Source organism: Chenopodium album, chromosome 16 (assembly GCF_948465745.1).
Source record: "Chenopodium album chromosome 16, dcCheAlbu1.1, whole genome shotgun sequence".
Taxonomy (NCBI): Eukaryota; Viridiplantae; Streptophyta; class Magnoliopsida; order Caryophyllales; family Amaranthaceae; genus Chenopodium; species Chenopodium album.
The window spans coordinates 37,730,770-37,802,858 of NC_137849.1; the positions used below are offsets into that span (position 1 = coordinate 37,730,770).

A 72,089-nucleotide genomic window follows, 5' to 3' on the forward strand; every position below is an offset into this window, starting at 1 on the left:
TCGATGTCGGATCAACTCCACTTCAAGTCCGGTTAAAGTGTATGTTTCAAATTCGGATAAATAATAGTCACGAAATATATTCATACCAGCTTAATCACTTTTATCAAGATCATGTTGATCATGTTTTAGCTGGTATGGATATATGATTATATGTTGATCAAGAAAGGATATATGTTTATCCTAGCTCATATTTGTCAAAGTCAATAATAACCTTTTAATTTGTAATTTTGGTCGATTTATCAAATATACACTCTTATAATTGCTTACTAGATAAGCCTCGTGCGATGCACGACATAAAAAAATTTCTTTGAATAAATTTACATATGTCCCTCATATGAGATAAATTATAAAAACCTAACCATTAATTGCAATGTTATTTAGATCTAACTAATTTTGAAGAAGAGTATAAATTTAAGTAAATTATGCAATACGAAGTGCTTTATAACCGGGAGTAATTATATTTTGAAGCCAAATAGTAACTCAAATTCATCATAATATAATATATAGAATATAATATAATATAATAGTTGTTTTAAAAAAAACGAAAAAAAAACTATTGTAATAATTTAAGGTAAAAAATAAAAATAAAAATATGATGTCAGCAATTAATTTAGGCGAGAAAAATTTCAAACACAACTTCACATGTGTACAATTTGAAAAGTGATGATGTCAGCGGTTGTTATTTTAATTTATTTACTAGATTAGCTCCCGTGCGATGCACGGATATAGTGAAAAAAGGAGCTATATAAAACAATACTCCATTAAAAAAAAAACATAAATTAATATTCCATTGGGTAAATGGTTGTCAAAAGGTTTATTAAAAAAAATGTGAAGAGTTATTTGTATAGTATTCTGTATTAAATTATTTTGTAATCAATATTTAGTTTTTTTCATAAAAAAAATGTGAAAGAGAAAAAAAAAAGTTTTGGTGGGAAAAAATTAAAGGAGAAGCTGACACGTGTACAATATGGATAAATGAATGATGTCGGCTGTTGCTACTTTAGTATTAGTTATAGATAAATAGATTTGCTACCAAGAACTAAAAATTACCTCACAATTGGCTGGCCAATCATCAACATCATGTTTCTAGATCATACTCGTTTATAATATTTTATAACACATACTCCGTAACAAACAAAATATAAAACATATTTAAAATCTACATAAACACAATCAGTATAGTTAACAACCGCATCATATTAAAACGAAATCGTAGCATACCTTACTATAACCGCTATCATAACGCTTCAAAACATACCATCGATGGATTGACCAATTGAACACATTAATGCAAACAAATGATCCAAACCAATCTCAATATCCCAATTTCACATGAAAATATCAACTCTGATACATGAACCATACTTACAACTAGATAGTGAAAAATCACTTCGTTAAGAAATAACCTCTTTAGTACCACACAACATAACCAAATGAACATCATACATCATGTTTCTATGACTGGCGTGCTTATAAGATTATACTCCCTCCATCCCCTTTTGTTTGTCACTTTTCACATTTAGCCATTTTGGGTGTCCCTAAATATTTTTCATATTTCATATTTTTGTAATTATTAAGATATATAAAAAGACTTTTATACCTTTATTTTTTTGTCTTTATTAAGTCCTCGTTCTATTATACCCTAATATCTGCTATAAAATTTGTGCCAACTTTTGACTAATTTAATGTTTTACACTCTTGATTCTCTCATATTCTCTTTCTCATGTACTTTAATTACTTTTTTAATATTTCTCTTTTCCATGCACTCTTATTACTTTATTATTAGTTGGGATTTTCACTTTCCATATGCTTTCATTACTTCAGACTATCTACCTTGATTCCCGTGATTTTCTTTCAAAAGTAACAAACAAAAAGGGACGAAGGGAGTAACATTTCCAACAAATAAAGCATAAGTCACACTTTACATTTACGTTACGACAACCAGTTCAGCTAATCATCATATCATATAAAGACAAAATCGTAGCATACCTTAGCTTACCATAACCATTATTGTAAAACATACAATCAACATATTGCCCAATCAAACCCATGAATGCAAACAAATCATCCAAATAAATCTCAATAGATACCCATTTTATAAGAAGAGATCACCTTTGATACATCATGAATTATACTTATAACTAGGTAGTAAAAAATTACTTTACTTATGTATTACCACAACATGCCCAAACATCAACACCATGTTTCTATAACCGACTATGATATTCTACAACAACAATAAAAAAAGGGAAATTCTCAGTGGTAACATCCAATTTCTTTTTTTTCTCTTTGGTAAAGGGCTTAAAAAGATTTTCTCATTGGTAATCAACAATTAATTAAACTAAGCTAATGGTGACTTAATTGATAATTTAATTCATTTAAAAGACTAACTGTGGTTAATCTTGGTTAAATGGTCATGTTTTACACTAATACCCTTACATAAGGGATTGACCTCTCAAATTCCTCCCTATTTTCCCTCCTTTCGATTTCCCCCTTTTTAAAACCCTAATTTCCAAAAGTTCATCTTCAACCTCTGAATTTCGCACTTCACTCTCTCTCTTTACATGGCTAAGTCTGGTTCTTCGTCTGTATCAATGTGGCCTATCACTATGGACGACAAGATTGCTTGGGTGAAGCACGTTTCCTGCAATTGTGTTCCTCCTAAAGTGGCTGCTGTCAAGATTTCTGAAACCACGAAAAATCCAAGAAGGTTGTTCTTTAAATGCAGGGCTTGCAATTATTTTGCTTGGCTTAGAGAAGAGGATATTATTAGGGTTGGCGAGGAATTGGAGGTTGAACAAGGTCCAAATGCTGATGTGAAGGATAAAGTAGAAGAATTAGCAAATTTTATCAAAGTTGTTGTCAAAATGGCACTCATTCTGTAGTTTATGTTGTTGTTTGTTGTTAGTAAGAATTAGTAAGTGATGTTGGTATTTGGCTTTATGCCTTGTAAATGTAAGCAATGATCTTCGAAGATGAATAAAATTACCTAAATTTTCTAAAATGCTTTCAATTGCTGCTGCAAAACATTACATTACTCAAACAAGTTCCCAACAAAAAACATCATGACTTATATAAATCAGGACTGAACAATTGTCTAAGAAATTTCACATCAAATTTCACAAAAGACTGTTGTTCAAATAACACTAAATAAGTTCCAAAAAAACTTGTCCTGCACAACTTCTATTGACATAAGCTAATTATAATGGCATTCTAAGTTGGTTGGGAGGCAGAAACACCCTTCTTGGCCCTCTTTGAAGTTCTTGTTGGCTGTGATGCAGATGCAACTGTAGTTGGGCCAGGTTGAGACAGAGAAACACCTTTCTTGGGCTTAGGAGGTTGCTTAGTCTTCTGTTGCTCTGCTGCCATGCTTGCTTTCTCTTTACCAGTTAATCCTCCTTGGCATGTCACCTTGTTATGACCAAAGTTGCCACACTTGCTGCATCTAATAGTCTTAGATCTCTTCCCTTTTGCCTGCTCACCTTCCTCCCTCCTCCTATTTCTTGCTGGCCTCCCAATTCCTCTTTGCATAGGTGGGGGGTTAATTTCTGGGTAGGTGTTACCTGGCCACTGTTCTACATCAGGGATGGCCTTAATATTGTTCCTGTAAGTTAGCTTGTATCTCCTAACTGAGTACCATTCACTCACATACTTGTGAGGATCATCATTAGAGTGATAAATGGCCCTCATTGCATGTTTACATGGCAAACCAGATATCTGCCATGCATTACAAGCACAGGTCTTCTCCCTTAATTTCACCGGAAGAACAGATTTCCCATCTAAGACCTCAAACTCACCATCTCCAGACACCAAGCATTTGCAAGATCTAGACTCTTTGCTATTAACTTGGAGTCTCTTGATGATATTTGGACAGAGATCATCCCTCCAGCTCTCACATTGTTCCTTTCTTGTTGCCATTCTTACCATTGTAAGTCTTCTAACACCTGCATCATAAAAGAACCCAACATGTTAAAAGTGTACTGATGTGTGTACATAATAATAAAGCATCTTAAGTTAAGGACAATACCTTCAAGCAAAGTAAGCACAGGTCTGCATCTATCAATGCCCAATGTGGCATTGAAACTTTCTACAAAATTAGACTTGTTCACATCAGACTTGATAGCAGGTTTGAATGCATGCTTGGACCAGACAGATTGTGGACCTAACTTTGATAGCCAGACCAATGCTTGAGGATTAGCTTTTTGCAGAGCTTCCATTGCCTTTCTGAATGTGAAAGGGTTATAAGCTCCAGCTGCCTTCCAGAACAGTTGGAACATAAGTAAGCCTGCGAACTGTGGTTTAAAGTTCTTCACAAGATGCTTGCAACAATATCTCCTTCCTACTTTGGGCCACAACTCAGTAATTGCCACATCAATACCCTTTACAAGCAATTAAGAACATATTAGTTTGTGATAGTGATCAAAATAATGATAAAATGAAAAAAAAAGCTGTTACAGGTTACCTTTTGTCTATCAGACATGATACACCACTCATCACCTCTGCCACTATCCTTCAATGCATTCTTCAAGTGCCATATGAAGAATTTCCAGGTCTCACTGTTCTCCCCTCTTACAATAGCCCAAGCCACTGGAAAAATTTCATTATTGGCATCCAATGCCATAGCTGACAGCAGGCAACCCCCATAATTCCCTTTTAGGTGGGCTCCATTTAGGCTTCTACAACCATGAATTAACCCATCCAGAGCAGCTTTGAAGCAAATAAAGATGCTACTAAATGCTAAAGGGCTCTCTGGGTGATTTGGAGGATTCCAAACAGTATGAGCTATTGAGTTAGAGTTCAAGCTTTTAAGTACATCACAATACCTAGGCAACAGGGTGTATGACTCATCATGACCCCCATTAATTTCAATCAAAGCCTTACTTCTAACCCTATACAAGGTAGACAGTGCCATTTCCACCCCATATCTTTGCCATAACAAATGATTCAATGACTTAGCAGGAATGTCATTGTTTGCCCTAATATCATCAAGCAACACCCTTTTTGCCCACTTCACATTCACCATGCTGTTCCTAGACCCTAATCCTTGACATGTGTGTTCAGAGTTCTGAATTAGCTTGATTGCCCAAGTAACACCATCAGGCAGAACTGAACCATGCAATCTCCATTCACAATGAGCATCTGAGCACCTCACAGAGTATCTAGTGTTGCTGGCATAATCTACAATTACTGCAAAACCACATTGAATGCAGTAGTCTCTAACAACATCTCTTAGATGTTGTTTGTCAGTGAAGAGTTGCCACTCTTTCAGAACAATTCTCCCAAAACCTTCATCTTTGAAGACTTCTCCATTGTTGTACAGCTTTGCTAAGTAGTTGACTTCATCTTTCTCACACTCAAACACCTGTTCCTCAAAAGGATCCCATGAATCTTCAATCTTTGGACCATATTCATCTTCAGACAATGGATCTTCTGTGTCCACACTCTCAACTGTATCCTCATCACTGTCATATGGCTCATAGGCCCCATCTTCTTGCTCACCACTTCCATCACCATCCTGCTCATTATGTACAGACAAGCTCTCACTCCCATTTAATCCCACTGACACACTTAAGGCCCTACTTCCTACCCCAGATTCATTATGTTGGTCACTTTCACTTGTACTCAAGCTTACTTCAATCCCTTTCCTTTTTGTTGTAGTCCTAGGCACTCTTCTCCTAAAGAAGACTAACCCCATGTTAGATTTTGAAGAATTTGAAGTCTGCCCAACTCCATGCACCCCAACATTTACCATAGGAGGTATAACAGACTGGGTTGATGGTTGAGGTTGAGTTTGTTGGTTGCTAATTTCAGTTGGCATTTGAGGTTGGTGGTTAGATTCAATGTCAGAGGTAGGCATTTGTACAAAAATAGGTTGTTCAGGCTGCCATGGGGTTGGGGAAATATTGAACCAGTTTTCTAAAGCATTCCTTCTCCCTCTACCTCTTCCAGTTCCCCTCCCTCTCCCAGTTCCCCTCCCTCTCCCTCTTGACCTCGCCCTTCCTCTCCCCCTTCCTCTCCCTCTCTCAGTCAACTCTTGCTCAGCAATAACATCTGACCATGTTGCCTCTATGTCTGTGTGTGGGGGTATAAAGAACTCAATTTCAGGGCCATTATTTGGGGCTTCATTCCTACTAATAGCCTGAACATGTCTCTCAAATTCTTCCTCACTTATAACCTCAGCTTCAACTAGTGGCTCTTTATTCTTCTTAGGTGTAAGTTTCTGTCTCCTACTACTCTCAGGGACATCACTCTCAGGGACAGTTACACCAGGTTGTTGTTTACTTAACATCAAGGACCTAGCAGCTGCCACCACCCCAATGTCCTTCAAACCCATCCCCAATCCATATATATATATCTCCTTCTTGTCAGGTAAATTAGCAAACATTTTCATTAAATCTGCATCACTCTTTAGTGCAACATGTTTCATCTTATAAACATAGCTAAAAGTGGGGTTTTGGGGTGTTTCTACATTCAATTCCTTTGCCTTTTCCCAATATTCAACAATTAGGTCAATCATATTAGCCTTATCAGTATCATCAACTATAATGGTAACATCTTTACCCCTATACTGTAATTGCAACACAATTTTATCATCCATTCTGAAACAATTACACAGACAAACCAACAATCACATAACAACCCAACAAACACAACCAATATGCAGATAAGAATATTACCCTAAAATACAAAAAAAAAAAAAAAAAACAGAGCATAAAACACTATAGTATGAAAAAGATCACATACCTTGCTCGATTCAAAGTAAATAACGTCCTATTCTCCAGAAATTGATGAAAGCCTTGATCTTTGATGCCCAATGTAACAATTTACGAGCAAAATCAACGAAATTCAGCAACAGTTCTTCATGCAAAAAACGCTCAAAAAAACCTCCAAGACTCAACAAATAATCCCTGTCAATTCCCTCAAATTGTAGACTAATTCACTCCAGTACTCACTCAAAATCAAAGTGTCAATTTTGTGTTCTTGATTTTCTTCGCAATTTTTGATCTCAGATGAAGAACTGAGTTCGTGAAAATGGTGATGGAAGTTTAAAAGCCCTTGATTCTTAAAGTCTGATTAGACACATTTGGTTAGGGAGGGAAATTAATAGGGTTATTTCTGTCATTTTCTTTTCAATTTTGATTAAAATAGCTAAACCATGGTTAATATATTAATAATGACTTAACTCATGTCACCATTAGCTTAGTTTAATTAATTGTTGATTACCAATGAGAAAATCTTTTTAAGCCCTTTACCAAAGAGGAAAAAAAAAAGAAATTGGATGTTACCACTGAGAATTTCCCCAAAAAAAAAAAAAAAACATAAATCACACTTTAAACCTCGCAACGACAACTAATTTACTTAATCAGCCACATCAGATAAAGAGAAAACCGTAACACACCTTATTATAACCGCTATCGTAACGCTTCAAAACATACCATCTGTATCAACCAATCGAACGAACACATGAATGCAAACAAATCATCCAAACCAATCTCAAAATCTACCAGTTGCGCAAGAAGAGATCTCCTATAGGACTATATGCTATACTCCCAGTCTCCCACATACAAGAAAACACTCAACATGATGAATGTGGACATCCATCCATCCATCATCATACATTTCATACACACATATACATGTTACATCCATAAAATGGTAAGACGGGGATTTGACTTGTAATTTAATTTTAATTAAATAAAATCCAAAAAATGGAATGAAAATTGAAAAATTCAATCCGATGGAATGCTAATTTGACGTCCGCAAGGAGACATCCTTTCTCTCTCCTCTTTTCTTTCTCTCTCTTCTTCTTCCTTCATCTTCTCTCTCTTGCTTAGATACAGCGAAGAACAGCAGACAACCAAGAGAAAAAAAAAAAAAAGAAAAAAAAATCCCAACAAAAAAGAAAAAATTAAAGAAAAAAAAAAGATACTGAGATAGACCCTCTTTCTTCTTTCTCTCTCTATCATATTCTCTTCTCTTATTACTTCAGATATTGATTTTTAGGAGAAAAAAACACTTTGCCCCTTCAAAATTAAAGGAAAATAGAAAAAAAAAATCGAACCCTAAAAAAAAAAGCAATTTTTATTGGTGGGTCTCGAAAAACAGAGAAAATTAGGAGCAACCCAGTTCTTAATTCAGTGTTAATTTCAGTTTTTACATCCCAATTTTGAGAAATTTTCTCTCTCTAGATTAATTAGTTTAGTTCTGGTGAGTTCTTTTTTCTAGTCAAATTCAGTCTCCTTAGCTCTAAATTTCATTTCTTTTTAGTCTTTTACACTTTTTTTTCATTGTTTTGTTAAATTATTTAGCTGATCGATTTATTGGGTTTTTCTATTTTTTTTTTCTATTTATGTAATCCTCTGCTTTCTAATTATAACTTTAATTTAATTTACTCTGTTTTATGTATTGTAAAATTGTTTGGATTTATGTTATTTGAAGTTGGGAACTTCTATTTTTGTACAAGAAGTTGGAAATTTGAGGGTTGAAGTTCATTTTTCTGGAAGATTTCTTACTAGGGTGTTTCTATCTTTTTTGGGATTTGGGCTTTTTAGGGTTCGATTTAAGTTATTTCAATTGGAATTAAAGGTACTAACTTAATTTTTATTGTAATTTGCGCTTTGTGCAGAATGAGTGAAGGTTTAAGTGGGATCCAAAGATTTGGAGTTAACTCAGGGAATACCGCGAAAGCTCGAGGATTTCTTGGAGGCGTCCGCATTGTAGAATGTTAAGTAGAAACGCGTTTCTCTCGGTTTGTTTGATATCTTTATTGGGTGTTTTAATTAGTGACTCGCAAGTTTTTATGGTTAAGCACAAAATTGTGTTAGATGCTTTAGTGTGTGGTTGCTACTTTGGAGTATTATGCCTTGAATTTAGTCCAAAATTGCTCGGTGGGTCGTCGTTTATTTCGGATTTTGAACTGTCTGTAGTGTAAAATTTAGCTGGTTTTATTAGGATTCATGTGGTTTTAGATAGTTAGGTTTTAATTGTTGAAGCAGTGATAGTTAATTAAGATCTTTTTGATTATACAATGGTGCCTTCTGGACCGTCCACCCCAATTGGTGGAACCCAATCTGTTAATCCTTCACTGTTAAGGTCGAATTCCGGGATGTTGGGAGGGCAAGGTGGTTCAATGCCTTCACAAGGGGGTTTTCCATCTTTAGTGTCACCCAGAAATCAGTATAATAATGTGAATTTGCTGGGAAACGTCGCCAATGTTTCATCGCTCCTTACCCAGTCTTATGGGAATGGTGGGGCGAATTCCGGGATTGGTGTCGGGAATGGCCCCAGAGGTGGCCTTGATGCAGGAGCCGAGTCTGATCCCCTTTCTGGTATTGGCAATGGAATGGGGTTCAACCCTGCATCCTCTTATGGTACTTCTAATATGGTGAATCCTAGCTCATCTGGTCAGAGTCAGGGTCAAGGTCAGGGCCAGCAGTTTCCGAATTCTTCCGGTAATCAAATGTTACAAGATCAAGCACAATCCCAACAGCTTGAATCCCAAAATTTCCAGCATCAGCAGCAACAATTTCCTGCTAACCAGCAGCCACAACAGCAGCAATATCGGGGTGGGCTAGGTGGTGTTGGTCCTGTGAAATTAGAGCCCCAGGCTTCAAGTGATCAACATGGTCCCCCACAACAGCAGCAATTGCAGCCTTTAAGAGGTCTTAGTCAGGTAAAGTTGGAACCGCACCAATTGCAGAATATGCGGGGTATGGGGTCTGTAAAGGCGGAGCCTCAACATTCAGAGCAGTCCATGTTCATGCATCAGCAGCAACAGCAGCATCAACAACAGCAGCAGCATCAACAGCAACTCATGCAGCAGATGTCCATGCCAAGGAACCCACAAGCTGCAGCCGCCCATCTTAATCTCTTGCAGCAACAAAGAATGCTTCAGCTACAACACCAGGCTCAACAACAACAACACCATCAGTTAATGAAGGGTATTCCTCAACAAAGGTCTCAAACGCACCAGCAATTTCCTCCCCAGAATATGCCTCTTAGGTCACCTGTGAAACCAGTTTATGAGCCTGGGACGTGTGCCCGTCGTCTCACACATTATATGTATCAACAGCAGCACAGACCAGAGGTCAGAACTAGGTTTACGGCTGATTTCATTATGAGCAAGTGTTTTTATGTTTTTACCTATATTGGTATTTAAGATTATTGTTATATCTATGCAGGATAACAATATCAATTTTTGGAGGAAATTTGTTGCGGAATATTTTGCCCCAAATGCCAAAAAGAAGTGGTGTGTGTCTATGTATGGAAGCGGTAGGCAAACAACCGGAGTATTTCCTCAGGTAAGCTATTAAATAGCATAAAACTGATTATTTTTCTGTTATGTTGAATATATATGCTTATGAATACCTTTTAATTTCTTTGTTTGCAAACGTTCTTGCCTTCCCCTGCTTTTTTTACATATCCGGAGTTGTTTACAATGAAGCATTGTTCTGGGATTAGACTCTTTGTATATCTCGTTATTGTTTGGGCTGCCTACAAGATCCGTAGTACATGGCACCTTTATTTGGTGTAATGTTGTCTTTTCTCTCCATGGCTGTATCTCTATCCCTTTATGATTTCATCAGATACTTGTTTCTAGTGTTTCAGTTTTTTGTACCTTGTAATGCTGAACTATATGAACTCTAAATTGTCAGGATGTATGGCACTGTGAAATATGCAAGCGCAAGCCTGGCCGTGGTTTTGGTGCGTAGTTCATTGTCTTCCTTACCACATTTTTAATTGCTGTATGTTGCTGTGTATATTGTGCTCCTTGCTGGCCTGTGATTGACATTTAAATGACGATCCTTCTCAGAGGCAACTGTTGAGGTTTTGCCAAGGCTTTTCAAAATTAAGTACGAAAGTGGCACAATAGAAGAGCTTCTTTATGTTGATATGCCTCGTGAATATCAGAATTCGTCAGGTCAAATTGTTCTGGACTATGCAAAGGCAATTCAGGAAAGTGTTTTTGAGCAGCTACGTGTTGTTCGAGATGGCCAACTTCGGATAGTTTTCTCCCCTGACCTCAAGGTTGATATTTTTCTTATTTCCTATTTCCTATTCAAGATGTATGATATACATAATAATAGTACTAATTATTTTTTGATATTTATGATATATTCAAGATATGCTCATGGGAATTTTGCGCCCGGCGACATGAAGAGCTCATTCCTCGACGACTCTTAATACCTCAGGTCATGTACCAATTCATTATTGAATCTATTGATTGTTAAATTTTTTATTTTTTTATTTTTTTTATTTTTGGCTATTTAATTTCCTTTTGACAAGGGTAATTAGCCAAGTACACTTTTCTTCTTTAAGCTACTCTACAGCCTACGTGTATGAATGTTATGACTTGTCAATAAAAGCCTAGAGTGTAAATGAAGATGAATTTATCTGTCATCCTTCTCCTTGCTGTCCCTCATTCAATCTGTTATTAAGCCCCATAAATAAGTTTATTCATTTTTTTTTTCACTCTATTGGTGCTAGTTTTTAATTCAGACCTTGTTTTATACAATTTTGGGTTTGCGTGTATAGATTCCATTAGTTTTTGCCTGGAATGTGCTCATAAGAAATTCATATATTGAATTATGGTTGTTTGAGATAGAGTCATACATACTAGCTTATAGATAAACTATGACAACACATTTGTTTGTCGATAATCAGATTGATGTGCCAATTTTTGAGTTAAACCTTACCTTAATTTGATTAAAATGATCAATTAAGGATAAATTATGGAAAATCTGCGGCGTGAATGTTCCTTTAACTGATGATTGAGCCTTGAGAATCTGCATCAATCCTTTTTATTTCACGAGGGATGACTCTCTCAACTACGTCATTGCGTGTTGCAATTCACAATCCCCTACACCTCCGCCCCCCCCACCCCAAAAGGGGAATTTCTGAAGAATTAATGAAACAAGTAGAAACAAATTAATGTAGATTTATGATAAAAGTTGTTTTTTAATTATTGCTTGATTGGATCTGGATTTCTTGGCCGAATTGTTTTTATTTTTTTTGTTATTCTTTGGATTCTGGTTACGTAGTGAAAAAAACCACAATGACCTGTTGTTTTACACGTTTCAAATTTTCCTTTACATTGTTTTAAGCTCCCCATCTATTGTAGATAGGTATCTTTTACATTGTTGCAAGTCCTTTGCTGATTACATTTTAGATGTTGCAATTATACCAGAATCTTGAATTTCCCTGGCCCAGTGCACGTGGAAAATAAAGTGGTACATTTTTATGTAAGGGTTGTAAAGAAAAGTCTGCTGTATTGCTTGTATCTTATTGTGCTGTTATATAAGAGAATGTTCCATTTAATTTAATTCTGCCTTTGATTTTCATATGGATTGCATCTTATTCTGCTACCGTGTTGCTGATTAGATGCTGAATTTGTGCAGGTTAGTCAGCTTGGTACTGCTGCGCAGAAGTATCAGGCTGCTACACAAAATTCATCATCCAATATGTCTGTTTCAGATTTACAGAGTAATTGTAACATGTAAGCAACTATCTTCCGATTTTCTCAATTGGTAATTGGATCACTTTGCGAGAGAACATTGTAACGGCTATTTTATTTAATTTTCTATTTATTATATTGGTCTATGTTGGTTGCATGACAGCTAAATAAAACCCCTTCAATTACTAATACCTTCTTGGCTTTGTTACATTTTTGTGGTTGCATATCCTTTCTTTCTCCCCTTTACTGTATAAGTTTAAGCTATTGGATTAATCATTTAAGGTTTTTCTCTTTGTTATGATGTTTGTATGTCATTTTCATCTTTTACATTGGTGTATGTATATTTCAGTCCTCCATTATTGGAGTTTTAGGCTTAATCTATCAGTAATGACCTTCTAGAACCTGTTAAACTCTTGGCCTGTGATCAGATTAGAAGCTTAACACGTACCTTTTATCTGAAAAGAGCAACATTTGCTTACATTTTGGTGTCTGCTTTCCACATTTCTTATGTTATGGTGGTTAAATATGTCACTAACTGTATTCTATTTGCCTCAAATTCTTTTTTTACAGGTTTGTTGCGTCAGCTCGACAACTGGCAAAAACACTGGAAGTTCCATTAGTTAATGATTTAGGTTACACAAAAAGATATGTTCGCTGCCTTCAGGTATGCTCTGCATGTTTTCTTTGTTTTTCATACTAGGATAATGACCAGGGGGATATTGGTTTGAAAATTTGAATAAGTGAGTGCGGCTCTTCCCCCATCTTGAGTTCCTTGATTAATGATACGAGGGCTGCACTGCCTTTTGCTTTAATTGACTTTGCTATTAATTTTTTCAGCTTACCTGCTCTTCTTTACTTGCAACTTTCATTGTTGGTTGTGTGTTCATACTTCATACGGAGTACTAATTTTCTGCATTTATTAATAATATGTGCTTCTTTGTCATGTTCTGTGGTTTTGTAGATATCTGAAGTGGTCAACAGTATGAAAGACTTGATTGACTACAGTCGATCAACAGGGGCTGGACCAATGGGTAAGATTGAATAGTTATTTATTATTTTTTTTTCTTGTCTGAATCTACCAGCATTTCATGCTCTTAGGTCAAGTCGTTTTAGAGACTCCCAAAGCCAAATTTCCTCGTCATCTTCCCTTTTTACCCACGATTATGAAGATGTCATTGTTAAGTCACAAGCTGGTAGATTTTGTGAGCATATAACAACTAGGGTAGAAAAGATATTAATTTTAAATTGCCTTTGCTGAAGTCACAAGCTGTTATGACATGCCACCTTAGAGGAAGAAAACAGAAGGCAACGGTAATTTAAAATATGTAAGCTGATATTTCTTAAGCCAGGCTGTCAGAGTTATATCTTTAATTTGACAATAATATCTTTAATTTGTTTAATATCCTGTGGAAACTTAGCTGACAATAATAAAGTACACTGTTCTAGCTAAAGAATGGTTAATGATTACTTATTTCGCATTTAATTGCTTCTTGTTTCTTTAATTGAAGGAGGCCCAACATATGCCACATATTCCTTCATTTGTCATGTTGTCAATTTGTTTGATGATTTTATTAGTTAATTTACGTATCTCACTGCCTTCTTTGTTACTGCTGCAGAAAGTTTGGCCAAGTTTCCTCGAAGAACCAGCACACCATCTGCCCTTCAAAGTCAGCAACCTGAAGAGCAGCAGCAGCAGTCGCAGCAACCGCAGCAGCAACATAACCAGCAGCAGTCACAGCAGGCAATGGCTCAGAACTCGAATAGTAATGATCAAGGTTCTGTCCAGGCTGCTGTAATGCAGATTGCTTCTAGCAATGGGGTGACCAGTGTAAATAATAATTCACTCAATGTACCTTCCACCTCTACTTCACAAAGTACTATTGCCGGGCTTCTCCACCAAAATTCAATGAACTCTCGACAGCAAAACCCTATGAATAATGCTAATAGTCCTTATGGTGGTGGAAGTTCTGTTCAGATGCCATCTCCGGGTGGTTCATCAAGCACAATGCAGCAAACGCAACCAAATCCTTCCCCCTTCCAATCTCCCACACCTTCAACTTCTAATAATCCTCCCCAAACTTCGCATGGTTCCTTGGCGGCAACCACCAATCACATGAACTCAGTAAACTCACCTGCAATGTCCAATATTCACCAGCCTGCTCTCTCAGGTGATGGAGATACAAATGACAGTCAGAACACAGTTCAAAAGATGTTACAAGAAATGATGATGAACAGTCAACATAATGGGGGAGGTATGATGGGCATCGGTTCATTAGGAAGTGACGCAAAAAATGTGAGTGGCATATTGCCAATGAGCGGCAACTCAGCTCTCAATGGTCTCGTGGGCAATGGGCCCACGAATAGCAACTCAAGTATGGGTGGTGGGCCTTTAGGGGGCATGGGTGGGGGAATGGGCCAGGCTTCGATGGTTAACGGAATCCGATCTGCTATGGGCAACAATTCTGTTGTGATGAATGGAAGAGTGGGTATGGCCTCAATGGCACGGGATCAAAGTGTGAATCATCAGCAACAAGACCTGGGAAACCAAATGCTAAGTGGGCTTGGAGCAGTTAATGGGTTCAACAGTCTTCAGTATGATTGGAAACCATCACCATAACAAAAGATTATATGAAATGGGTGTGAAAATTTGTTGTCCGGGTTCTGAAAAGATAAATGGAGCTGTGTTTTGCAGCATGATAATGCAATGATGGAAAGAGAAGAGGCTTCTGTGATTCCTTGTTGCCCTGTGGCAGAGGAGTTTGCACATGGATGGAGTTGAGGGTTTGCGCTTGAGGATGAGGGAGAGAGAACGAACAGAAGAAGAGGGGGGGGGGGGGGTGGGGTTAAACACCACTTTGTACTAATTTCAGAGGAGAGGGAACATATAGCGTAGCGTTTTACTATATTATTGAAAAGAATATCTTCACATTTCTCAAAAATCAGCTGTTTTTGGCCTCTCTAACATTGTCTTTCAGTGTTTTAACTCTGATCGTCAAGTGTATACTGCATAGCAATCGAGATTGGGATCGATTGTTGGGTGATGTACAATGAGTAGGGGATTGATCCAATTCACTTTATGCGATGTACAACCGTCTTGTAAGTTTCTGGAGCCTTTGTACACTACTTATATGTCAGCATTCCCTTCAACTCCTAGTTATGTTGCTAGGTGATGTGTTTGCATCTTCAGCAGGGATCTCAGGTTTGCGCCCTATTGGACTTTCTTTGGAGGTTGTCTAAACAACCTATATAGTATCCAAAAGTAAGGTTGAATGTATTAATGCATCATTTATATCGCCTTAGAGATAATTTTTGTACCGATGTTTTGAGGTGAAGTGAACATTCCTGTGTTGTGCTTCACAGGTCTTATAGATGATCGTCATACTTAGTGTCTTTTAGTCATAGTTTTTATGCAGAAACTGAGTTTTGTTTCATAATAACTCCGCATTTGATCAACAGTGAAGGCCAGACGCAAGTGTAGATTGCAACACAAGCGAAACACCTTTGGGAATCATATCCTCTAATCCTACCTTTGTGTATATTGGTTCATACAAACTTTAAATGTTACAAGTTACTAATTTTCTATCCAACTTTATACAAGTACTTCGTTTCTATTCTACTTATAAACTACACGAATGATACTTAAGAGCCGAGTTGGATGGAGTGTTCTGTTTTCCGTTCTGGTAACTAAGCTCTAAACAAGAAACGCGATGATAGTCATTTCAATATTGCCAATGATACCAACTAACGAGCCATTTTGTGCAAATTGATTCGAGGGAGTAAGGCCATAAGCCATATGAATTTTTAGAAGGGGACTAGGGGAGGGGGAGCCTTATTATCGACCCCTTATTTCTAGTTTGGATTATACGTCACATCATATTGTAAATAAATTGAATTATTCTTAACACAACTCAACATGAAGTTTCAATGATTGTGATGATTAGTCATAGATCTTGGAATAATGCTTTTGTACGATTGCATAGAAGTAATACTTTCACTTCTTTAAATTGATTTTGTTTTTTTTTTTTTTTTTTTTTTTTTTTTTTTTTTTTTTTTTTTTTTTTTTTTGTAATTCAAATTGCGTGACTGTGTTTTTTATAATCTTTATACAGTAAATACATAATGGATGGAAAATATCAGGTGGTCCCTAAAGCATAAAACACAAAAAATATAAAAAAATATGTGGGGAAGAATTGAAGCATATTCAGAAAAATACTCTACGGAGTATAAAGAGACAGTTTTTGTCATAATATACTATTTAGAGGCATTGTAGCATATTTATTGTGAAATTGTGTATTTGTTTCACGAAATAATGGGAAGAATTTTATTTTATTTTTTCTACCCGATTCACCCTTTGGGCTAATTCGGATTCGGGGATTAGTTCTGGGTGGTTAGGTTCCAGTCCCCATCCAATTGTTGTTGCGGGGGATCGAACACGAGTTCTTCCTATCAAGTGTAAATCCAATCACCACTACACCAACATCCAATTGGTAAATAATAGCAAGAATATAAGTATATAACATCATATTTGGACATTTCCAAAGTGATAAGTGTTAGAGACAAATCGAAATGGACATGTGTAGACGTGTTTTGACAAATCTTACTTCGTTAACGTGTAACTAATATTAAGTTTCAAAAGAAAGCAATTCGTACTCTATCGGATCTCTCTATATATACCTTTATTTATTTTTATTTTTTTTATGTTTTGTATTGGGATTTTAAATCTCTACATCTTTTAATAATTTCGTAATGTGTTGGTATGTATGAATGACAAGTTAGTGTAACAGTGTATCGATATTTTACATGACTGCCTTGAATGAGGAAAGGACATGCTAGTCTTTGTAAAATTAAGAATGCTTTCTAGTTGAGGATAAATTGCCCTATGACTTCCTATTAAAAATATTACGAACTCTATTTTTGCCTTCCACATGTAATCAAATGTACTCGTATAGTTTTGTGATGAATTCCTCTTCCTAAAAGTGTAATTTAAGACAAAATTGAACTTTATTTAACTAAATAACATCATCAATATTCCACTAAAAAGTAGTAGTAATTCACAAGAGTATCATAATTAACATATTTTCTAAACATTCAAAGATATCACATTAATATCAACAAATGATGATATACAAATACTAAAAGCAACTCTTGTGAAATAAAGTTGCTTAGTAGTTTTTGTTCATAATTTAGAAAAAGACTGATCTTTTAATTTTAATTAGCACTTAGATTTTCATTTTTAAGAAGCTAAATACTTCTCAATGGTATCAGTCAAAGTAGACTTAGGCACAGCACCAATAATACTCTCTTTTCTTTCTCCATTCTTAAAGAACAACACTGTTGGAATGCTCCTTATGTTGTATTGTGTAGCAATGCTTGGTGCTTCATCTGTGTTCAGCTTGTAAACTGCAATCTTCCCGGTGTATTCTTTCGCCAACTCGTCGATCACCGGAGCAATCAGCTTGCAAGGTCCACACCATGGTGCCCAAAAGTCTACCATCACTGGGACTTGGCTCTCTAGGACTAGCTCTTTCCAACTTGAGTCATTCACATCTTGAACTATAAACATAAACACCAATAACCAAAATGTGGAAAATAAATATTTTGATTTTTTTATGATAATTAATTATCATTGGATAATAAATAATAAAATGAATAACAGTGTAATACTTGGTGTCAACTCTTGAACTAAGATTACCTATTTTCTCTATTCGATACCTTACCAAGCCCTTGACCTTCAGTACGTGTTACACTTACCGGCCTTAGTCTGTCATTTTTTTTTTATTTTTTAAGTGTTACACTTTTAATTTTAACTGTTACAGTAGTAAAATTTAAAAACACTTCATATGGTCTCCACTCTCGATCTACTCATGATTTAATTTTTTTTCCCCTCATCTCACATCCTTTGATTTAAAATTAACTTTCGTATTAAATTCACTATATTTTCGTACAACTTATTTATTTATTATATATATATTTTTTAATATCTCAACTACTCTAACCCACTTAGCTCTTGTTATAATAAAGTCAATTGAACCCCCTATTATAAGTACTGGTCAAGTTCTAATAATTAAAAATCGAACGAGTAATCTAGATTTTCAATTGTTCTACTAGTTTATTTTCTATTATGTAAATACGTAGATTTAACCATATATCGGGTGTACATATAATACTTTATGTACACCCGATGACCGGATCTTTTACCAAAATAGCTAATTTTACAAAATTATTTACCAAAACGGCTAATTATAAATTTTATTTTCAAACTAGCTAATTTATTAACTTGGAAGGAAATTATCTATTTCTTATATTCCTTTGAACCGGTTTGGTTCATATTATGGGTTTTTTTTTTACAAAAAAAAAATTTGTTTTATTTTAAAAAAAATAGCTTTCTTTTCTTTTAAATTTTTGGATTTTTGTTTTTCTATGGGAAATTCTAATGCCATACTTTAAAATATCCCATTAATTTGAACAATAACATTCAACATAATATATTTGCAACAATTCTCAATTCTTAAAAAATTTACATAAAATAAACAATCACTCAATAAAATTGATCCAAACTTCCAATCGACAAATTAAAAAAACAAAAACATAAAGATAGAAATATATTAAGGTCTAAAGGCCCAGAGTTTCTAATACACTTACAGGGAGAAAATGTGTATTAGAATAAGATAAAACCCTAAAATTTAGAAAGCAAGTAAGAACAATTAAGTCTTGATTATAATTTAAATAACTAAAGTTATACAATTGTTGACCATAGAACCATTTTATTTGCTCTAGAAAAGATGAACAATATTTTATTTCCCTTATCGTGGTATAATTTGCGATAGTCTTGATAAAACATTACTACTTGAAATTTCAAGTTTGTGTGATTGATATGATCTAGAAGAAAAATTAGGCCTTTTTCTTTGGATCGAAACTAGAGTTCTGCCACTGTTTGTATACTCCGTAATTTTGTATATTGCTTAAATTTTCCAACTTAAAAAATCTTTTTGAAAATTAAGAAAAACCAAAAAAAAATAAAATAAAAATAAAAAAATAATAAAGTGAACCAAACAAGTTCAAAGAAAAATAAGAAATAGATAAAATTACTTTCAAGTTAATAAATTAGCTAGTTTGACAATTAAATTTTATAATTAGCCACTTTGGTAAATATTTTTATCAAATTAGCCGTTTTGGTAAAACATCCCCAATGACTTTTCGAGAAATGCACCTTTTCATGTGTACGCGCCTTATGGCAATGCCCGGATGTATTGTTATACACACGCTAATCAATTGATAACATCATCACATGTTACAGCAAAACTATCTTTACAAAAACCAACAAAATGACCAATAATCTACCATTTCCTACAACTTATTATATGAAATACTTAAAAAAAAAAAAACACATAATATAAATTAAATATATATGTATTGAAAGAAATATGAAGAAAAACTAACCTTGCTTAACAGCTTCACTAGCCTTACAAACAACGGTAGAGTACCGTGCTCGTCGAGGGGACGACACAAAAGAAGGCGAAACCGATGAAGACAATGCCGGAACCGATCTCTTTATACATCGAAAACTCGGGAGAGCAAGCTTGGAAGGTGGAAGATGATGAGCATGAGATTTAACAGCAACTGTTCCTACACTTGCTGATGTGCTCAACTGTAAACAGTTTTCTAAAGCCATAATATTTGATGATAATGTCACAAGATTTTTTTTTTTTTTTATTATTGTATAAACAACAAGTATGTAATAATATTGTGAAGGAAAATGGTGGATTTAGATTTTGTTGAAGTGTGGATAACTTGGAGAAATTTTATGAGGTTCTTAAGAATGATCAAATTCATGTGGATCACATTTATTTGTGGCCCTTTTCATATTTTTAAATTTTTTTGTTTTTTTATAAGGACCACATTGTAATTTCATGTCATTGCTCAATTGGGCTTGTGGTGGCAAATGACAATGAATCAAACGAGGGTAATGAATGGGCAGTGTGATACATGTTGCTTTGCTTGATTGGTTTGGGAAAAAATCTTGTATGAGACAGTTTTGTGATGATTTTTATAATTATTGAGATCAAGAGTCGACTGAGTTATTTTTTATGGGTTAATTTTTTCGGGTTGTTAATAAGTTTTTTGGTAACATTTTTCATTTTAATGTGTGTCACAACGAATTATAGCCAATTTATTTGAATTTACACATGACATATGATATCTAATAAGTAAATATCATTGTGTTATGTTAGAATTGATCGTGTATGGTAGAAACTTATTTTGAAGGCTTAAAGAGGAATCTTAGTAAGTTATAGGGTGTTTAGTAGAAACTTATTTTGAAGGCTTAAAGAGAAAACTTAGTAAGTTATAGGGCGTTTAGTAGGTGGGATAAGGATAGAGATAATTGGATATGAAAGAATAGATATGTTTGATTAGGTGGATAAGACTTATCGAACATTACTTTTAGAAGTGGGGGTAAAAATACACATAAAACTCGGCCTTATAACCTTACCCCATTATATTTACATCTAGCGAGTATCAGATATGCGTAATAATGGAGATAGGATGAATAAGATAGTAAAAACAAGAATAGTGTAGGAGATAAAGAAAACAACGTCAATCTGTACGCGAATGAGTTAGATAAATTAGCAAAATTACTTACAAAAATATTTCTTAAAGGAACTGTTCATTTCAACTCATTTTGTTAAACTTGTTTGGTGAAACAATTTGTTTTTGTTGAACATTTTTGTAAAATAAATATGCTCTTTTTTCTAAACTATAGTTATGTTGATGAACTTACTTAGTTTATGACCTTACTTTATCTTTTTCCCAATCCCCTTATTGTCCTTGTCCCTCAAAACAAACATATGAGTTCTTCTATCTCATATTCTCATCCCTTTATATACCTACCCAAACTCCCCATTCTAAGCTACTTCCTCTTGGAACTTTGAGGAGAAAAAGAAAGAGGATATATAGTAAAAAGCTTGGGAATTAATAGGAGATAAGTTGTTTTTATCTAACTATTTTGTACAATAACATGTTTTTACATATCACACCTATCAATGCATGATTTTAAACTTAATTCTATCTTTAATTATAAGAACAGATATCTATATTCTAAGTTAACAGTCATTTTTACAACACTTCATCACAATTCATCAAAATACAATACTCAAATCTTATGCATTTGACTTTTTTGTTATTTTATTTTATTTTTTAATTTTCAACATTTATATATCTTATAAGAAACTACCAATAGTTCTGGTTAAAAAAAAAAAAAAAAAACTACCAATTATCCCACTAAGGGCCTGTTCATATTTACTAAACTGAACTGATTGGAGCTGAACTAAACTGAACTGAATTGAAATTAAGCTGAAATGAACATACTCTAATTTCCTATTTTTTTTTTAAAGGATTCTAATAACTAACGACATTTCACTTTGTGTTGTTTTCTTTTGCAAATAACACATCCCGTGCATTCGTGCAGTAGCACGGATACACTCTAGTTTTAAAAGTGTACACTAATATTGTTGTACACAATTTTCTTTTTCAATCATAAGAGCCCAAAATGAATAAAAAATGTCATTCGTTCCACTTATGCTCGTCTCTACTAGCCCAGTCGTCACAAACCCCCATCAACCCTCGAATCCACTCTTGCCGCCAATAGGCTAGAGTGCCTTATAACTCGACGTTCACATATGTTGTTTCGTGCTCACGAGCCAATTGTTAGCTTGGACCTTCTCTCCACTATACAGAGAACACCTCGTACAAATCCGTTATCAAAACACTTATAATGAATTTATATAACCCTAATATTGGCAGCTAAGCTTTAACCAATTGAGTTATTCTTTGTTTTTCATGCTTTTTCGATGACATAAATATTAAAAAAATAGAGAAAGTACGGCTCATAAGTTGTGACTTATGATGATATGGCCCATAATAACAAAGGCCCAAACATATTTGACACATTCATAAAAAAGTGAGTTATGTTTCCTCTTTCTACTCCTCTCTCTTCTTCTCCTCCGCCATTCCCACTCTCTCTCTCCTTTCTTCTTCCTTCTTCTTCATCATCACTCTCCCCTAAATTAATTTCCAGAAATTTAATCATGAGTTCCGCTGATCCCACTAAAGAAACCCTAATTTCTACTGACGAACAATCCAATGAAATTTCTTCCAAAACTTATTTCGACATTTATGGACCTCAGGTGATCAATAACCTACTCTCTCTCTCCTTTTTCTTTGAATTATATAATTTTCTTATTATATAGTTTTGGATTATGTAAATAATGCTATAAGTTGAATTAATGTGACATTATTTTTGTTTGATTAGGCGAAAGCTGAGGTTGTGCTTAATACACCAGAGGCTAATTCTACTCTGAGTTTGGAAGTATGTTGTCTTAAATTTATGTAATTCTATTCGACTTAGTTTATTGTAGTGTAATTAAATTTTACTATTATGTTGATTTTTTGAAATTTTTGTATAAGTTTGTTATTTAAAGGAGTTGTAAATTTGATTGTAGGATGTTCAAGGGTTGGTAACATGGGTGCTTGCTGATGGTTATATGCCTCCTTGGGTTTTTATCAAAGTAAGTGTTTGATACGGCGATAAATTGCTATGTTATTAATGCGAATTCGGTTTCTCGGTTCAGTTTACTTATGATTTGTGAATTAGGATGACAATTTGATGAAGGAGACCTATAGGGTATGCGGTGAAATGTAATGCAGGGGAAACTAGGGATGACGGCTCTTGTTTAATGATACATTCAATTATTTTATTGGTGAATTGAAGTTTGAAACTCTTATAGCCGGCTTTGGCCTAGTTTAGTCTGAGTTATTACTCTACAGCACTGATAAATTACATAATTGAAGTTCTGATTCAAAAATATGATAGTAAACCATAAAAATTCAAACCTGCAAATATACAATTAAAGAGGGAAGAAATATACAAAAAAACAATGCTACAATGATATATTGTGAAGTATTGATTACTGTGTTTCTGGTCATGGTTCTGTCCTTGTGGGATGGTATCTGATATAAGATGGATTGCGTATTGGCTTGGGCCTGCGACTTAGACTATCATGATAGAAATTTGATTTCAATCTATCAATCAAAGCCTTAATCCCATATAGTGTTCCCACACATCCATCTTAACATGCACATTTTCGTAACCTTCATCTTTTTAATGTGTTCCTTAGAAGCGCAACATTGTGTACCATAAAGCAACATTGGTCTTATGACAGTCCTATAGAATTTCTTCTTCAACCTTAAAGGAATGAATGCTTCGGTCACATAACATTCCTGTGGCCGCTCTCCATTTAAGCCATCCCGACTTAATCATGTGGGCCATGTCTTGATCAATGTCACCATTCTTCTGGATGATCGACCCAAGATATTTAAAACACCCACTCATGGTCAAATCCTTCCATCCATACTCACTACATCATCGTTTGTCCCCTTCTGTGTACCAAAGCAGCATACCAAATGTTCGGTCTTACTTCGACTTAGCTTAAACCCTCTAGTTTTCAACCTCTGTTTCCATTGCTTCAATTTAACATTAACACCATCTTTAGTTTCATCCACCAAAACGATATCATCCACAAACAACATATACCATGGGATCTCATCTTGAATGTGAATGATTAACCATGCACTTCTTTTTGTACCTCCTAAGTCCTAAATGAGAAGACAACGCTTAGCCAGATTGCTTAGTAGTTTGAAATCTAATTAAAAAATCATAAAAAATCATTTGCATTTATTATAATTGCTGATTTACCTACATTATGTGGTGCAGAACAAGCCCCTCATCCCGAAAGTTGCACTTCTATATGTTCCAGGTCTTGATGCAGCATTATATATGTCACACACAAAAAAGTTCAGCAATTTAAAAAAGTGTTGTGGGAATCCAAAGGCTGTCCAGGCTTTAAGGTTGGTTATGGCACTGATTCTGTTATAATTTTATTTTGATATATATTTTTTTTGTTTACCTTGTGAGTGTTTTGTTTCCTGTGCTAGCTGTTTATTAGATGGTATTCAGACAATTGATGCTCTTCTGACATGCAAGTTCAAAAGGAAAAGAGATGAACCTGATTTAGCCCCCAGGATACCTAATGAGTCTTCTGTGAAAGGTATCCAAACTCTAATTGTCTCATTACTTTTAAAGATTATAGAGTCCACTCTTAGGCCTCCTTTAGCCATCTCATGGTTCTCACCTCCATCCATCTCTCATCCTTTGTTCTTCGTCTTTTTGATTCCTCCTATGCACCTGTTGTGCAGCAGAATGTTTATTCATTTATGCTCTGATTGTCTACTGATTTGGTAGATGATTTCATATCAAGATATTGGTTACTCTTTTTTTTTTTTTTTTTTTTTTTTGGGGTGTAAAAATACCTTTAAATTTAAATCGATAAAAATAAATTCATGAGATGTAGAAACTGCTGATTGAGCCACAAAATAAGAAAAGTTAGGATAAGTGCTCTCCATTTCTTGAAGACTGTAGCTTTGGTGGACTGATCTGAAAAAAAGCCTTAGGAAATATTTTACCCTTGCAAGCAAAAAAGCTATAAATTGTTCAACTTTAGGTTGGGGGTTATGACCATTAGTGAGTTATATAGGCTCATCTATTCATCCGGCCTCAAGCTTGGTTGCTGGCATCTGTGTTGGTTCGTATTTGAAAAGGTTCACCTGGACGCTGAAGCCCAAGAGTCTTCTGGCTGCTGCCTAAGTGCTTAGAAAGATCTGTGCAAGGTGTTTCCAATGAGGTGCACCAAAAGGCTGTGGTTACGTTAATATTATTTCTGCAATCTGTTTTTATACACAGAATTGATGAAGCATTGTGGTCTGGGCTGACCTTTGAGCTGGCTCTAGGACCCTTTTCTTGCAAGCCGAATTTTTTTTAATGCTGTTGTCAGATATTAAGTACATGGTGGCCCCCATTCCTGTTTGGCTTGGGTTTGCTTTCTATAAGCTCTAGCTGCTCTACAATTCTATTCCATATTTGCTTAAAGTACAAGGTGCATCCTAGAAGCTTGTTTACTAAGCACTAGCCATTAAGGCTATTTTATAAAAACAGTTATTTGTGGGGACTGGGCCTTTGTATAATTTGCGGTATCTGAGTAGTAATTGCCTATTTGACCTTGAGTGGATTAGCAGACAGTCTAAATTATGTACTCAAACTTCTAGCTGTTGTTTTAGATTTTGTATAAGATTTTTTTCACTCTCCAGAACCTTGGTTTTGTGCTATATTCTGCATTGTGTGTAGCTCGAAATGATCATTGTTTCCGATGCTAATACTTGTCCACAAACACAGAAACGAATACCATTCTAAACAATTTATCCCCAACTGAGTTCACGAAGAATATACCATTCCCTCTGACATATTACACTCTCACTGCAAAACAGCTGGAGGATAATGGGTATTGCCTCAATCAACCTGGTAATGCTCTGTTTTCCTTTCTTCTATATTATGCTTTGTTGGAGGATTGCCTTTTGGTTGATCATACTTTGTACATGATGTAGGTTTCTGTTCTACCCTACCTGCACCTCCTGGGTCTTCTCCTTGTGAAATGTTAGCTCTTGATTGCGAGATGGTAAGATGTGACATAGCTGTCTACTTTGCGACTGCAAGTAGCTTTTCTGTTATCCGAGGTTTTTATTCCGTCACAAGTGTCCAGTTTCATCCTTAAGCATCTTTAAAGTCATGGGTGATGTTTATGAAGTGGGAAGGCAAATTTTATTTTTTGCTGGTTAGTGTCCCTAAGAAGTTCCTGTTTTGTTTTACTTCTTCTCTGTTCTGTTAACAAAATAAAAGTTTGATGCCACCTTTCTTTATGTTGGATGGAGCTTTGGGCATGAATATTTAGTTATTTACGTCAGGATTCCGAATTTAGATGAATGCTGATGTCTTCTGTTCAAATTCTTAGCTAATAGTCTCTAGTCACTAGTCACTAGTCACTCAGTTATTATAAAGTTTACTCATTATAGGAAGATGATTTGTGCAAATATGCAATGATGTGTCAATTGAAGGGAAGATGCTAACTCTACTAGTAGTTCTAAATTTTTGAGGCCTAGGGGCTTTTAGAGGTATTATGTTTGTGTGATCTTTGTTATGTGTCATCCTTTGAGTCATGAAGTGTAGAGACTGTAGAATATATTGTCATTGGTAACTGTTGAATATTTTTTTGTTTTTACTTTATGGGTCTGATATGCCTTGCTACTATAACTTTTATCTTGCACTTAGCTTCTATATACATGCTGTTTTTCTAGTGTATCACATGCAATGGATTCGAGCTGACGCGGGTGACCCTCGTAGATGTTGAAGGTCAGGTGCGTTCTTAAAGTATCTCTATGATCCGTATGACCACACATTGTAGCTACTTTGAGATCTCTTAAATAATTAAAAGTTAATGTCTCTATCTATAATTAATGTTGTTATTTGTGAAGCATGATTGTAAGGACATTATTCTTTTTAATACTGGTACCCTGATTCTTTTCTTCTATCTGCCTTATGCTACATAATTCCAGGTCATGTTGGACAAGCTGGTGAAGCCATCGAATCCAATTACTGATTACAACACAAGGTATTACGACACAAGCTGTCTCTGATTCATGTTTTCTTGTTGTGCCTACGATTTCTTTCTTTCTTTTATTTTCTAATACTTTTTTTGGGGGGGATGTGTGGGTTGCTATTTGCAGATTCCAGTGTGAGAGTTGCTAGTGTTAATTTTTTTTCTTTTTTTTTTTCGTTAGCTACTGACATATGACCCCTAATTTTTTAATTGATTGGGCCGCTGTATGTTTATCTCTAAGCTACACAGCACACTTACAGGAATCATAATATTTACTTAAAAGTTGAAAGTAGCTGAAATTTCCTTAAACTTTGTTTAGCGATCAAAATCCTATAAGATTGGGGTTTTGTTTCAGTCATCTTTGGGCTCTTAATTGAACTATTTTCGGACTATCAGTTGCTGGAATAGGGAAATGGTGGTAGCAACTTAAGGTACTTTTCAAAAGATGTGTTCCAATTTCTCCTTTTTTTGGTCCAAGAGGCTGGATGCACAGTGCATAATTGGGATGAGATCACTTTGAAGGTTGCTTGCATTTTTAAGGTTCACTAATATTTTATTAAATTTTTTTTTTTTCAAAATTTAATTACTCTTTTCTGAAATAGTTTGTGGTTTTCACATTGGTATAAGATTAGCAAGCTTTTTTAGGGCTTAATACCTAACAGCTCTTTTTTTTTTTTTTTTTTTTTTTTTTTTTTTTTTTTTTTCCAATTTATAATAATAAAATAAAATCAATTATAGGTGAATGAAAAGTTAGAGCACTAACACTAGTGAGGAGAATTATTTCTCCTCATTCTCTCTCTACCCACTTTCTCACTCCTCCCACCCATTTCTCCTCAAGAGTAATATTTTTTACCACATCAATGCTTATAAAAAAAACTCCTCACCACTATCTCTCCTATTATTTTCTATACCCCACCACAATACACATCACCTTTTTTATTTTCAATATTCTTTTTTTGATAATTGCTTAAACTAGTAGGATAGAGTTATGAATACAATTAACGTTATAAAATTTGTGTTTTGCTTTAATTAATTACATTATAAAATTTGTGTTTTGCTGTTAATAATTTTTTTTTATTTTTAAAAACCAAAAAAGTTTACTATTAAACAATGTTTTTTTGAACTTAATTATTTAATTAAAACCACATTTCTTAATTATATTACATTAATATAAAAATACAATGGAATTTAAAATAACGATAGTACAAATACTTTGGGCCTAGAAGATTATTATAAATTAACCTTACTTTAACATAGACCGGAGTAATTAATGACACATTACAATAATTTATTCGGCATTATTAGGACCATATTTTTGCCAAATGTGCTCTACCAAATCTTGTTTGAGAGATAAATGGGTCTTTCTATCACGAAGGGTGAACATACATGTCAAATCCAATGTTGGGTGGACGTCCGACATTGTATTCGAAAGGCTTGTCGTTGTTCACCGTGGCACTTGTACTCGGTCCCGACCTTACTGTTGTACGTTTTGGGCGATCTTCATAGTACCGCCTCAAAACTTCTGCACGCATGTAGTTTTGTCGTTCATCCTCTACAATCATGTTGTGCATAATGATACAAGCTTTCATTATATCACACAAAATGTCTTCATCTCAAGCAAGTGACGGTTGTCGCAGTATAGCAAACCTAGCTTGTAAAGCTCTGAAGGCCCGTTCAACGTCTTTCCGAGTTGCTGCTTGTCTATCTGCGAATAACTTGTCTTTTTGAAGCGGAGGATGTGTTATACCTTGTATAAAAGTTTGCCATCTCGGGTAAATTCCATCGGCTAAGTAGTAGCCCAAGTTGTACTGATGACCGTTGACCGAAAAATTTATTGGTGGTGAACCACCTTGAGTACATCATTAAACACCGGAGATCGGTAAAGAACATTAAGATCGTTACATGTTCCAGGTATTCCAAAGAATGCATGCCAAATCCATAAAATGAGGGTTGCATTCTTGCTACGACCAGCATACTGCACTTTCCAAGCCATAGGACAATTCTTCCACTCCCAATGCATGCAGTCTATACTACCAATCATCCCAGGGAAACCACGCCTATCATTTTGGTAAAGGATTCTCCTTATATCTTCATTTGTAGGACTTCGTAGGTAATCACCTTCAAACTGTTTAATAACCCCCTGACAAAAATGTTGCAACGCCTTCCTAGAGGTTGTTTGGCCAATACGCAAATATTCATCCATGACATCTGGAGCCAGACCGTAAGCTAACATTCTTATTGCTGCAGTGCATTTTTGCAACGGTGATAAACCTAGCCTTCCTGCTGCATTCTGGCGTTTCTGGAAAAATTGATCCCCTTGACAAAACAAAGGTCGTTGCATTCGAAATCTACGACGGAATTGGTTTTCGTTGTAAACTGGATTATTTGCAAAGTAATCGTTAAATAACTGCAAATGCCCTTTTTCTCTTTCCCTATCCCCTCTTGGAATTGGGACACAATTAATATCGTTTATAGGTTGGGTTTCTTGTGGTGGGTTTTGTGGAATCAATATAAGTGGTAGGTGGTTTGTGACAAAATCATCAACAAGGTGATTGAAATCTTCATTTTGATTAGAATCCGAAGAACTTGAGCTTGAGGTGATGGAAAACATCTGCTTGGTTTTGGTATGATAATTGGGATTGTTGGGGTGATATTGTTTATGGTTGAGTGTAGCACATGTATATATAACAAAGTCATTCATTACTTAATAAAACAAAGAGTTAATGGGACATGTGACTAACTTTTGCAGATGATGACTCTGAATCATAAAACTATTTCAATGCATGTGACTAGCATTTTCAGTTGATATGATGTATCACTGCAAACCACATAACATTGAATACTTACTCAAATATGTACTAAATACTGAATGCATCCTCCAAACTAGCACTAATTGTATTCGACTATTGACTCGGATTTGACAATTCAGGAAAATTTTAAATGTATAAAACAAATCGTACCATAGAATAAAAATTAAATAAGCTAAAAAAAAAATTATTTCATAAATCATTATGTTGAACATAAACTTAAACATAGACTAAAATAAACTTAAACATAAATTTAAATTGGATATTAAACTACAACATAAACTCAACATAGGCTAAAATAAACTTTAACATTAATTAAAATTCGAACTTAAACTACAACATAAACACGCCAATAAGTAGACATAAATTCATACAAAAGTTACGTTGTCCTTTTACCATAGACTAATTTAATTAATTCATCCTTCCACGCCTCTTCATTACGAGTTAGCTGTGTAGTATTTCCCAGTAGAGCTTGTAGCATATCAAAATTCATCTTCCTCTCTTGTAATTCAACCTGCTTTTGTTTTCTCATCTCCCTTTTCTCGTCCAGATCCAACTTCTTTTGACGTAGAATAGCCTCTCTTTCTCTGTTTTCATTATTTGCCTTCATTTGCTCAACAATGCTTAAAATTGCACTTTCAGAAGCCACCTGTTTTCCCTTATTACGCTTGGCTTTTGCTTTTTTAACACCATTGGGTCGAGGTAGACCTCCAGACGAGAAACCGGTAGAAGGACCATCACCTTCAACTTCAGTTCTAGAGCTCTTCCCACTGCCACTACTATCAACTTCAACATCATCACCACAAGCTTGTCTTTCCTCTTTTGACAATCCCCATCTCAGTTTAGTCCTAAATTTTGGGTCATTTTTAATCATTTCCTACCCATGGTGACAAGTGAAAATATGTGGAGGCTTGGCCGAAATATAGAATAACTTGGATGCGTTGCTAATTCGGTCAACTTCATTGTAACCACTTCTTGTAGCTCTACCCGCTTCATCATAGCAAGTGCTCCATTGTAGCAAATCTGTTGCCATCCTTCTCCAATGACTTTCTAAACTCCTTACAGGGCGGTAGGATGTGGGGATTCTCAGCTTGCGCTTTATCATAGGCCGTAGACACTTTGCGCCAAAGCACAGTTGCTTTTTGATTTGTACCTGAAATCGCATCTACACTAAATTTCATGTACAAAACAATATGAGCTTCATCCTCTGCAACCGACCAAATACGACTCGCTCTTGGGAGTTGTTGGGGTTGATTGACCGGCATTCTTGGAGGAGGTTGAGGGTATTGAGGTGTTTCTGGAACATCTTCTTCAAGCTCCTCCTCGTACTTGAGAGTTACTCCCTTGATACGTAGGAGGTGATTGTGGTTCATAGTAAGTGTTTTCAACAGGAATTTGAGGAGGTGTTTGTTGTGAAGTATTTTGCAGAGATGTGTTTCCTAATCTTTGTAGGAAAAGTTGAAATTGAGGATTGGTAAGGAATTTATCCCCTAAATCAGCTCAAATGAGCAGAAAATTGAGAGTAATTGGGGTTGTTGGGATCCATTAGATGATTAAATTTAAAAAAAATAAAAAAAAATGTTAACAATATTTGATGAGATATAAAGTTAAATACTAAACAACAATTAGTAATAATAATAATAATAATAATAATTTTTGAGAAGATTTTAAATATGTATTACAAAGTGAGAGATAAGTGAATATAGGGATTTTTTTGTGATTTTTGAAGTATGTGAAAATATATGAAAATGGATGTCTATTTGTAGAGGAAAAAAAAATATGAACGTTGGTGTAATTTTTTTTTTTTTTTTTTTTAATACGTAAATATGATTTATAACGGTTACAAAAATGTTACCGTTGGTTTAAATCAGGAATTTTTTCATTGGTTGGGAAAGGTTGACAGGACGCGTGTCAGCATGCCATTGGGCCGCGTGACGCGCCCTGTCAGCAGCTGTAATTAATTTTTTTTTTTTTTGCTTCCTTCCACCAAAACGCAGCGTTTTGGGGAATGTCATGAAGCCATAAGTCCTAAAACACGTCGTTTTGGTGTGGGGTTAGCAAAAAAAAAAACTGAATATCAGTTTCAAGTAGGGCCCACCGTACCACTGTTCACCCTTATTTCTCCTCATCCTATGCGCTGATTTCATTCTCCCCATGAGGAGATTATTTTCTTCTCATTAGTGTAGACTATTTTTTTTCACACTTATTTCTTCTCATGTACATTTTTTACCTCACTAGTGTTAGTGCTCTTAGTTTACAAATTAGGAGTCCTAGATGTTTGTTGTGAAGAAAGCATACAAAGACACCCAATTACTATGTATTTCCGAAATCAAATAACAATTAAACCACCATCCACCACAGGGAAACTAAATAATAACTATACCGTAGTTGGGAGTAAGTGAAGATGTACGAAATATGTACTAACCACATACACCGGGAATTTGCTATAAAGGAACTTGCGATGGTAACTTCTTTTTGGTCATTCCAAACCCTTCAATGTTCAATTGCAATATCTTTACTACTAGAGTAGGTCCGATAGGGGCAAATTCTCAACTCCCACAGAGGCAAACTTCCTAAAGATGTTGAGCCACCTAACAATGAAGGAAGATATGTAAGCTAAGGTCACTGTTGGGACTGCATAGCACTGTTCCTAGCCTCAAAGCTCATGCAAAAGCTTGATGTTTACGATACTGTGTCCATAGCCTTTTCAATCATCTTGGCACTCTGGCAGTTTGAAACAAGAAAATATTTTCTAAGTTTCCCCTTTTTGCACTATCAAGTCACTATTCTTAGATACATACAAGTCTAAAATTTCCATCAATTGCTCATCTTTGTTGTCATAGGATAGCCTTGTTCCGAAGCCAAATGATGTAAACATAAGAATAGAACATGTTAAGTTGTTGACTCGGGATCATCATGATAATTAAAGGCAAGGGTTGACAACGAAAACATATGCAAAATGATATTTTAACTTCTCCTTCTGTCCCATGATATAGTGCTTGTGCAATGGATCGGGTTAACCCAACTAAACCGATTCAAGTCTATGAAAGAAGGCACAAAACTACAAGAGGGCAGGAGCAATGGAGGACAAAAGAAGAATTTTCTCTTCTGGGTGTATAGCCACTTGGCGGAGCATGACATGTTTCTCTGAAATCTAAGGTAACTTGGGAAAGGGGTGACTTAGTATTTAAAGGAGAAGCAGGGTATTGTAAGGGGTATGTGGATTTTGATATTAATCATAGAGTAGTAAGTAGCCATAGTGTTCTCCAAGATTAAATCTTTCCTTTAGCTGCAGTGTAGCTCTTGTAACCGTTGGCTCTGTTTTCAATCAAAGAAAGTTCCAAGCTTTCCCTCTATTTATGTGTTACTGTTACATTGCATAGCTTGAATATCTAGTCTACAGCAGTTCGATCATGGTGAGCAATCTGACAACACGGGTGGATGCCGTAGAGGACAAACTGGAGACAGTGGAGGCTCACCTCGCCGCCATTGATGGCAAGTGTGACTTGCAAGAAGCTCATCTCAGGGGTATTGTTGAGAGGCTTGGTAACCAGGAAGCCACCATAGAAAGGGCGGTGCAGGCGGCGGTGGCCGGAGTACTGGAGGCGGAGAGGAAGCGGTCGGAGGAAACTCTAGTCAGAACCACAAACCGTCTGGAAGAGAGAATCGACCGATTCCGGATTGACCACGAGAGGCTACAACGATTGAGAGGGAAAACAGTCAGGGGGCAGGCCACCACTACAACCGCAACCCATCATTTAACCGATTCTCAATCTTGATGCCGAAAATAGTCGGGCCCAAGGGGAGAATGAGGTTCGCAATACTCCGGGAAGGTTTAATTGGGGGTGGCGAGGTGAAGGACTAGGAGAGGAGGAACGGAATGACAACCGAAACGAAACGGGCCCGGTGGCGGTGGCGGCAACGGCGGCCACTGGAAACACAGGAAACTAGAGATGCCGCTTTTTAAGGGCATTGATCCTTATAATTGGGTGTTAAGAGATGAGACGTTCTTCGAGTTTTATCAGCTAACCGAAAGGGAGAAACTCGAAGCGTCCGTGGTGACCATGGATGGGGCAGCCCTCAAGTGGTATCAATGGGAGAAGAAGAGGCGTCCGATTGTAGGGTGGCTACACCTGAAGCAAAGGTTGTTGTGCGAATTTCGGCCATCTCACACCGGTTCGTTGTACGAACAATGGCTGGCGGTGGAGCAGGTCGGGCAGTGGAGGAGTACAGGCGAAAGTGTATTGAGTTAGAAGCTCCTTTGGAGGGAATACCCGATTTATTAATGTTGGGGCAATTTATAAACGGGTTAAAGAGTGAGGTGAAAAAGGAGTTACGAATGCTTAACCTGTTCAATCTAGAAGGGGCTATGGAGTTGGCTGGTAGGATTGAAGAAAAAAATAGGGTTTGTCAAGAAGGTTTAGGCAAGGATCCTTCAAGATTGGGTTGCAAGTGGGTCTAGCCCAACACATGAGTAATGTGGTCCAACCCAACAAGGGTAATGGATCTAGCTGGTGCAAACTTATGGAGTCCCAAATCATTCCACCCCAACTAAATCGTGGACCAAACCCACCGAATCACGCTGGTGCAGCTGGGTTTTCGCAAGGGCGGAGTTCAAATTTCATGAGAAGGCTCACCAAAGCAGATATGCAAGAGTAGAGAGCGAAGAATTTATGCTTTCGGTGTGACGAGAACTAGAGTGTGGGACATAGGTGTAAGCGAAAAGAGTTTAGCGTCCTCTTAGTGGCCGGAGAAGAAGAACCGCCGGAAGAGGAGGAGGAAGAAGGGGGCGAAGAGGCGGTGGAAGTTTCTCTTTGCTCGGTGATCGGAATCTCCAACCCAAAAACAATGAAATTGAGGGGAGAAATAGCCGGAAATCAGTGGTGGTTATGATTGATCCCGGAGCATAATTTCATCTCGGCAAAGCTAGTGTTGACGGTGGCTGGAGGCAGTGAGTTCAACGTAGTCCTGGGTAATGGAGAGGTAATTAAGGGATATGGAGTTTGTAAGGGGGTTAAATTGAAGCTCGATGGAGGAGTGTCCGTGGTGGAAGAGTTTCTACCCTTAGAATTGGGGAATGCAGACCTTATACTGAGTGCAGTGGCTGGAAAAACTCGGGGCAGTGACGATGAATTGGAAGGCCCATATCATGAAGTTTCGGGTGGGGGGACTGCCGGTCACTCTCACCGGAGATCCTTCTCTCGAAAAGACTCAGATCACCTTGAAGGCGATGATCAAGAACTTAGTGAAGGAGGAACATGGGGTTTGGGTGGTGTTGAGTCAGTTAGATGGGGTAAAGGAAGGAGCAGCAGAACAACAACCTCCCCTGTTACTGGCAGAGTTGCTGAAACAGTTCCGGGGGCCTTTGAAATGCCAGTGGGCCTTCCTCCACTAAGGAACCACGAACACTCCATTGTGCTTAAGAAGGGGAGCGACCCAATTAGCGTCCGACTGTATCGCTACCCTCAAATTCAAAAGGATGAGATCAAGAAATTAATTCTTGAAATGCTACAAGTCGGTATAATTCGACCGTCGACGAGTGCCTTCTCTAGCCAGGTGATTCTTGTGAAGAAGAAGGATGGGAGTTGGCAATTTTGTGTCGACTATAGAGCATTGAACAAGGAGACCGTACCGGATAAATTTCTAATTTCGGTTATCGACGAGTTGCTAGATGAGTTACATGGAGCTAGGTGGTTCTCAAAGTTGGATTTGAAATTTGGTTACCATCAAATAAGCGTGAAATCGGAGGATGTCCATAAGACGGCATTTCGCACACACGAAGGTCTTTATGAGTTCCTCGTGATGCCCTTCGGACTCACAAACGCTCCGGCAACCTTCCAATCCCTAATGAATGAGGTTTTTAAACCTTATTTGAGGAAATTCGTGTTGGTGTTCTTCGACGATATACTTGTGTATAGTAAGGATGAGGGAGAACAAAAGGAACATGTAAGAGTAGTCTTGGAATTATTGGAGAAGCGTAAATTATATGCTAATTGGAAGAAATGCGAGTTTGGGAAAGAAGAAGTGGCCTACTTGGGGCACGTAATTTCGAAAGAAGGGGTAGCCATGGATATGGAGAAAGTGAAGACGATTGTAGAGTGGCAAGAACCCAAGAATCTTCGGGAACTAAGGGGGTTCCTAGGCCTCACGGGTTATTATCGGAAGTTTGTATTTCGGTATGCTCAAATTGCGGGGCCACTCACCGCTCAACTAAAGGACAGTTTTGGGTGGACTGCCGAGGCAGCCCATGCCTTTGCAGCCCTCAAAATGGCCATGACAACAACTCCGGTTTTGAGAATGCCCGATTTTCAGTTGGAATTTGTTGTAGAGATGGATGCGTCGGGATATGGTCTAGGTGTGGTGTTAATGCAACAAAGACAGCCCATTGCCTATTTTAGCAAGCTTCTTGGGGTGAGAAATCAAGCTAAATCGATTTATGAGAAGGAGTTGATGGCTATTAGTTTATCGGTTATGAAGTGGCGGCATTACTTGGGAGACATTTCGTTATAAGAACCGATCAACAAAGCTTAAGATTTCTCACTCAACAACGAGAGGTTGGAGGGGAGTATCAAAAGTGGATGAGGATGGAAATGGATTTTGAAATTCAATACAAACCCGGGCCATCTAACAAGGTGGCCGATGCCTTGTCTCGGAAGGACATCAATGAGGTTCATGTTGGGGCTTTAATTTCAACACAAGTAGTGGAGTGGGATGAGTCAGAGAGGGAAATTTCAGAGGATCCTTGGTTGAATGAGCTGTATAACTCCCTGAGAGTCAATCCAAGTGGGCAAAAGGGGTTCTTCTTAGAAGGGAACCGAGTACTATAAAAGGGCCAAGTAGTTTTACCTAGGGGTTGAAGTTTATTCCTGTATTGCTGCGTGAATACCATGATACTCCAGCAGGGGGGCACGAAGGAGAAGTTGAAACATGCTTGAAATCGGCAGCCGAATGGTTTTGGCCAGGAATGAGAAAGAAAGTTGGGGAGTATGTGTGGCAGTGTGTTACATGTCAGAGGGGAAAGCCTTCTCAGCAAGGAGCAGCCGGATTGTTACAACCCTTGCCGGTGCTGGAAGCCATTTGGGAGGAGATATCGATGGACTTCATTGAGGGGTTACCGCTTTCGAAAGGTGTGGATTCCGTTTTGGTTGTGGTGGACCGTCTGTCCAAATACAATCACTTCATAGGCCTTAGGCATCCTTTTACCGCCTTAAAAGTGGCTGACATGTTTGTGAAGGAAGTAGTTAAGTTACATGGGTTTCCGCTTTCAATTGTCTCTGATCGGGATAAGGTCTTCATGGGCAATTTTTGGAAGGAACTCTTCCGGCTCCAAGGAACACACCTTAAGCGAAGTACTTCGTATCTTTCTCAAACGGATGGACAAACGGAGGTTATGAACAAGTGCTTGGAAACCTACCTCCGTTGTTTTGTCACTAATCAGCCTAAATCTTGGGCTCAATGGCTTCCATGGGCTGAGTTCTCCTACAATACCTCACCTAGCAACCAAAATGACCCCATTCAAGGTTGTGTATGGTCGTGACCCTCTGAAGCTTTGGAAGACAGGAAAGCAAGCTACGGTAGTGGAGAGTCTGGAAGAGAGTTTAAAGGAGCGTGACTTGATTTTGGATGAATTGACGATGAATCTCAACCGCGCCCTACAGCTCATGAAGGAAGCAGCAGATAACAAGAGAAGGGATGTGCATTTTGAGGTCGGGGACATGGTATTTTTGAAACTGCAGCCATATAGATAGAGGTCTTTGGCCAAGCGCCCCTTTGAGAAGTTGGCAGCTTGTTATTATGGGCCGTTTGAAATACTCCAGAGAGTTGGCAAGGTAGCATACCATCTGAACCTACCCAAGGAGAGCAAAGTCCATCCAGTCTTCCATGTCTCGCAATTGAAACAAGCTGTGGGAAGTCTGCCAGTGCTGCCCACCTTACCTAGCCAGCTGACAGCTGACCTGGAGCTTGTTGTGGAACCTGAGGGAATTCTGGAAGTGAGATAAAAAGGAGTGGGGGTGGAACCGAAAGTGGAGGTGTTGGTGAAGTGGAAGGGTCTGCCAGAAGAGGCAACTTGGGAAGAGTTTGAAGCCATAGATCAGCGTTTTCCTCACTTCCACCTTGAGGACAAGGTGAATGTCCGGGAGGGGAGTATTGCAATGGATCGGGTTAACCCAACTAAACTGATTCAAGTCTATGAAAGAAGGCACAAAACTACAAGAGGGCAGGAGCAGTAGAGGACAAAAGAAGAATTTTCTCTGATTTCTGGGTGCACAGCCACTTGGCAGAGCATGACAGGTTTCTCTGAAATCTAGGGTAACTTGGGAAAGGGGTGACTTAGTATTTAAAGGAGAAGCAGGGTATTGTAAGGGGTATGTGGATTTTGATATTAATCATAGAGTAGTAAGTAGCTGTAGTGCTCTCCAAGATTAAATATTTCCTTTAGCTGTAGTGTAGCTCTTGTAACCGTTGGCTCTGTTTTCAATCAAAGCTATTCCAAGCTTTCCCTCTATTTGTGTGTTACTGTTACATTGCATAGCTTGAATATCTAGTCTACAGCAGCTTGGTTCTCATTTTTAATGGTAATTAATGGTAGTCGAGGGAGTGTGTAATATTCTTAAAAGTAGGGGTATTATATGGGAAAAGTAAAAAAAAAAAAAGTATAAAATGACATTTAATGAAGCTTTGGATATAAAGAGTATTTTATAGATAAGTAAATAATGGCACAAATGTTTGGGGAAATTTGGGGGTGGTTCAAATGGGAAAGGTAAACAAGTAGTTGTATTATGGTAAAATTTTGTAATATAAAATAGAAAGATTAGAAATAGGCACAATAATTTGGGATACCCAAAGAGGAATACAAGCGCTATATTATGGGTCGGAGCCTCGGAGGGTTATATGACTTTAATTGAATGGTTGTAGTTGAGTTTGACACCTTGTCTCCTACAGAATCATGATCAACTGATTAAGATTAATTCTGCTTAACTACATCCTGGAAAGATTTACTCTTATTCCTTTACACTTAGTTCTTTAGTTCTGCAAAATGAAGGACATGCTTGGTACACGCTACACACAAGCCAAAAGGTTTGGTACACATGAGCCTTGTAGCGTTGTTTTCTTTCCCTCCATTTACTGGTGGGATAGTTATATTGCCATCTTGCTACTTGAGATACTTTGCCCATTCTATTCCACATCTTTGTCTGATTTTAGCTGCATCCTAGTATCCTACATCTATTTGCTGTTGCAATTTAGTTTTTATAGAATAATTGATCTTTTTAAGAGCTTGATAGTCATATGAAATTAGCTAAGTAAAGTTTCTTACAAGATTTAATCTGTATCGTCCTGGTGTCTATTGTTTTTTTACACATACCTGGCTTTATTTACCTAAACTTGATGACAAAGAAGCTCAAGTATGTCTGGTGCCCCAAACATTTTGACCTCTTTCTTGATGTGGGAATTGGGATGTGCAAAATACTCCACTCTTGATTTGCTTAAGTTTTCCTTCTTCTTTCATAAATGTACCCCATAACCCCATTTAAGAACTATGTTTCATGATATTGAAATTAGAAATGCTTTTATCACATGTATGTATTCCCACACCCTTTTTTTTTTTTTTTTTTTTTTTGGTGTGGGAAATGGAATGTGCAAGGTATACATCCCATAAATGATACATTTTGCAAGAATATATCACTAATCCACTATTATCATATATGGTATTATTTTTGATCTTTTTTCTGTTCATGTAAAGATTTATACCAAGTATATGGAACTTTCTGAAGTGGTCAAGTGGAAGCATCATAATCTGTTTTTTCTTTCATATTCTGAACTATGCTTTAATGTTGTGAAATATACTCTTGGTTAATTCACTGATCTGACTATTTGGCAACATTTTTTTTCAGATATAGTGGAATCACGCCAGAAATGTTGTCTGATGTATCTACTAGTCTTGAAGACATTCAGGTATGATATGTTTTCCTTTTTTCTATTTCTTACTGGATGCTTAAAGTGGCAGCGATATTGTTGCTGATGCTGAGTTGAATCTTGTTTGCTTTCCTGATACAGGAAGACTTTTTGAAGCTTGTTTATAAAGAGACGATCTTGATTGGGCACTCATTGGAGAATGACTTGTTGGCATTAAAAGTATCACATGATTTAGTTATTGATACTGCAATATTATACAAGCATCCTCGTGGGGGCTCATATAAAACAGCTCTTCGGGTGCTTGCCAGAAGATTTCTTTCTAAACAGATACAAGATTCAGAATGTGGCCATGACAGCATTGAGGATGCAAGGACAGCTATGGAACTGGCTTTGCTAAAGATTAAAAATGGCAAGTGCATCTGAATCATTTGCCACTTTTCCCTATGCTTTCTCGTGTTCTCTTCCATTTTCTCCTTCTCACTCTTTGTTTAGTTCTGTAACTTATTTCTATACTTTTCTTGTTTTACTTTTCACGGATGGTTCTTTTTGCTGATTTGTGTTAGATCAAATCATTTTGGAAATAAGGCTTTGGTGTTGTAGTAGTATTAGTCGTTGTTGTGATGGTGCATGAGAGAGTTCTGACATAGATTCAATCTTGATGTCATCCCTACATCTGTATGTTTTACTTGTACCCAGCACAAGCTATTGATAATGTTTCTAAAACTGAAATTGGGCTGCCTCAAAAGCTTTATTTGGACGCTAGGTTAGGAGAGCTGACAAGTTGAGTTAAAATGCCTCTAAATTTTCTTTTTCATGTAACTCTTTAACCAGTTTTGTTAAGTTTGCTCCTAGGTGTAACATATCGTTTTCTCTGGTTACTATCTGCAGGCAACTCTGTTTGTCTACTTCCTACATGTCACATATAATATCTACTTGTTAATAAATTTATCAGGTTCAACATATCACCCTTATCTCTTTAACTGCCTTTATACTGCTGTTAATCAACCTCTTTATATTTTTTTTTTTTTTTTTTTGGTTGGAGAGAACAAAATCCTGCTTCGAGAGAAAACTCTTGTAGTAAGATTTTATGGGACAACCCAATTAGAATATGAGTTTTGTCTTGGCTTTGAGGAATATCTATCCACACAATAGTAATTATGTGTGCATTTCTTGAGAAGACAAAAGATGTTTCACATTAGCCTATCTGAACACATGGTTACCTGACCTAAATTTGTACTTCCTCCTTTTCTTAATAGATGCATCATAGAGAAATGACACACACACCAAGGTGAAGGGGAGAGAGAGAGTGTGTGCTAGTTTACATATTTGCCCATGTGATTTGTTTGAAAGAGAGAAGGTAAAGTAGGTGCATGTGAGTTGGTCACCACATCTATGAAACAAAATTGAGGACATATAAAAGTAATTTCACACAATAAAAGTTTCTAAAAAGAGAAAAGATGCATCTATTGAGAAACATCCCTAAAGGGAATTTGATGCATCTATTAGAAACTGAGGAAGTATAATTTTTCAACTTAGTCATCGAATTAATTTATTATGTGGCATCGCTTTGATGTCCTACATGCTTCTTTGATTTTCATAGCTAACCTTTCTTTTCTGTTTGGATATTGGATATCCTACCTCTGCATAAGCAGTTTGTGAAGTTTCTTTCTTATGACTCATACTTTTGCGTTTTCCTGATTTTAGGGCCTGATTTTGGCTCACCTCGACAATTTTTGCGAAAGAAGCTTCTCAATGTGTTAAGTGAGTCTGGCAAAACATCATCTTTCATTGATGATATTTCGATTGTGAAGCGTTATTCTTCTGGGACATGCCATGCATTTCCTGTCTCATCTGATGATGATGCACTATCTAGAGCTTCAAAAGAGGTTTTTAATATCTAATGCAGTGCCTTCTCTTTTATTTTTGTGGGTGGTAGAACTTCTGTATTGAGCAATATTTATGCATTTTCCAGGTAAAAAATGACAAGGTGCACTTTGTGTGGACTCAGTTCTCGGAAATAAATTCCTATCTTAAAAAACAAGCAGACGACGATGAAAAATTTAATGCACGGCTTGCAGAGTTGATGGCATTTCTCACTTGTCAAAATAAGTCTTCTGCAGGGAAGGGAATTAAGTGTAGTTTACCTTCAACATTCAAAGAGATCCTAACCCGTACAGATGCCAGAATTTACAAGCTCTATTCTAATCTACCTGTGAATAGTATGTTTATTGTATTTACCGGTCAGGGAGACACTGCAATAATCCACAGGTAAATATTTTTGACAGCTGATAAAGTATTCCTCAACCCCTTTCTGCCATATGTCATACTACTTAGCAAAAAAATATGATATAAAACCACGTTATCCAGCTATCAACAATTGCCAATGATTGGCAGTGCTTGTTTGTTGGATGTGCCCACACCAGCCCTTTCTTGGATAATATAAGACTAGTGGATTTGCTGGAGAACTATAACGATTGTGTGGTTAATAAAAATCTGGCTGTAATGCTATAGTGATTGATCATTGATGGCGTTCTTAACTGGTTGTGAGTCTTGTGACAGATATCGTCCTTTTAAAAGAACTGCTCTCGTATCTTACATATTGTGCTTAAACCACTGTTTTCGTTTCCTAGTGTCAAGAGTTTCAACTATAGTGGTCCTACCATTAGCCTAGTGCCTCTCATGTTGCTCTCTCATAGTCATACATAGTGAGCCAATGTTTGTAGCCTTACCTTTGGAATCACACGATTCACACCAAGACTGGATCTCTTATTTGGGGTGACAATCAGGCATGGCCTGGCTGCTATTTATCCTGCAAGAACTAGCAACAGGTCAGACATTTAAAATTCCCATTGGATTATAGCTTGAACGTCCCCGAAGGCATTAGCATCTGCCTTAGCCCTTATGATATGGCTCTAGAAAGGGGGCCAAAAGTGTATTAGAAGTGAATCTTGAAGATCTATGTTAGAGACCTTAACTAGTTTCTCTCTCTCTCTCTCTCTCTCTCTCACTCGCTCCTTTCTTAGCTTTCATTGAAGATTAAATTTTTTAATAACTGGTTACTTTAAGCTGTTTTGCACCCAGGCAATCCTATCTATCTTTTGTTTTCCAGTGTCATAATGATAATAATTTCCTTTTTGCAATAATTTTGAACTTTTAATAATTATTTCCTGACCATATCTTCTGCTGGTGCTGTCATGACCTGCATTTGCTGCATCCTGGTCCTGTGCTGCCTGTGGTACAGTTCTAATTATGCTGCTTACGCTGTTTTGGAACAATTTTCTTATGATGCTTGCTTACCCTCTTCATTGCAGCTCTTTAGCCTTTGGACATCGTCAAATTTGTACCGTAATCTACATCCATGCTACTTACTGACTTCCATCATTTTACTGGGCTTTCATCATTATTTGACCATTTTCTCATTTGCTGCTGCTGCCAACCTCTGATCATCCCAATTTGCTTGAACATATTTTTTCTTTCACTTTAAAACTTAATTTTGATCCAGCCGATGAATATAGTGATGTGTTTAAATTTTAGGATTTTTTGGTCTAATCTTTTGGAAATGACATCATATTGGAATTTTCCCTTTCTGGAGATGGTAAATCCGTAGCAAACTGATGAATCATACTGCTGTTTCTTTGTATTATGTTTGACATGGAAGTTGTCCTTTGTCTGATGTACATTTTTCTGCTATGTGTACTTGCAGATTGCGAAAGATGTTGACAGAAGAATCCAAAACCGTAGTATGCCGTGAAAAACTCATTAAGGTCTTGGAAGAACTCCAGGCCCAGGCTGAAGTAGGTCTGTGTTTTGTGGGAATAAAACATTGATTTCTAGTTGTTAAACAGGATGTTTGACATCATGTATACCATTTGTAGATGTAAAACCTGAGGTGGCCAATCTTTTCTCAACTGATCATACCCAGACTGAAGAGCATTATCTAGAATTTTATATTATATTATGAGTACTTTTTTCTAATTAAATTTGTTTTTATTTTTAAGTAACACAAATTAAAACGCATCTACAAAGAGAGAAAGGTTAGATTCATTTCTGACTTCAGTTTTTCTTGCAAAAATTCCCAGACATTTAGCCAGTAAATACATTAAAAAGAAATCCAAATACTATTATGTATATATGTAATTGAAATTAATAATAAGTATCTTCAGTTGAAAAAAGAAAGTATCTCATTACTTAGCTTATTACGGCAATTGCGTATGAACACACTACATTTAAATGACCTTTGTTATTCTTCACAGAGGTGTTAAAACCACACCCGATTTGAAATCTACATGAAAAGTATCTCGACTCGCGTGGATACACCTAATCAAACCTAATCCGATCATCCGAATTGACATGTCTAATTCTTCATCCTAAAAGATTTGTTGGTGAATCCATATTAGCCGGCCTACTTGTGCCTTTTAATTATCCTTTTTTGATAGTTTATCTTGAGCCAAATATATTCATGTGTGTAAGTGGTATATCGTTGAATAGAATTTAATGTTCCAAAATATATACTTTTAATTTGTAAAATGCTTACTTATTTTACGTTTTACCATTTGTCATTTGTAGAAACAATCAAATAATGATTAATTTAAAATGGTATAATAATACAATGTAGAATTTTGAGAATGTGAAGTTGTCAATAGATGCAAACTCTTATAGTAATCGACGCCAAATCACATCTCCCTAGTTAGAAAGGACCTGGGGCCTCCATAAGTTTGGTTGGGGTATAGAGTCATAAGCGCGGTGGGGGGGTGACAGAGGACGTGCTCGTACGGTTCATAGAAGGATATGATTAACTCGTTGATTTTTGGGAACTTTCACTCCTCTATATTCGAAATATGCCTTTCTAGGTACGATCTGCAGCTCAAATGGTCCCTTATGAAGTCTCTATTGGTCTTATTCTTATTGTGCGCCTTGTGAGTGCGTTTTGATCTGCGAAGGCAATCGCTCGGATGTTCCCCTAACCCAACCCGGGAACGGACCGGAGGGAACCGCAGCATGGAGAATGTCCACGTCTTGTCGCAAGGCTCATTTTTTTGTTTTGGGTCATAGCCTCATACGACGGGCTTCGAGCGGGCAACTTTTTCTGATCAAAGGCTGGGGCACAAGGGTCCTGGTACTATCCAGGTGCGAAGAACCCCGGAGGTGACTGCAATGAGCAGAAATCTCACTCACCGGCCTAAACGACGAGCAAACACTCGAACGTGAGAGCAAGGGATCACCCAACGAATGGACGAGCTCCAAGGAGGGAGGCAAGAACCAGAATATGAGCTTAATGCTTTGGCTAGACCTATTAAGACTAGTTAGGTCCAATAAACTGTCTATGTATCCCTAAATTGAAAAACTATAAAGACATAATTACATACCCCCGTAACTAAATTGTCATTAGAAGTAACCGCAGCGCAATGCATTAGAGTTCCAAAATCTGCATGAGACATAAGTTAAATTGGTACTTACATGAGATGTTCGCGCATGAGTTGGACTTTGCGCATTTACTTCCAGAATGTTGTTACATGAATTTTTAACCCTATCTACGATCATTTGTAAGGGCTTTTGATAAAGTAAAACCCCACTTTCTCCCATTAAATTTTTTTAAAACCCACAAATCATTTCAAATTTCCCAAAACAATTTCAAGTAAGACATCTCACAAACTTATGATGAGTTGGACTAACTCAATAATCATTAGACCTCAAATAATCCTTCAATAATTGTGGTTGTAATAGGTGTAAACTTATGATGCTCATAAAATAAATAATTTGAAGGATCATTTTAGGCAAGTGCACTTAAATCAATTGATACTTTTTACGGACAAACAACATGATTTCTTTGTGGGTGAAAGCATAATTACTTTAGCGATAGAGATCAATTTGAAATTTATTTAATGGAACGTTGATCGGTGGGTTTACCAACTAATCTTAGTTGATAAATCCTTAGATGAAAAAAAAAAAAAAAAAAAAAAAAAAAAAAAAACTTTGTGGTTATAGGAATATTAGTGATCATCGTTTGACATGGATCTTTGAGGAAAGTTTGAATAACAAACTTCAAATCAGAAGCAAAATAATTTACTTTGTACAAACAATTAATTCACCATATATAATAGAACATTTATTGACTAATCTACAAGTTTCTCATTCTTTTCCATTTTGCAGAGAAACTATTACAACATTTATGTTATAAAAACCGAGATCAATTACTCCAATCTTCAATTTAAATAATCACTCATAATTCACACCTTTTATACAAGTCATACTAATGTAATTTAGGCATACTAATATAATTCTCATATGCACCAAGAGGATATTTTCTACCATAGTTCCTCAAATTTAGTTTTACATATATATACATTAAGTGACTTTGACCATAAATTGGATAAACTTTGTATCATAGTGGATATAACTAAAGAAAACCACCATCATCATCAACCAACGGTCATGATTAAACAAAGAAAAAGAAAGACTTCACAAATCACAACAACCCAAAAAAAAAAAAAAAAAAAAAAAACATGGTGCTATATTTTTATTTTTATTTTTTTAAGAGCATAAAAACAATTTTAGTCAGACAAGTTGGTGGTATGCATGCGGACAAATATTCAACCCACCAAAAAAAATAGAATAAATTATAAAAATAAAATAAATTAGTTAAATCCAACATTTTGAGAATTTTGGGTAAGCATTTTCTCACAACTTTATGCTCCACTTTTTTCCTTAAAATTCCAGAAGATTTGATTTCTTCTTCATATTTAACCAATTGGCGCATTACATACATTCTAAACAAGCTCTGAATTTTCTTATCATCTTTTAAAGCATATATTAATTATAAAATAAAGTTTTTTATATCAAAAGTTTGTTCTTTTTAGTACCTAACCCAACTTATTGACTTATTTAAGGTAGTCTTCCTGTTAATTGGTCAATTTTGGTTGGGGGGTTTTGTGTCTTGTTTTTGTGATTTTTGGCCAAAATCTGTTGACAATATTAATTTTGAAGCTTATCTCTTTTCTGGGTTTACTATTGTTTGCAGGTTATTCCTCTTTTTTGTGATCTTTACTCCCAGGTACTATAATTTTTTTTTTTTTTTTTGGGTTTTCAATTTCTTGAAATATTTGATTGTGTTATTATTTCCTTTATAGTTTCAATTGTTATATATTTGGTGGGATTTGATTCATTTCCTTGTTTGTTTATGTTCTTAATCTTATTTTATGTGCATGCTTACATTTTATATTTGAAAAAGACTGTATGAAAAGCTATGTTAGTAGATCTGCTTGTGCCAATCCCCAGATATATTTTTCTATTTCCTGATTATGTTCTGTATTAATGATAACTGTTCTTGGTGAATTCTTGCATGCTACTTAATTCATGATCTTCAAGTATACATGAGCATGTTGTAGATTTCTTTTGGGTTTGATAGCAATTATTTGGTTGGGTTGTTGAGATTTTAGATTTCGGAATCGTTTCTGCAAGTTTATGTTTTGTGCTTATAAACTGTATTTTCAGAAATTATATGGATTGTTGGTGTGTAGCTTATTCGTCGTATGTTCATTAGATCATACCATTTAAATTGGGTTGTTTGGTTTCTTTGAGTAAGAAAGACCTTTCTAGTTTAGTAAAGGTACTGTTTAAAGGAACTTGGTTTTTGCACAACGAATTTTAGTGTTCCGGTCCTAGACTTGAGGATCTATTCAATCTAACACGTTTACTTCATAGTTGACGTAACATGAAGAGTGTGAGTTACATATAGAGCTAGTTAATCAAATTGATTACCAACTATAGAAGTCGCTACCAACTAAAAACGTTACAACAAGATGTACCGTGCTCATTCATTTTTATTTTTCTTTTGGCTCATTTGTTCATCTGGGGGAGTTCATGTGGAGCTCTCCAAATTAAGAAATTTGAATGACTAAGAAATTAATCATGGTTGTATTATACAACTAGTTGTACAAATTAAATTATTAAAAAGGTCTGATTCCAAGAACCTCAAAATAGAAATATAGTATTTGGATACGTTCTGTGTAGCTGCTTGCTGTTCATGAATTGTTACATGGGTGACAGATTATCTGGTCACTCCTTGCGTGGTGATTTTATTTTCAGTGATGTGCTCGAACTTGGTGATGGTGATGTATTGATGTTGCAACTGCTTACATCCTTAGTTTGAGTTCAATAATTAAACATATCTCTCTTGAGGAGAGACCAAGTCCGGCTAGATTCTACTTATTTATGTATTATTTAATTGCTTCAAGTTGCTTATTGCCAAATAAATTAATCAAGTGCCACGAAAAAACCCCTTATGTGTTTCTCTTTTCCTTGTTTTTTTCAAATTCTTTTGTTTAGATAAGATAGCTTGAGAGCAACATGATTATTGCAACAACACTTGGTCAACTTGATAACGGCATTTGGCATCCACAAAACTAGTCACATATACGGGAAGATTTGGATTTGTTTGACATCAAGACTCCTGGATTTGGGATAATAGTTAAGAGCCTTGATTATATCTTTAGTTTGGTCAGCAAATATGTCTACAGCATATGGAACTCCGAGGCTTTATGCACTGCAAGGAGGTAGTAACAGCTCTGGTTTGTCTACTCAGTTATATGGTTCTGAAAAGCATAAGGTCAAGTACATGACAGAAACTTTCAACAGTCCTAGTTCTGATGCACAGTTCTTCAATAATTCTCCCTCGGAAGAGCTGATTCACCCACCAAGTTCTACTCCAAACCAATTTGACTCCTCATACCAAACAAATTACGACCTGGATTACTTCATCAGTCAAAGTCCAGAAGCAGTTGAATATGATGAGGGTATGATGAAGTTGAAGCTTCAAGAATTGGAGCATGCTCTCCTTGATGATGATGAAGACGGAGTAGATGAGGTTGTTGTTGGGCCTGAGCACAGCATGGAGATAGATGAAGATTGGGCTGGGTCATTGAGGAATATGATGGCCAATGACTCCCCAAAGGAGTCCACTTCCTCGGAATCTTCCAACTTGAGTAGCGTTGGCAGCAAGGATGAAGCACTACCTTCTTCTCGTAATACTAAACAGTTACTCTTTGATTGTGCTGCTATCATTTCAGAGGGAAATTTTGCGCAAGCTGAATCAATGATCAATGAGCTTAGACAGATGGTTTCGATCCAAGGGGAACCATCACAGAGGATTGCAGCCTACATGGTAGAAGGCCTTGCTGCTCGATTGGCTTCATCTGGGAAAGTTCTTTATAAAGCTCTGAGATGCAAAGAGCCACCTTCTTTTGAAAAGCTTGCAGCAATGCAAGTACTCTTTGAGGTATGTCCGTGTTTCAAGTTTGGATTTATGGCAGCAAACGAGGCTATTTTGGAGGCAATTAAGTATGAGAAGAAGGTACATATTATTGATTTTGATATCAACCAAGGAAACCAATACATAAATCTTATACGATCTCTTGCTAGGCAACGTGGAAAGTCGATTAAGTTGAGATTAACTGGGGTTGATGATCCGGAATCTGTTCAGCGCCCAATTGGTGGCCTAAAAAACATTGGGCAAAGGCTTGAGGTGTTAGCTGAACTTGAAGGGCTGCCCTTTGAGTTTAAGGCACTACCAACGAGAACACCGCTTGTTACTCCGGAAATGTTAGATTGCAGACCTGGGGAAGCACTAGTGGTAAATTTTGCTTTCCTGCTTCACCACATGCCTGATGAAAGTGTCTCAACAATCAATCTCCGAGACCAACTTCTTCGAATGGTCAAAAGCTTAAACCCAAAGCTAGTAACCATTGTCGAACAAGATGTGAACACAAACACCACCCCGTTCCTCTCTAGATTTTCCGAGGCTTACAGCTATTACTCTGCTGTTTTTGAGTCTCTCGATGCCACTCTTCCGAGAGAAAGCCAGGAAAGAATCAATGTCGAGAAGCAATGTTTGGCACGCGACATTGTGAACATTATAGCCTGTGAAGGGGAAGAAAGGATTGAGCGCTATGAGGTTGCTGGAAAATGGAGGGCAAGGATGCAAATGGCAGGTTTCAGATCATGCCCGTTAAGGCAAAATGCGAGTAATATGATTCGAGGACTCATCGTATCACAGTATTGTAACCGGTACAAGTTGAATGAGGTGATGGATGCGCTCCATTTTGGATGGGAAGACAAAAACTTAGTCGTTGCATCAGCTTGGAATTGATTAAAATCGAGTGATTAGTGACTGTTTCTAGTTTGAGTTTTCACTTCTAACAGACTTGAGGGTGCTGTGTAATTTATATAATTAGCAATAAGTGTTTGTATATTATGTTGTGATCTTTATTTTTTTTGCTGAACTGCATATTGTGGTCTTCCCTGAGGCGATGTCCGACGCCTTTTTTCTAGCAGTTCATCATGAACATAAACTGTTATTAGGTTATCCAATTTGCTGACTACACACTTATGTATCATACTGTATTTTTCTTCATTTCATTCCCATGTTTCTTAATTATTACTCTTTTATGTATCATCTGATATTCTTTTTGTATACTTCGTATGATTTTGCATGGAAACTTCTTCAATCTTCATAAATGCAATGACACGCTATAGTATTGAACTGGAATATACAATTTAAAATACTCATAATATATACTCCTTCCGTGTTCTTTTGTTTATAATTGTCTCGATTATACTTTGGCAATATTCACGTAATTGAACAATATCGGTGTTTTATATATAAGATTAAACATGATCATTAGATACTTGGTAGATAAAGTATATCTTAATTTATACAGTAGTATTATCTAATTATCAAAATGGGGTACTTAAAATTACAAGAACCTATTATATAGTCAACTATATATGGCTAGCTCTTTTTCGTGTCTTGTAATTATAGAACAAATCTTATCTAATTTGATAATTTCCAAGGTATGAAAACAAACAATAGGAAGAGAATTGTTATACGTCGTTCTCAAATCTCATTGCTGATAAAGAAAAACTCTGTCAAATTTGCCAACTACTAGTCTACTACCTAAATATTATCTAATCTCCAAGGTACCTATAAAGCTATAATAAGAACATTTTCATGTCATTGATTAAAAAAAAAAAATCATATTTACAACAAATTAAATTTTGAAATTTTTTGCATGCATTGGGTGCATAATTGCATATATTGCTAGTCATTACTACATTTTCAGATTTTCTTAACTAAAACAGTACTAAATTTACAATGCATGTCAAAACCATGCGTCAATTCTCAATCAGTGTAATTAATATTTATTTCACTTTGATGTTTCTACGTGTAGATTTCTTATCTAACGCTCTAGAACGCTCATTATCTTTTGCCTTATATATACTCTAAGTTTTTTTTAAGCTTTTCCAATTTGATCGGCACACTCATCAACTCAAAACTTTGACCAGTAATTATATATTACTAAAAGTATAGGAAGAAATGAAATTCTATTGTACACTTTTCATTTTACAAAAATTACATATAAGAATACGATCATACGATTTCTAAAATAGTAAAGGTACATATATTTATTTAATTGAAAACAAAATTTGGTAATATTTGAAAGGATTTTTTAGAAAATAACACCACAAAAATCACTAAATTTTGATTATAACACCACAAATTTTAAAACTTTTATTATAACACCACCAAAAAAACTCAAAATTTTGATTTCACCACCAGTTAACTTTGCCGTCCAAAAAAACCGTTAAATGGGCCCCACACTATACACGTGTCAATCTTTTATTGGATAAAAAAAAAAGAAAAAAATAAAAAAAAAAACAATAAAATCTTAACCCAGCCACTAGCCCCACCACTGGTGCCAATTCCCGCTGCTGTCAATCCTACCCAGGCATCGCCATCACCCCAACCCAGCCCCCGTCGTCGTCTCCCTTACTGAAACCGTCGTCGAATTGGAGAAAATTTCGTTGAACCACCGAAACCCTAACCCAAACCAACCCCTGCCCGACAAAACACATCACCCCCACCACCGTCGTCGAACCGCCGAAACCCCAACCCACACCCATCCCCAAACCCACTAACCTCCCTACTCCTCTCACGCTCACCCTTACCTAAACCCAACCCCGAACCCAAAAACCAAATCGAGGTTTAGGTTGGGTACGGTTGGGCTGGCGTTTTCGATGGTCGACGGTGGTTGCTAAGCTGGTTTCGTCGGTCGACGGTGGTTGGCTGGGAGGGTGACGACATTGGAAGCTGGATTGGGGACTTGGGGTGACGACGGTTGGGCCAAAGGGAACCGGTGCCGGTGGTGAAGGTGGTGGCTGGGTTAGGATTTTAGGGTTTTACATTTTGTATTTTTAATTTTTTTTTTTAATTTTTCTTTTTTATCCAATAGTTAACTGACATGTATACAGTGTGGGGCCCATTAATGTTTTTTGGATGGCGTTAGCAACTGGTGGTGAAATCAATTTTTTGAGTTTTTAGGTGGTGTTATAATCATTTTTTTTATAGTGTTATAATCAAAATTTGGGTTATTTTGTGTTGTTATTTTCTAAAATTTCCTATTTCAAATTTTGATAAATACTACGAATATATATACTTCCTCCGTTTTTCTTTTATTACACCATAAGGACTTTTACACTATTTACTTAATCTTCTTTGACCATTTTTTCTATTTATCCATTAGGAAAAACATAGTCATATGGAATCTAGTCAGATTCGCCTCGAAATCTAATTTTCAAATATCAAATTTTTATAATTTTTACAAAAGTATAATTAAATATATTAATAGACAAAGTAATGCATTGGCAAACATGAAACTCCTCATGGTGCAATAAAAAAGAACGGAGGAAGTATTTCTTTTGTTACCAACGAGGTAATTGACCTAGTGGCCATGAGCCTAAGATTGACAGACTATGTCCAAAAGGTCATAGGTTCAACAGTTCAAATTTCCCCATTATTATGTTTTTACTCTCTCCGTTTTTAAATACTTGCTCCACTTTTTTTTCGGCCGTTTTTAAATACTTGCTCCATTCCTTATTTCGAAAGCTTTTACAATATTTAATTCATTTCTCTCACTTAGTGGACCCAACATAAATCATATTTTATTAATTCACTCTTCTCCAATTCTCTCCACTACTTTTACTTTTTACAATTTTATATTCTTCCACCTATCCCACTACCTCTATATTTTATTACTTTTTTCAATTTCTCCCAAAACTCCGCGCATGGAGAAATGGAGCAAGTATTTAAAAACTGAGGGAGTACATTTTTTTAAAGGGGTTATTTGGTTGGGTCATTTGGAATGGGTTAGAGTGAGGTTAGAATCCATTCAATCTATTTTTTTTGTTTGGTTGATTTTTTTTTTAATAATGGAATCTTATACCCAAGGGTTCTAAGTTCTAACTCTACCCCAACCCATACCTAATAGGGGTGAGCAAATTGGGTACCGAGTCAAAATTTTAGGACCGGACCCGGAATTGGTTGGGACCGGGTCCTAAAATTTGGAACCGGAATTGGAACTGGTACAACCGGATCCTAAAATTTAGGATTTGGAATTGCTTACACTGGGTATCGGTTCCGATTTCGGGTACCCACTTATATACATAAGTGTTAAAATATACAAATCATAATATGTTTTTGGTTTATTTTCACTTTTAGCGTTTAATACTTATATTTTTATATACATTAAGCTATTTTATTTATGTTCAATATTTAAATTATTTTTTTATTTTACTAATTAGCTACACTCAACATATTTTTGTTTTTTAAAATATATTTAGTTTGATATATGATGGGTAACCGGGTACCCAACCGGTTTCTATTTCGGTTCCGGTTCCAAAATATTGAGAATTGGAATTGGAACCAGTTGCAATCGGGTCCTTAAATTATTACCCGGAATTGGAACCACTGGTTTTTAATTCCAATTTCGAACCCGCCGGTTCCTAACCGGTTCCAGTTCCAATTCCGGGTACCCGGAATTTTTGCTCACCCCTAATACCTATGAAATCCCATACACACCTCTCTTTCGAAGATTCACAACTCATTCTATTAATGAAGAGTATAATCTATTCCAACATTAAACCAAACAACTTAGAGTAATATGGGTTTTAAAATCCATACCTCTCTCGTATGAGATTCCATTTCAATCCATTCCAATACAATGAACCAAACACCCCCTATGATTTCCTTGGGGAAGGGGGTTGGGAAATCATAGTAAAGGTCAAAAGGAAGTGAGGTAATTGTAAGGGTAAAGGAAATGATTAAATTGATCAATCAAACAACTTCAAACTTAGAGGTGATCACGATGAGCATGACCCTTTTTTTCCGGGATTAAGGCAAAGTCGAGTTATGTTCGATCTTATTTAAAACTAGTTTGGTCCCGTACAATGCAAGGATTTATAAAGTAAGATTTATTAATAATAATAGTCAATTGAAACACTTTTTTTAAAGTTTGTATTTATTATTGTCTACCCTTTAAATTTTTATGAGTTACATATATATAAAAAGAAAATTTATTAAAATTTTTTTAAGTTTTTAATAGAATTAAAAAAAAAAAAATAGCATTTTGGTGGGAAAATTTTACACAAAATAATGTCAAGTGTCCACTTCGGTGATTACTTTAGTATATAGTATAGATATATAAATAGATTACTTTTTCTTTGACAGGGCTTAAATATATATCTTTGATCTGGCCTGTAAAAGCCCAAAAAACCTACAGGCTCGATCTAATCCATAGGTTTTGAGCATGCATATTCAGCACGCACCTTGACCCAATCAAACCTTATTAAGTAGGCCTTTTTGGACTTCGGCTCAGCTCAAACATGGCCCGAATAAGTGGTCTTTTTTTCTTTCCTTTAACTCTCTCGAACTTGGCCTGATTAAGGGTCTGTTCACATTAACTGAACTGAGTTGAACTGAACTGCTTAGAGCTGAACTAAACTGAATAGAGAAGAAATGAATATTTTATGAGAGAAGGAAATTAAGAGCTAAACTAAACTGAACTGAATTTAAGTTGAAGTGAACAGGACTTAAGGGTCTGTTCACATTTACTAAACTGACCTGAATTGAATTGAACTGAACTGATTGGAGCTGAACTGAACTGAATAGAGCTGAAATGAATATTTTATAAGAGAAGGAAATTGAGAGTTGAACTGAAGTGAACTGATTGGAGATGAACTGAACTGAACTGATTGGAGCTGAGCTGAACTAAACTGAAATTAAGCTAAAATGAACCGGCCCTATAGTGGGCGTTTTTTTTTCTTCGCGGTTCTAGCCTCTAGCCATCCAGCTTGGTCCACGATCACCACTTATATTCTAAGGAAGTCAAGGTATTTATTCACTTTTTTTCGAAATTTCCAAACCAAACGGTCCCTTAATATAGGTAAAACATACGAAGTAATATAATTCACATAATAGTTTTGGTAATGTAGGGTCTATTCACTTCAACTTAATTTTTGTTCAGTTCAATTCAGCTCCAATCAGTTCAGTTCAGTTCAGTTCAGTACAACTCCTAATTTCCTTCTCTCATAAATTATTCATTTCAGCTATATTCAGTTCAGTGCAACTCCAATCAGTTCAGTTCAGCTTAGTTTAGTTCAACTCCAATAAGTTCAGTTCAGTTTGGTTCAGTAAATGTGAACAAGCCCATAATCCGTATGTTTCATTTCGAAATATTCCCTATAAACTCAAATCATATACCAAAACCAACTTAGGAAATATTCCAAAAGCCAACACAACAATTTATCTTGCTTTAACATAATAGTTTTACCAATAGTTCGAAATCATTGAAATCATAACCTCTAACTTTCATAATCATATATTCAATTCCAAACTTCGAATGCCAATCGGAATACATTCATAATCAAACAATCACATTTTTAACTCAGAAGGTGGATGAACAATGAGTACCTTAACCAACTAATAATAATTCTCACTTTATACATAAAATTATATCATGAAATAATTACGGAGTATAATAATAACTTGAAAGTTTAACATTCTCTCATAAAATAAAACTTAATGAACTAAAAAGAACTTCAATAAAGTTCTTTTAGATAACTTTCTCAAACCTATGAAATATGCTTATAAGTCCATGTATAATCAATCTTGGTTTGCTTGAGTAAAGATAAGAGTATAAGGCCAAACTATATACTTCGCAAATAATAGTTCAGCCCAAAAAGTGATTTGGGCTCCGTTGAAATTCAAGAGAGAAGGATTTGTTATTGAGGCCTGTGTCATACTCACTATTGGGTAGCAACATCAAATAATCTATCAACAACAATGAGCTACGGAGCTACCGAAGCACGGGGACATTGCCTTATCAGATTGGAACATCTCACATGTTACCAAACCCGAGTTTTCAAACTAAACAATCTTAGAGTATGGGGAAAAGGTAAGAAAAATTCATTCTCTCTCTCTCTCTCTCTTTTTTTTTTTTTTTTTTTTTTTTTTACAAGAGGAAAATTCATTCTCACAAAAGTGCCTCCAGTGAAAATTAAACCTCCAACCTCAAGATGGAAAGCTCAATATGACCTTACCATCATTCCATTAAGCCAAGCCCTACTTGATATTTCGTATTGTTATGTGTGAAGTAAAGTTTTATAAGAACTTTCAATGGCGAATCTAAATTAACAAATACAATCAAAAAAGCTAGTTTAACAATCTCTCTTTTTTTAAAAAAAAAAAGTTATTTACATATGATGACCTTATTAAATTATATTTTATACTCTAATCTCCGTTCATTTCTATTTATTATATTTTGGCTTTTATTATGGTCTTCAATGCACATCATTAGCCGTGAATAAGTACAATTATATACGAGTAAGTATTATAAAAATTTGATATTTTGAAAATACATTTCAAATCAAAACTAACATCATCCTTCTACATGAATGGTTTGATATTCATAATAACTTTTTTTAAGTTATAGTTTTTGAAAGTTGACCCTAAAATTCAAAATGTAAAACAAAGGGATTACCTTTTGAATAAATAGACTCACAATCCTCAATCAATTTAAACACAACGTGTTTTCTGTGTGGCTGGTCACAACGTAATCCCTGAGGGACGAGTAACTTTGACCGACCAAGTACCCCCTAAACGACTGAATACCCCTTGGACAACCAAATAACCCCTATAAGTATGTAACACCCTAGAAATTCTTTTCCTTTAAAATATCTGTTTTGCTCTTTTTAAAATACGAAATAGGAAATTCTAAGACATTTCTGCCACCGTGATAATGGCTAAGGTAACTATCAAAGACACACAGCGGAAGACTCTCTTTAAAAACCATTCAAAATAAGTCAACTTAAAAAATCAAACCAAACAAAAGTAAAGTCAAACAAAATCAGTGTAACACAATAGAAATTCTTTTCTTTTAAAATACCTGTTTTGCCCTGTTTAAAACTCTAAATAGGAAAATCTAAGACATTATCGCCACCGTGAAAAACTAATAAGGCAACTATCAAAGACACACAGCGGAAGACTCTCCTTTAAAATATTTAAAATGACTCAACTTAAAAAGTTAACTCATGAAAGTAAAGTCAAACCAAAGTAAAATAAAGTCAAACCTACAACTTGGAACCATTGTAGGCCCTTAACAAAACCAATTCAATTTAAAAACCTTTAAGTTAGTCTCGCAACAGAAATATCATAATATAATAAAAGCAATAACACATCATAATCTTATGGAAACTAGCATGATTCGCTCTTCACTCATGCCCATCATGAATATGCTTCATCACCTGAAAAGCTTCTCTCTACTTGTTTCCACTACTCTCCATTAAAAATGGGTTATCATAGGGCCAAAGTAAAGACAAGGCCAACAAACACACAAATACACAATCAGCAAAGCTGAGTACATAAGCGTAATTAAACACACTAACATGCTTTAACCTATCAACACACAACTTACCTTGTTGCACCTGTTTTCAAGCACATAACATACAACAAAACTTCTCAACTAAGTAACTAAATAATTTATTTACTTTTGATTACGCATCGAACGGGTTTTCCCCTAACTTTCTCCAATAAAGGGGTACTAACATGGGAGCTAACCGTGCCTGTAATCCCCCATAATTATATGAATACAAAAATTTATATTTATGTGAATATTTAACTATGATTATTTATTTATATGATTTATTCTACTATTTCATAAAAAAATTATTTATAAAAAAAAATTATTAGATGATTATTTATTTTACTATTTTAAAAGTTGATAAAACTATTTCATAAAAATTATTTCACCACCCATATTATAATTATTATACAAGTCCAACCCGTTATTCATTAAGCCTACTTTTTTTTTTTAAAAAAACCCACTCACTTTAAGCCCAAGTATCAATCCTAGTTTTATTAGAACTAGGAAACTAAGCCACTATACTAATAAAACCCCTCAAGCTTTCCCCTCCTTCAATTTTCACGACAAAACAAAAAAAAAATAAATAAATAAATAAATTATGAAGCTGCTGCCAGCACCACCGCCACCCAGCCGCCGCCTGCAGCACCGCCGGCCACCAGCCAACCTCCCCTTGCTGCTGCCGTTCGCCCCTCTTCTCCCTCTCTTCCTTTATTTTTTTTATTTGCTTTATTATCTTAATTAAAATTGTTTAAAGTTTCAACCTTTAATTAAAATTTTGTTCTAAATTATATTATTATGGTTTGATAATATGTTTGGATTCTAAAAGATTATAAATTTATGAGTTTTGACATGTTTAATTTATTATACAAAATTTCAGATTATATATGTTGTATAATTTAGTTTTTAAACATTGATTTTTCATGTTTTAGGGTTTGAAAACGTGTTAAGCAAGTTAATTATCAATACTATGATTTCATAATGATAAAACCCACAATTTTATACTTAAAATTAATTTTCAGATTATATATTTTGTGAGATTGGGGTTTTATGATGTTTATTTGAAGGGTTTTAAAGGGTTAATGCGTAATACACTATTCTAATTATTGAATTATGAATGGAGATCTTCAAAGGTTTGAAATTTATAATTTAAATTATTTTTCAGAATTTATATAATCTGATTTTTATTAGTTTGGAGCCAAAATTAAAGTTTTAGAATGCTTTTATATGTTTTAAACAACTAATTATGCAATATGATAAGTATAGATTATTTGAATTGCAAAAACTATTAATAAAACAAATTTTCAGCATACATTAGTAAGTTAAACATGCTGTAATTTTATATTATACGCTATATCTTCATGATTTAAACATATAAACTAATAGTTGGGATGTTATATTATTATTATTGACTAAGGGGAACAATTTAAAAGCTTTATTTTAATGATTTAAGAGGTTTTGAAGTAGTCCAGTAATGCTGTAAATTTATTTGCTTGGGTATTGATTTATTCCTCATTGTTTGGTTTAGGAGAGGACTTTGTAGAAGGTGACTTCTAGTTTTAAAGTGGCCAATCGAATTGTTTACTCAAGGTACGTCCAAGTTACAAAACCTTGCTTTTCGGTGCATGTTTAAGGATGGATCGAGAACTAGTATCATGTATAGGGATGACTGAGTTAAATTGTTTGGTTATACATTGTGAATTTCATTTGATGTGCACTATTCCTTATTGCAATTATTGGTTATGCTCTAATTATGCAAGGTGCGCTTAGAGGCAAAGGTATGTGATTGGTGAAATGATTTATTTATTACTCATTCATGATTAATGAAATAGGATGAGTAAAGGAAAGATTCAAGTCTTATAAGACAAGGTTAAGAATTTGGGGTGCCTTATGCACTCAAGGTGTTTATACACCGAGGTAGTAAAGGAATAAATAATAAATGTTGTTTTGTCACTAATAAATCAAGAATTGAAATCGGAAACTTGCCTTACTTGATTTAATTGTGTTTGGAATGTTTGTATTGTTATGCATATGAGTCATCACCAAGTTTAAACCTGTAAATCACGAAAAGTGCAAGATGGATGAGCAATAAAACTCTAGATTGGTGCACATCTGGAGTAATGACAATCAGGGGTTGGGGTACATGGGGTATTAGTCGTGTACTTTTCTCAAGGCCATCTGATCTACGAGTCTCTTATTTCATATATTTTTCTTAAAACTAGGAGTTAGGTGAGATCTCATACTAACTACGGTCACGGAGTTGCGCCCGTGGTCGTTGGATGTTTACTGATGTTTCCGAAAGGAGGCATGGGGTTTTTCTTTATTGATGTTCCAAATGGGACATAGGTTGGTGTAGGGAATATTTCAAGCATTACGATAACCCCAAACTTGAACCCCACTGTGATCATACACTAAAGTACGGTGGCGTTCCAAAGGGAAAGAAAAAGAGCAAAAAGAGTCGCCAACAAGTTTTAGGAACTTGTAAACCCAAAAGACAATCCAAAAGGACCATCAACTCCATAAGGTCTTGAACCAAACAGGGTCCGGGGATGAGGGTACGAATCCAATCTACAAAAGAAAGGACCCGCCCTATAAAATAGGCCTCTACTTTGTTCTGCTCGTATTCATGTGCGCTTTTCGAATAACATACAAACATTATATTGAACCTAACCTGTTTAATCTATGTTGGTTGAAATTAATGCACAAATAAAACTATTATTGGCGATCACTTGAATTAAAATTACATTAGCCTAAATCAAATTAATAATTATCTTATTAAGCGTGATTTCAAGTACAAATTCCCTTTAAACATGCATAAAAGGTGTGATCAAGCAATAACAATAAATATATCAAGCAACATAAGCATCATAATAATAATATATAACAACGATGATAATAACATGATATAATAAAGCTTAAATATAATAGCAAGATCCTAGGCATGATACTAACAAGATTAATAACAAACCCTAGCATGTCACTAAACAATAAAGATCAAAGCTTTAAACCTAACATGGTACTAACATGATAACATGATATTAGAAAAGATTAAAGACACCCTAAACATGATACTAGAAAGCATAAAATAACATCCTAACATGATACTAGGAATCATAAAACAATAATAAGCATGCTTTCTACATTGTGAAAGAAATAGGAAGTAAGTTAATCTACTTACTTTGAAGCCTCGTACCTCTTTCTAATAACAAAATACACAAGTTAGTAAACTTCAATGAAAATCAATAAAGAATAATTAAAGAATCAAATTGAAATCAAGTTAAATAAAGTTTTGACTAGTTTTGGACCAAACCCACAGAAATTATCAAACCTTGCACATCTAGGGCGAAGGCAACTTCGAACTTGGCTAGGTGTTTCAAGATCTTGTGAATGCGGAATATTGTTTGTAAAAAGGTTGGTTTAGAAATAGAGAGAAAGAAAGCATATATTGCTTAGAGAGAGAATAGAGAGAATTAAGGATGAGAGTTGATGAGAGATCATGAATAAAAACGGAGGTTTGAGACCCTATTTATAAGGAAAAAGTCCGGAAAATCATAGAATTTGATAAGGAATAAAACTCCACTCTGTCGCTAACAAACCGACCTTGTCGCCAGAAATTTATCTTGTCGCGAGGCGACAGAGACAGTTTTTGCGGATTTTGTTTTTATCATATATTTTGATCTAGAAGTCCAAATAAGTCATATAATATGTCGTTGGAAAGTTCTTGAAGTCTAATTTCTAATGCAATTAGAATCAGATTAAAATCTTTTGTAGATAAAAAGATATGGCCTAAATAGTGAAAGGGTGTCAGTTTTGGATAGAGTTTCGTATATCTTTAATATCGTTTTCGTTATAGCTCGGAATTAATATTATAATATATCATTGGAAAGATAACTTCAAGATCTATCCAACCATATAAAATTTGGATAAAAAATATGAGGCACGAAAATAATATCTGACTGTCTTTGAACATGTTTAAATCCGAATAGAATTAGGAAAGTTTTAAAAAAGGAAAGTTTATATTCAAATCAAATTCCATGATCTTATCTTTTCAAAAAAAGGATATTTAAGATATTTTAGAAACTTATAGAAGATTCTAATCAATCCTAATTAGTTTAGGAATAGGATTAAACCTTTGGACCCTCCACATGATCATTGGGTCGTAGGTAAAATCCGGTTTGGGCCCAGTTTAGTATTTTGGCCATAACTTCCTCATTATTCATCGGAATTGGGCTTATAATATATCGTTGGAAAGGTCTTTTCAAGCTCCATCCAACTACACCATTATTAGACCCTTATCATGGACCAAAATAAACTGGATTGGACGTTTTTATAAAATAGAGTGGGTTTTCGAAAACAGAAAGAAAGATTTTTAATAAAAACTAACCGCAACACTTGACTTTTCACACTTTCACCTTATTCGATTATGGTTCGACGTGACAGGTATTCATCACTGGGTTTGGTTTCGGGGAGACACAAATGGGTGTCTAGACTATGTGACTAGACTCAAGCAAAGACTAAGTTAAGACTTCACGTATGTGCATTAAACTGGACAGGCTGTGGTATTTTAGTCATAACTTTTAATCTGTGACTCTGATTGGGACGAAACCAGCGCCTAATTAAAGATAAAACTCAGGGATACAGATCCATAGGTTATACGACTCGTGGTTCTTCCTAGAACTCCGGCTATGACCAAAACAAGTTGACGCATATGCAGTATACGGGAATAAAAATCCGGGTTGACTAAAAGAAATTATGACTCGATTTTGGGCTTGTTCATTAGTTCAAATTAATTAATTAATTAATTAAACAAAGTCCTTTAGTCATTGGTTAGTTTATTTAGATTTAACCACAAGTCAAACAAACGGTTAACACATATATAATATATACAAGCAAGGGTGCACAAGTAGTTCACATAGTCACAATATGATGCAATGAGTTTGCAACCTAACCATGGCTCTAGTTCTCTAAAGTTCAAGGATATGGGTTAAGTCAAAAAGGTCCATGGTTATGAATCCATATGCATTGCACACAAGCCTACTGTGAGGGTTGGAGCGAATGGACAGGATTCCGCGAGTTCGTGATGAAATCGAACTCGACTCCATGGTTTGGTGGATTCACAAACTTTGCACGTACCCAAATCTGAACTTTGCACATGATAGTGGGATATTCCATTGGGCAGGTGAAGCAGGAACCCCCAGAGGGTTATTTCCATATGTAGAACACAATCAATAAGCAAAATCAAGCCAACAATGCTAGAAATGGTCAAAGCAAGAAGGCAGACCCCTGGCTCGGTATTGGAAGAACTTGGCGCCAGACTACAGGGACTGTCGCCGCAAAAAAGCCTCTGTCGCCAGGCAACAGAAAATTTTTACGGGCGACAAGCCCTGTTTTCTAGACGCTAGTTCCTACATGCCTTGGCAAGTTTCTGTGCTCTTAGAATTTTCCAGATTTCGCATCGTTTTTTCGATTCTAGTCATGAAAGATATTTCTCAAATTTCCTACGTGTAAAATTCCTAGGTATTGACTCATGGGGCTCTCCCATGAGAACCTTTCAATGCATATGACAATGATGTTAATCAAATCACACACATGAAATACTTAGAATTTTTCGAGTCTCATCCGCTCATTCTAAATAATTGCCAAAATAAATTTCAGGAATATAAATAGAAATCCTCCCCAGTGGAGTCGCCAAAAACTGTAGGGAATATTTCAAGCATTACGATAACCCCAAACTTGAACCCCACTGTGATCATACACTAAAGTACGGTGGCGTTCCAAAGGGAAAGAAAAAGAGCAAAAAGAGTCGCCAACAAGTTTTAGGAACTTGTAAACCCAAAAGACAATCCAAAAGGACCATCAACTCCATAAAGTCTTGAACCAAACAGGGTCCGGGGATGAGGGTACGAATCCAATCTACAAAAGAAAGGACCCGCCCTATAAAATAGGCCTCTACTTTGTTCTGCTCGTATTCATGTGCGCTTTTCGAATAACATACAAACATTATATTGAACCTAACCTGTTTAATCTATGTTGGTTGAAATTAATGCACAAATAAAACTATTATTGGCGATCACTTGAATTAAAATTACATTAGCCTAAATCAAATTAATAATTATCTTATTAAGCGTGATTTCAAGTACAAATTCCCTTTAAACATGCATAAAAGGTGTGATCAAGCAATAACAATAAATATATCAAGCAACATAAGCATCATAATAATAATATATAACAACGATGATAATAACATGATATAATAAAGCTTAAATATAATAGCAAGATCCTAGGCATGATACTAACAAGATTAATAACAAACCCTAGCATGTCACTAAACAATAAAGATCAAAGCTTTAAACCTAACATGGTACTAACATGATAACATGATATTAGAAAAGATTAAAGACACCCTAAACATGATACTAGAAAGCATAAAATAACATCCTAACATGATACTAGGAATCATAAAACAATAATAAGCATGCTTTCTACATTGTGAAAGAAATAGGAAGTAAGCTAATCTACTTACTTTGAAGCCTCGTACCTCTTTCTAATAACAAAATACACAAGTTAGTAAACTTCAATGAAAATCAATAAAGAATAATTAAAGAATCAAATTGAAATCAAGTTAAATAAAGTTTTGACTAGTTTTGGACCAAACCCACAGAAATTATCAAACCTTGCACGTCTAGGGCGAAGGCAACTTCGAACTTGGCTAGGTGTTTCAAGATCTTGTGAATGCGGAATATTGTTTGTAAAAAGGTTGGTTTAGAAATAGAGAGAAAGAAAGCATATATTGCTTAGAGAGAGAATAGAGAGAATTAAGGATGAGAGTTGATGAGAGATCATGAATAAAAACGGAGGTTTGAGACCCTATTTATAAGGAAAAAGTCCGGAAAATCATAGAATTTGATAAGGAATAAAACTCCACTCTGTCGCTAACAAACCGACCTTGTCGCCAGAAATTTATCTTGTCGTTTGGCGACAGAGACAGTTTTGGATAGAGTTTCGTATATTTTTAATATCGTTTTCGTTATAGCTCGGAATTAATATTATAATATATCATTGGAAAGATAACTTCAAGATCTATCCAACCATATAAATTTGGATAAAAAAATATGAGGCACGAAAATAATATCTGACTGTCTTTGAACATGTTTAAATCCGAATAGAATTAGGAAAGTTTTAAAAAAGGAAAGTTTATATTCAAATCAAATTCCATGATCTTATCTTTTCAAAACAAGGATAATTAAGATATTTTAGAAACTTATAGAAGATTCTAATCAATCCTAATTAGTTTAGGAATAGGATTAAACCTTTGGACCCTCCACATGATCATTGGGTCGTAGGTAAAATCCGGTTTGGGCCTAGTTTAGTATTTTGGCCATAACTTCCTCATTATTCATCGGAATTGGGCTTATAATATATCGTTGGAAAGGTCTTTTCAAGCCCCATCCAACTACACCATTATTAGACCCTTATCATGGACCAAAATAAACTGGGTTGGACGTTTTTATAAAATAGAGTGGGTTTTCGAAAACAGAAAGAAAGATTTTTAATAAAAACTAACCGCAACACTTGACTTTTCACACTTTCACCTTATTCGATTATGGTTCGACGTGACAGGTATTCATCAGTGGGTTTGGTTTTGGGGAGACACAAATGGGTGTCTACAGTTGGACAACCTTGTCTATTGCTAAATCCAATGAGTAAATTGAAATGAGTTAGCTACTATTAACTAGTGAAGTCTTAATAAATTGGATAGTTGAGTCATGTGTTGAGTTTATTATTTAATGATGCGTATGTTTGATTATTAGTAGCATGTTAGGTATTCCTTAAATTATTTCGCAGCTTGTATGTACTCAGTTTTGCTGATTGCGGCTTTTGTGTGTGTCCTTCTTTGGTCATGGCCTTCGCCTTTCAATGACCCTGTGACGATTCAATTTTTACACTTGTAATATTGGGGAGCAGAATAACCACAGGTTCTTACAAATGCAGCATTCATCAGGGTTGTGGGATTTTGAGTAGAGAGTTGGTTGACTGTAGTTTATGTCTTTCGCAAGTTGAATTTATTTTAACTCGATTTTTATTTGACACTATTTCTTTTGGTTTGAATTTGTTCGAACACTGGATTTATTTACTTACTACTTTTTGATGGGTTTTGATAAAGGGCCTTAATGGTTCCAACTTGTAATATTTATTTTGATTTAATCCTTTGATTTTGAGGTTTATTTATAACTATTTTAAGTTTTCCGCTGCTAATTTCTGAAATAGCCTCAACGTTTGAACACGTGGCGGTAGCGCGCCAGTAATTCTCTTGAAACTGTTCAGGTTATATACAGGTTTTTAAGAGAGAATTATTGGGGTGTTACAGTGCCAGTATAAAAGAACCACTCGTAAGTGGCAGAATTCCTGCGCGTAATAAAAAGGAAAATACAACGTCCTGTACTCCCAGTAGAAGTTATGGTCAAATATAAAGTCGCATAACTCCCTCCATATATTCATATTCAAGGTACATACGTTCCAAGAGTTTTGGTGCGTAATCTCTTTTACTTTACGTTCTTTACATATTATTAACCTTGGTGATGACTCTCAATTCATAATAACATCAAACATTATAATTATTCAAACAATTAAACACTCCAATTTAATTCTTGAATAATTAGTGACCACATAATATTTAATGTTGAACCCTTTTTAAATCTACCTCGGTGTCAAAGACACCTTAAACGCTTAATGCGCCAAAAATACTATCCCTCGATGTTAAAAACACCTTAAGTGCACTAAGGCACCAACATACAATTTATTCCTCGTGTACATAGACACTTACATAGCTCCTTTCCCATGCTTACAGCATCAATAAAAATCATATGAACCATAATAAAATTTTCTTTTAATATTCCAAACCAAATTAAACATATAGTTTAATTAAATATGCTTTCTATCATGCCACAAACAAAAGTGTGGTTCATATTTAACATGCCAAACGACTATTTTCAAATCATTAATCCATCAAAAATAAATCATGCTTCATAATTCAATCACCAATATCAACCAAATCACAATTTCCAATCATAATCTAGCATGATACTAGTTGGGATTAATTAATCAAGCCTAGCATGTTACTATATCATCAAAAATATGCTAAGTACGCGAACGTACTTTGAATACGATCTTAATATCGCCACGAGTAATAGAAATCACTCACTTCGAAGTCTCCTACAATTTAAAATAATAATAGAGCATTAAAATCCTCTCTACACAAATTTCCAGCAACATATACTCTTATTAAACCACTCATAATTTAATTAAAATGAGCTGAAATTTTATTTAAAACCTCATACTTTAATCCCAATTAATGGGTAATTAAAATTCCTTAAAGAAACTTGATTTTTAATATACTACCAAAATTTCCAGCATTATATATTAATGAAAACTTGCTGTAATTAGGCTTTAAAACACTTAAATCAAAGGTTTAAACCACCCTAAATCATAATCCTTCAATAATTAATAATTTATGAATCTAGGGTTTTAAAATTGGGGCTTTTTAATTAGAATTAAAATCTGAAAATTAAATTACATACTACTTATAATCAAACATCATAATATTAATCACAAAACCAATATTTAATAATTAGATCTAAGGTTTAAACAAAAATTAAAAAGAAAGATTAATTTTTTTTTTATATGGAAGGAGGCCGGACAGCAGGCCGGCCACCACTGCCAGCCGCTGGTGGCCTGGAAGCCACCGTTGTCGGCTGGTGCTGCTGGTGGCCGACGGTGGTGGATCGAAAACAAGGGGAAGGGGAAAAAGAAAGAAAGGAAAAAGGAGAAAAATAAAGGAGAAGAGAGAGAAAGTTTACCTTGGGTTTTCTCCACTCTAGGCAAAGTTTAATTTGCCCAAGTGTTGAATATTTATACCCCTTTCTCTAGAAACCCTTCTTACCTAGACTTCCCTTTTTTAATCTTTCCTAATCCCTTTCCTAATAAAACTTTCGTAAAATAAAAATTTCCTAAAATAAACCCCAACTTTAATAAAACAAATAATTAAATAAACTTTCCTTTTATAAAATATTTCCAAACTTATTTAAAATAAATGATTAAAATATCATAAATAATTCATTCCAAATTATTTAAATACCCCACAAAATACTTATTTTAAATAAAATACGTATAAAAATACGGGGTATTACAATCAGCCTACAACTTGGAACCATTGTAGACCCTTATCAAACCGAAATAAATATTTAAAACCTTTGTGTTAGTCTCACAAGAAAAATATATGATAATTAAAGCAATAAACCACATCATATTTTTATGGAAACTAAACATGATTCGCTCTTCACTCATGCCCATCATGAATATGCTTCATCACCTGAAAAACCTCCCTTTACTTTGTACCCACTACTCACCATTAAAAATGGGATGTCGTAGGGCCAAGATAAAGACAAGGTCAAACAAACATACAAACACACAATCAGCAATGCTGAGTACATAAGCGTAGACAGTACACACTAACATGCTTTCATCCTATCAACACACAACTTACCTTATTGTACCTGTTCACAAGCATGCAACACACCCAACTAATAAATAGATAAATAAATTGCTTATTGAATTTAATTAAGCATCGAACGGGTTTCCCACCAAATCTCTGCCCCAAAGATTTGGGGTAAACTACATCGGGAGCTAACCGGGTAGGCAAATGTCACATGAAAGTGGCGGACGTTCTGCGCATAAAATAATAAAAGGAAAATACAGCATTATATACTCCCAGTAAAAGCTATGATAAAATATAAAACCCCATAACTCCTCACCCCAATGTTCATACTCCAGGTATATACATTCCAAGAGTTTTGGTGCGTAATCTCTTTCACTTTACATTGTTTACATATTTTTAGACTTGGTGGTGACTCTCAAACCATAACACAATCAATCATAATAAATTATTCAAGCAATCAAACATATCAATTTAATTCTTGAATAATTAGTGTCCACATAAATTTAATGTTGAACTCTTTATAAGCTACCTCAACGCTAATATAACCCCTTAATTGCATAAAACACCGCAAATCCTATCCCTCGGTGTTTAGAACAGTACACCTTAAGTGCATTTAGACACTGCAATATATTTTACTCTTGTGTACTAAGACACTTAATAGCTCAATCCTCATGCTTAAAGCATTAATAAAAATTATATGAACCATAATAAAATTTTCCTTTTTACCTTCCAAATCAAATTAAACATTTAGTCTAATTAAACACGCTCTCAATCATGCCATTAATAAAAGTGTGGTTCATAATCAACATGCCAACATGATTAATTCCAATCATCAATTCATCATAAATAATTCATACTTCACAAATCAATAACCAACACCAATCCAATCAACGACTCCAATCAACACCTATCATGATACTACCTTGAAATTAATTATTCAAATCCTAGCATGCTTCTATACACTTAAATAATTACCGAGTACGCGAACGTACCTCGAATATGATCTTAAAATCGCCACGACTAAATGAAATCTCGCACTTGAAAGAAGTCTCCTACAACCCAAAATTACAAAGAGGCATTAATACCTATTCAACATAAATTTCCAGCAACATATATATATATATATATATATATATATATATATATATATATATATATATAAACTCTTTCAAAACACTAATAAACCCTCTAAAACAAGCTGAAAATTAATTTAAAACCCCTACTTTTATTCCCCATTAATGGGTAATTAAAAATTCTTTCAAAAAACATAATTCTAACCTCTGTATAAAAATTCCACCTTTATAAAAACATTTAAAATTGTTGTAATTATGTTTAAAAACACCTCTTTCAATAATTTCAAGCATAAACAATCAATTTCCATCAATCTACATTAATAGGGTTTTCAATTTGGGGCTTTTTAATTCAAAAACTAAATCTAAAAATTATATACATAATAATCATAATCAAACATCATAAAAATCATTACACAACCCAAAAATAATTATTACATTAAGGCTAAATTAAATTAAAATAGGAAAAGTATTTTTTTTTTTTGAAACGCACAACCACATGACGGGAGGGGGTTGTTACTGCACTCCAAGTCGGCGGATGTTGTTGTCAGTTGTTGTTGGTGACAGTGGCCGGTCGATGGGAAGTGGTAGTGGCGGCCGACCACCATAATGTATGTGTGCGTGTGTGGTGCAAAAATAAGGGCAGGGGAAAAAATTAAGAGAGAGAAAATAAAAAGAGAGAGAGAGTTTACCTTTGGTTATTATCCACTTTGGGCAACGTTTAACTTGCTCATAAGATGGGTATTTATACCCTCTCTCAAAACCCTCCTAGCTTAAATTTCCACTTCTACCCTTAGCAGTGGCGGAGCTAGGATTTCTTATACGGGGGGACAAATTTCGGAGGTTCAATGTTTCAACAAAAATCTCAAGGAAAAAGAAATTCACAAAAATTGTTTAATATTTATTTGAAATCGTATACAACAAGTACTCCTATATGGCAAAAGAGGAGTAAAAATGTTCATCGTATTTTAAGAAAATTATCCGACAAATGAATAAATGTTTGTTTGTAAACACCAATTCCAAGTTATGTAATCCAATAATTTATAAATAAAAAATCTATTACCTTATCATAATGTTAAATAATTAGTCTTTAAACAATTTGATGATAAATATATATGGAGAGATTTGGATTACATTCGAAAAAAATAAACATAACTTTCTATAATCAATCTTATTATTACAAATGTACTACGTATATATAAATAAAATTTTAAAGTTATTTACACATAATTAATAAATGGTCATCCATTAATTAAAAACATAAAAAAAAAAAAAAAACGATAGTATATAGAATTTAATCATACTGTATGAGGTTTTTCTCAAAAAAAAAAAAAAAAATATTGTATGAAGTAACTCATTAATAATCACAAGTAGGAGGAAAAAAAACAAAAAAGAGGCTGTTGAACATTAGAGTAATCAGAAAACAATAAAAGTAGGATTAATAAAAAAAAAAAAAAAAAAAAAAAACTGTGCGAGCGTTAGATATAATATTCGAACCTTGAATCAAGAGTAAACATTATTCCCAACTCAACCATCAAACCATTTTCTTCTTTGTATTATTAACTGCACGGGTAATTTATTTATACTTCGTACATTGTTACAGAATTGGTTTAAAGCCAAATATATATATATATATATATATATATATATATATATATATATATATATATATATATATATATATATATATATATATATATATATATATATATAATGGGGAGACAGCCGTCCCCCCATGTTGTAATGTGGCTCCGCCGCTGACCCTTAGGGTTTGTTTGGTTCAATATTAGTAAAAGAAGAAGAGAAAGGAAGGGAAGGGAAAAGAAAGGAAAAAAAGGGAAAGGAAAGTGTTTTTATCTTCCAAAATTTGGTTACTGAATGGAAATGAAGGGAAGAGAAAGAAAATTAATGAAGGATAAGTTTTATTTTTCTCTTTCTAGTCGAATTCCTCCAATTTCGAAAGGAAAGGAAAGCTAAAAATTTGTAAAGGAACTTTCCTCCCACTTCCCTTCCTTTCCTTTAAATTCTCATGTTATTAATTCAACCAGCAAACATGGGAACATGATTAAAACCCTTTCCTTTCTTTTCTTTTCCATCCAAATCCCTTCAACCAAAAAATGCCTTAATGATTCCTTCCCCTATTCAAACTAGTCCTTGACTTTCTTTAAATACCATTGACTTAAATTTCCTTTTTATAAAATAAGATATGTCCCAATATTTTTTTAATAATAAAATAAAATATTTACAAAATAATTAAATAAGTAAAAATGGACCTTTAATTTAAAAAAAAAAATCTTTTTAAATTAGTAAAATACCATAAATAATTCATTTTGAATTATTTAAATACTTTATAAAATAATGATTTAAATTAAAATATGTATAAAAACATGGGGTATTACAAAGTAACTCGTGTCATACGGTGTGGCCAGCCACATATAAAAATTTATGTAAAAACAATATTAAGGGTATGTTCTCTTCAGCTTAATTTTAGTTCAGTTCAGTTTAGCTCCAATCAGTTCAGTTCAGCTCCTAATTTCCTTCTCTTATAAAATTTTCATTTCACCTATATTCAGTTCAGTTCAATTCAGCTCAGTTTAGTAAATCAAAACAGGTTCTAAATTAGGTAGCATGTAAGAATTAAAACAAAAATAGAAAAAAAAAATTAGGACACTCAGTTTGATTTATATATAAAAAAGAATCGATAACTAAGGGCTTGTTTGGCATCGTTTTTAGTTTTCTTTTTTTTTAAACAAAAAACCAAAAATAGGAAATAAGAAAAATATGTTTCCTTTATTTTGTTCTTAGTTTTTAAAATTATCATGATATTAATAAATTTGACTAATTTTAATTCATTATATGACATATATCATATGCATGGTTTTGCAAAACAAAAAAGCGAAATATATATAAAAAAAATCACAGTAATGTCCAACGAGCGCTAATTTAAAAGTACTAAAAATTGGGCTATTTCAAAAACCTTTTTTTTTTGGTCTTATGACAACTAAGGGTTGTTCTAATTTACTTAACTGAACTGAAGTGAGCTGAAATGAACTGA

At 35.1% G+C, this 72,089-nt stretch overlaps 4 protein-coding genes across 5 annotated transcripts; 3 read left to right on the forward strand and 1 right to left on the reverse strand.

Annotated features, from left to right (window-relative positions):
• Nucleotides 1-7,718: 7,718 nt before the first annotated feature.
• On the forward strand, nucleotides 7,719-16,041 carry LOC145586449 (transcriptional corepressor SEUSS-like). Its single transcript, XM_081643289.1, has 10 exons — nucleotides 7,719-8,208; nucleotides 8,627-10,087; nucleotides 10,182-10,301; nucleotides 10,656-10,704; nucleotides 10,814-11,028; nucleotides 11,124-11,192; nucleotides 12,399-12,496; nucleotides 13,025-13,118; nucleotides 13,416-13,485; nucleotides 14,071-16,041. The coding sequence occupies exons 2-10, from the start codon at nucleotides 9,029-9,031 to the stop codon at nucleotides 15,069-15,071; spliced, it is 2,775 nt and encodes a 924-aa protein (XP_081499415.1). The 5' UTR covers nucleotides 7,719-8,208; nucleotides 8,627-9,028; the 3' UTR covers nucleotides 15,072-16,041.
• A 1,481-nt stretch (nucleotides 16,042-17,522) lies between these two features.
• On the reverse strand, nucleotides 17,523-20,217 carry LOC145586450 (thioredoxin M-type, chloroplastic-like). The gene is made up of 2 exons (XM_081643290.1): nucleotides 19,895-20,217; nucleotides 17,523-18,007 (listed from the first exon to the last, which is right to left on the reverse strand). Exons 1-2 carry the CDS (start codon nucleotides 20,124-20,126, stop codon nucleotides 17,688-17,690), a joined length of 552 nt encoding a protein of 183 aa, XP_081499416.1. The 5' UTR covers nucleotides 20,127-20,217; the 3' UTR covers nucleotides 17,523-17,687.
• Nucleotides 20,218-22,399: 2,182 nt separating this feature from the next.
• On the forward strand, nucleotides 22,400-43,683 carry LOC145585228 (small RNA degrading nuclease 5-like). The gene is made up of 14 exons (XM_081641945.1): nucleotides 22,400-22,638; nucleotides 22,764-22,820; nucleotides 22,954-23,019; nucleotides 24,225-24,358; nucleotides 24,446-24,558; nucleotides 25,740-25,865; nucleotides 25,949-26,019; nucleotides 26,696-26,755; nucleotides 26,954-27,009; nucleotides 39,698-39,758; nucleotides 39,861-40,128; nucleotides 41,424-41,605; nucleotides 41,692-41,987; nucleotides 43,423-43,683. Exons 1-14 carry the CDS (start codon nucleotides 22,420-22,422, stop codon nucleotides 43,544-43,546), a joined length of 1,833 nt encoding a protein of 610 aa, XP_081498071.1. The 5' UTR covers nucleotides 22,400-22,419; the 3' UTR covers nucleotides 43,547-43,683.
• A 2,714-nt stretch (nucleotides 43,684-46,397) lies between these two features.
• On the forward strand, nucleotides 46,398-50,169 carry LOC145586451 (scarecrow-like protein 1). Of its 2 annotated transcripts, XM_081643291.1 has the most exons (3): nucleotides 46,398-46,606; nucleotides 46,738-46,770; nucleotides 48,045-50,169. In XM_081643291.1, the coding sequence occupies exon 3, from the start codon at nucleotides 48,226-48,228 to the stop codon at nucleotides 49,861-49,863; it is 1,638 nt and encodes a 545-aa protein (XP_081499417.1). In that variant the 5' UTR covers nucleotides 46,398-46,606; nucleotides 46,738-46,770; nucleotides 48,045-48,225; the 3' UTR covers nucleotides 49,864-50,169. The 2 variants fall into 2 exon arrangements, with proteins under 2 accessions (XP_081499417.1, XP_081499418.1); XM_081643292.1 differs by having other exon boundaries at nucleotides 46,398-46,770; nucleotides 48,050-50,169.
• Nucleotides 50,170-72,089: the final 21,920 nt, after the last annotated feature.

What these genes read in the sequence shown, in the direction of transcription:
- LOC145586449 (XM_081643289.1), top strand. Translation starts at nt 9,029, where the DNA reads ATGGTGCCTTCTGGACCGTCCACCCCAATTGGTGGAACCCAATCTGTT. An exon ending in CAAGCCTGGCCGTGGTTTTG is followed by an intron (nt 10,705 to 10,813) that starts GTGCGTAGTTCA and finishes GATCCTTCTCAG; the next exon opens with AGGCAACTGTTGAGGTTTTG. An exon ending in AACAGGGGCTGGACCAATGG is followed by an intron (nt 13,486 to 14,070) that starts GTAAGATTGAAT and finishes TTACTGCTGCAG; the next exon opens with AAAGTTTGGCCAAGTTTCCT.
- LOC145586450 (XM_081643290.1), bottom strand. Translation starts at nt 20,126, where the DNA reads ATGGCTTTAGAAAACTGTTTACAGTTGAGCACATCAGCAAGTGTAGGA. An exon ending in TAGTGAAGCTGTTAAGCAAG is followed by an intron (nt 18,008 to 19,894) that starts GTTAGTTTTTCT and finishes TTATGTTTATAG; the next exon opens with TTCAAGATGTGAATGACTCA.
- LOC145585228 (XM_081641945.1), top strand. Translation starts at nt 22,420, where the DNA reads ATGTTTCCTCTTTCTACTCCTCTCTCTTCTTCTCCTCCGCCATTCCCA. An exon ending in ATTCTACTCTGAGTTTGGAA is followed by an intron (nt 22,821 to 22,953) that starts GTATGTTGTCTT and finishes ATTTGATTGTAG; the next exon opens with GATGTTCAAGGGTTGGTAAC. An exon ending in GTATTGCCTCAATCAACCTG is followed by an intron (nt 25,866 to 25,948) that starts GTAATGCTCTGT and finishes TACATGATGTAG; the next exon opens with GTTTCTGTTCTACCCTACCT.
- LOC145586451 (XM_081643292.1), top strand. Translation starts at nt 48,226, where the DNA reads ATGTCTACAGCATATGGAACTCCGAGGCTTTATGCACTGCAAGGAGGT.